The sequence below is a fragment of the Nicotiana sylvestris genome, chromosome 1, assembly GCF_000393655.2.
Source record: "Nicotiana sylvestris chromosome 1, ASM39365v2, whole genome shotgun sequence".
Taxonomy (NCBI): Eukaryota; Viridiplantae; Streptophyta; class Magnoliopsida; order Solanales; family Solanaceae; genus Nicotiana; species Nicotiana sylvestris.
Genome location: NC_091057.1, coordinates 144,384,224 through 144,456,312, shown reverse-complemented (window position 1 = coordinate 144,456,312; position 72,089 = coordinate 144,384,224). Strand labels below are relative to the sequence as shown.

Sequence of the window (72,089 nt, the reverse complement as noted above, 5' to 3'; positions counted from 1 at the left end):
TTTTGGTATTTGGATTTGGGTCGCATGAAATGCACCCCCAAGTTTAAGAAAGTAGATTATTAAACACGCGCCTAAAGAGACCATCGTGTTATTATGTTGGGAAGGCCACGAAATTCGCTAAGCGGCCCTCCTGAATTCTAAGTAAATTTAAAACAAGTATTTACTGAGGGCCCCGCAATTTGTATCTTTATTCGGCGAAACTCATCTCATTCTTATTTTTTAAAGGAATTTGCAACGTCATGGAAATGCATCTCGGCCACGCCACAATCAATGTGCCCGTGATTAGAGGCGTATTTCGATCCCGTTGAGATTTGGATTTGGGTCACATAAATGTGCACCCGAGTTTAGGGAGATAACATTATTAAAGGCGCGCCTAAAGCAACTAGCGCATTATTATTTTGGGTAGGGCCGTGAAATTTGCTAAATGGCCCGTCCCGGAATCTAAGTATTTAACGCATATATTTTTGTGAGGGTTCCGCAATCAGTACATTTTTTTTTATTTTTGCGAAGCTTGTCCTGTTTTTATTTTATTTTACTATTTATTTTTATTTTTATATTTTAAAGGGATGCCATTTTTACGCCTTTAACAATACTAAACCTTACGGCTTCTTTACAACTACAATCTCATAACTTGTCAAAATTTAATAAAAGAAGTTAAGCGAATGAGTGTTTCGGGCGTAGTAACAACAGGTACTAATACTAATTTTGTCCAAATAAACTAAGACAATGAAGGGACGAGCGAATCAACGTCAAACTGTGTCTTAGGACTACTAATACAACTAAATCAAATGACATCAAGTAAACAATAATAACATAACACAAAAATGAACTAAAATGCATACGGTGAAACATAAGCAGAAAATTATCATATCAATTGATATATTGCATCTTCGAACATTGAACGTAAAATTTCTTTATCCAATACATCGAGGTTTACTAACCTAAATAAACAGAAACGCATAGAGCCATGGACCAAACCTCAACATCGACTTCAACGAACAAACTCGACGCGCCGGACCTCGACGAACAAAGACGACCTCAACGGACTGCACGACGACAGTGAAAGAACAACGGTAACATGGCTGATTGGTTGTCGTGTTTTGGACAGAACAGCTGAAGCAGTGGTGGTGGGTCGTTTGGCTTGAGGAAGGAGCAACTACGGTGGTTTGTTGATGGTGGTGATGGAGCTCGGAGGTGGTAACGACGATGGTGAATGTTCGGAGGAGCTGGGCATCGTTTGTGGTGGCGTTCGGACGTGAGGCATGTGGGACAGTGACGACGATGGAGTTGGGTCAGCTGGGGTGTCGCTGGGTGGGTAACAATGGTGTTTTAAAGGTGGAACGATGGTGGGTTTCCTGTTTGCTAGGGTTTTTCGTTGGTTTTGGTGGTGGTTTGGGCAGTTTCGGACGTGAGGAGGAGGGGGGTTGACGGGAGGTTAGGTTGTTGCTGTTGGTCGTGGTGCTGAGGGAAGGTGACGGGGTGGTGTTTGGACAGTAGGGAATAGAGTTGGGTTGGTGGTTTTTGGAGTGGAGGTGACGGGGTGGTTTGATGGTGGTGTTTTGGACTGGTGGTTTTCGGCGTTGGTCTGGGGCGAGGGGTCTGGTTTTTCCGGCGTCGGGGAAGGTGAGGGAGCTGAAGGTTTGTTGATGGGGGTCCTCTTTGGGCGTGACGGGGTAAGGGTCCTTCAGTAGGGTTCTTCTTCTTCTTTTGAAGAAGATGATCAACAGTAGTATATCCTTTTTTTCAAAAAATCTCCTCCTCATCCTTTGGCCTTGTCCGTGTATTTGATACACAATGCCCATAAAAATGAGCCCCACGCGTGGTGGGGTTCAAGGTTTGTGTCCCCCACGCGTGGTGGGGTTCCCCATGTGTCCTGGACACGGTTTATTATGGGCTAGGTCCGAAATTAGGCCTAAAACCGGGTAGTTTGAACCCGAATATTATTCTTTTGCCCGGACCCGAGAAATAGGAACACGTTGCTTAACTAGTCCTATGTAAGCAAAATAACTACCAAAAATAAGACTAGTATTTAAACAAAACTATATCTTTTTAAATATTTTTCAAGATTTAAAATAGCTACAAAATATTAATAAAACTATTTTTTGTAATTTTCGTTTTTTTAAATATTAAGATAAAATATGAGGTAATATTTTTGTATTTTTCAAAGTTAAAAATGACTATAAAACCTTAATATAACTATATTTTTTTGTAATTTTCGAAATTATATAAAGTACAAAAATAAAGTGCAATTTTTGTATTTTTCAAGTTTATGAGAGATACATAAACTAAAATTTATATATATTTTTTTGTGATTTTTTTCCTTTTGCGAGAAAAATAAAGTAAAAATAGTCAAAATAGCTATATTAGTCCTAAATTAAATATTTAAGCTAAGAATGTAAAAATTCCCGGGGAGGGTCAAAAATCACGTGCTTACAATTTCTGCTTCGCTTTTATTTGTGAAAAGCTTTGATGTTACAATTTCAACGATCAAGTGTGCTTTTGGCCCGGACTCAAAATAAACCCTTAGGTTTTTAGTGATCCGTGGGCGATTTTTGAACTTATAATAATAGAATACCTCTTAAGGTTTTTTGGTTAACCCACGAGTGATGCTCAAGTCGATTTGTTGTGAGTTCGGGATGACGGGACTCTTGAGTCCGAATTGAGTGTTAGTAAAGTCTCGAACTCCGCATGCTTCGACCCTTAGGCTCTTTTATATTGGCTCTTAGGATCTTTTAGGTCAGCACTTGGGCTCTTTAACTTGGTCCAGTTCGGCCTCTAAAAACGGCTATAATTTTTCCTCTTTTCGGCTAAAAGACTTAGTGAAAGCTTATTTATGCCTTAGCATGTGATTTTGTACCTGTTGGGTTTTTTGAAGGTTCAATCGATCGAAACCTTATTCGTGATCTATTTGTGTTACGATAATTAAATACCTTTTGAGGCTTTTTTAAAGGCTGATGATATCGACGCCTTTCAATTATTCGAGGATTGATTTTATCAAGGCCATTTTTTATTTGCTTTTGCCGAGGGTAGCCTGATTTAACCGGGTTTTTCAAAGTGTTTGAAGGCCTTTAATTTATGGCGAAAGTCGGACGTCTCCGAGCCGTATTATTTTGTCCGTAGCCTTTTTATATGACCGTCGTCTTTAATATGGCCGTAGCCGTCGGGTATGTCTCTTGGACTTATTTCCCGATAACCTTTCGAACTTGTTCGCAAGGTTAGTCCCCGAGTATTATGGCCTTGGCCTTTATATCGAGGGGATGCCTCTTTGAGGTCTTATAAATTCGAGTTTTCGATGACTCGAATGTGTCGACTGTCGGTGATATTCCCCGAGGTTTCGGGGTGTATTTGCATTCTGGACCTTGGGCTGTTTCTCGTAGAATTATAAGTGTAAAGCTCGTATAATAGTAGACTTCTTTGAGGCACAAAGTATCTTGATATGTAAAGAATGCTTATTTGAATAATTGATACATGCGTACATGTTTTGCCATCGGGGCTCGACTATTCTATATGGACACGGTTCATCTGACCGTTTTGCCCATTACAAAGTTTCCTACCGAGACCCTATTTGGCGTGAAGTATTTTCCTCGAAAATATATCCTCCGAGGGTGATGCCCCCAGTATTCGAGGTTGATTGAAAAGAAGCCTTGGATACTGTTGAGTTCTCCTTAAGTAACACATAATAGTTGCCTCGTCAAAAACCTCGTCGGTAAAACCCATTTGGGACAAAATCTGATCTAAGGGAAAAAGAGTGCAACACGTACTTTAAAACCTAAGGTCTTCGTGTAAAAAGGTGCCCTCGATATCTTCGATCGAACACCTGCAATGGGTTAGTTTTAAATTCAAATGGACAAAGGAGAAAGTCGTACCTTAGTAGTAGTATCGTTTGAGTAGTGATACATTCCAATTATTCGACAATTGTTTTCCCTCCATCGTGTCGAGTCTGTAATATCCTTTACTGACAACTTCTATGACTTGGTACGGTCCTTCCCAATTCGGGCCTAGCTTCCCTTCATTTGGGTCTCGAGTATTTGGGGTGACTTTCTGTAGAATTAAGTCCCCGATTCCAAAGTGTCGAAGGTTAGTCTTTCTATTATAATATCTCTCGATTATTTGTTTCTGCGCTGCTATCTGAACAAGCGCGACTTCTCATTTTTCAACTAACAGCTCGAGGCTAGTGTTCATAGCCTCGTGATTAGACTCCTCTGATGCATGTCAAAACCTGGCGTTGGGTTCTCCGACCTCGACCGGTATTAAGGCCTTAGAGCCATATACTAAAGAGAATGGAGTAGCCCCCGTGCTGGACTTCGATGTTGCTCGATATGCCCAAAAGACCTTGGGTAGAACTTCTCTCCATTTTCCTTTTGCATCGTCCAACCTCTTCTTTAAGTTTTGAATGATTGTTTTGTTTGTTGACTCTGCTTGCTCGTTCCTGGTCGGATGATATGGTTTTGATAGAATCCTCTTTATTTTGAGTGCTTCGAGGAACTCCGTTACCTTGTTGCCGATGAATTGGTTGTTGTTGTCGCATACTATTTTGGCAGGTATCCCGAATCGACACACGATATGGTCCCAAATAAAGTCAATAACTTTTTTTTCTTTGACCTTTCGAAGGGCTGTGCTTCCACCCATTTATAAAAATAATTAGTCATAAACAAAATGAATTTAGCTTTACCTGGGTCTGTTGGTAGAGGGTCGATTATGTCCATTCCCCATTTCATGAAAGGCCTCGGGGAAAGGACTGAGTGTAGTTGCTCTCCAGGCTGATGAATCATTGGTGCAAACCTTTGGCATTTATCATATCTTTTAACGAACTCCTTGGTGTCTTTTTCTATGTTGTCCCAGTAATCCCCCGCTATGATAATTTTACGAATCAAATACTCGGCGCCAGAGTGATTCCCACAAGTGCCTTCATGTATTTCTCGTAGAACATAATCGGTATCCCCCGACCCTAAATATACCGCTAATGGTCCATCGAACGTTCTTCTATATAATGTTCCATCTTCACCTAATGTGAACCTAGCAGCCTTGGTTCGCAGAGCCCTCGAATTTTTGTGATCCGGTGGGAGATTTCCATTTTCAAATAATCGATATACTTATTTCTCCAATCCCAAGTCAAGTTCGTAGAATTTATTTTGGCATGACCCTCTTCAATCACGGATCTCGATAATTGGACAACAGTCCCCGGGACAATGTTGTCTTCTTTGATCGATGATCCCAGATTTGCAAGTGCGTCGGCATCACTGTTGTGCTCTCGAGGCACGTGATCCAAGGTCCATTCCTTGAAGCGGTGCAACATCACTTGTAATTTGTCCAAGTACCTCTGCATTCTATCCTCTCAAACCTCGAAGCTCTTATTTAATTGGTTCACCACCAACAGGATTCACATTTGGCTTCGATGACTTCTGCCCCTAAGCTCTTAGCTAGCTCGAGACCTGCAATCATGGCCTCATACTTAGCTTCATTGTTAGTTAATCTAGAAGATTTGATAGATTGCCTGATAGTGCTTCCTGCGGGTGGATTCAAAACAATGCCGAGCCCGGACCCTTTCACATTCGAGGCACCGTCCGTGAAAAGGGTCCATACCCTCGATTATGTACCCGATCCTAGCAGAAGTTCTTTTTATACTTCGGGTACGAGGGTCGGCGTAAAATCTACCACGAAGTCAGCCAAGATTTGGGACTTGATAGCCGTTCGGGGTTGATATTTGATATCATATCCGCCAAGTTCGACTGCCCACTTTGCCAATCGACCCGACAATTCGGGCTTATGCAAAATATTTCGGAGAGGATAAGTGGTTAATACACATATGGGATGATATTGAAAATATGGCTTTAACTTTGTAAATGCGCTTATTAATGCAAATGCTAATTTTTCTAATTGAGGGTATCTAGTTTCAGCATCTCCCAGAGTTTGACTTACATAATAAACAGGGAATTGTGTACCTTGCTCTTCTCGAACTAGTACTCCACTTACCGCTATCTCGGATGCTACCAAATATATGTAAAGTTTTTCACCTACCTTCGGGGTGTGAAGCAAAGGTGGGATCGATAAGTATCGCTTCAATTCTTCTAAGGCTTGCTGGTATTCCGAGGTCCATGCGAAGTCCTTTTTTTAGCAAGGAAAAGAACATATGACTTCGATATGATGACCTCGAAATAAATCCGTCATGTTACTCTTTGCACAACTTTCACACTATCCACGATGGTGATATCTTCGATGGCCTTGATCTTATCGGGGTTGATCTCGATTCCTCAATTAGATACCATAAAGCCGAGAAACTTGCTCGAGCCAACTCCGAAGGCCCATTTTTCCGGGTTAAGCTTCATGTTGTACTTCCTCAAGATTTTGAATGTTTCCTGTAAATGGGTTAAATGGTCCTCAGCGCGCAGGGACTTAACTAACATATCGTCAATGTAAACTTCCATCGTTTAACCTATCTGTTCCTCGAACATCTTGTTAACTAGGCATTGATATGTGGCTCCAACATTTTTTAGCCCGAAGGGCAATACATTGTAATAACACGTGTCACACCTCCTTTTTCCGCCCCCGCGAGGGGTGAAGGAGTTTTTCCAATTAAAGGACAATCGAAACGGGATTTGTTTATTTTTTTCAGAGTCGCCACTTGGGAGATTTAGGGTGTCCCAAGTCACCAATTTAATCCCGAATCGAGGAAAAGAATGACTCTGTATTACAGTCCGCGAACCAGAAATCCGGATAAGGAATTCTGTTAACCCGGGAGAAGGTGTTAGGCATTCCCGAGTTCCGTGGTTCTAGCACGGTCGCTCAACTGTCATATTCGGCTTGTTTATCTGATTTTATACAATTATGAGCTCATGTGCAAATTTTAACTCTTTACCGCTTTTATTATATTTTTAAAGGAATGTGAACATCGTTTAAAAAAAACATGTCTTTGGATTACGTCACATGAAATGCACCCGCAATCCGGAACATATTTTTTATTCAATGGTTTGGGATTTGGATTTGGGTCGCATGAAATGTACACCCGAGTTTAAGAAGGTAAGATTATTAAAATGCGTGCCTAAAGTGATTAGCGTATTATTATTTCTGGGTAAGGCCGTGGAATTTTACTAAAACGGTTCATCCCGAAGTCTAAGCAATTTAAAAGCAAATATTTACCGAAAGCCCCGCAATTTTGTATTTTTATTCGGCGAGGCTCATCTCAGTCTTATTTTTTAAAGGAATTTGCAACGTCATGGACATGCATCTCGGACCACATCACAATCAATGTACCCGTGATTAGAGACACATTTCAACTCCGTTGAGATTTGGATTTGGGTTACATAAATGTGCACCCGAGTTTTAAGAAGGTAAGATTAATTAAATCGCGCCTAAAGAATCTAACGCGTTATTATTTTTGGGGAAGGCAGTGAAATTCACTAAACAGTCCATCCCAAATTCTAAGTATTTATTATGACCAATTATTGAGGGGCCCGCAATTTGCATTTTTATTTGGCGAGGCTCGTCTCATTATTTTTTTTTAAAAAAAGGATAATCTTAGAATGACTACATTTTTTATTTTTTCGTTTTCTCTAAACTAAATGAAGAAAAGTCCTACTTTATTTACATACTTTCGAGTTATTAGTTAAGTTTCGAAAGTGAGTCGTTTAAAGAGTTTATATGGGCAGCGCATAGAATGTTCTATATACAGACAGTAAAAGAAAGAAAAGACTACATTAAACTACAACTTCAAATCTTTCTCATTCTTTGCATTCATGTTTCGAGTAGCTTACAAGATGAACCAGTGTATCAGTTTGTGTACCTGGTATTTGGAAAGCAAGGAAAGAAGATAAAAATCAGTAGAAGCAACAGTAGTGTAAATACGCAGCAACAACAGGTTCAGCAACACAGCAAAACCAGTAACGACTAGTAGAATAACCGAGTAACAGATTGAAAAATCAGCAATACCAAAATGCAATCGCAGTCAAAGCAGAAGAGAGACAGATACAAGATGCAGTAGTTTACAGATTTGAATAACACTCAAGGAAAGGCAAACGGAAATTATTCAAGTAAAAGTTCAACTTGTTTTTCTCTTTTGCTCTCAAATTATGATTTCTCAAAATTCAGTCAACTCTCTCAACTTTCTTTTCCTCTTCCAAGTCTCTCCCTTTTTTTCTAAGTCCAAGTCCTTCGAGTCCCCTTTCAAAGTTAAAGAATGACTCTATTTATAACAAGACTCTTGTCTTGAACCATTCCCCGAAATATTCTCATCATTGCATGCTTTGTTCCTCACTACCTTAAACAAATGAATTATTCCTCACTCTTTTGTGTCTTGTCCCCCACTATATTAAACTAAAGAATTATTCCCCCTCCATTATATCTTGTCCCCCATGTTTAACTTAAATAATCATATTATTCCCCCACTACATTATGTCTTGTCCCCCATTATATTAAACAATTATATCACTTCCCCACTAATTTATGTCTTGTCCCCCACAATGTATTATTTTAATATTGTTAATGCCTAGTGGACAAAGCACTCAGATTAAATAACTGTTCAAATGTTCAATTCCAAAAATACCCCTCCGACCTTACTGAAATTACCATTTTACCCCTGAACGTACTGCAATTTACCAATCTACCCCCATCAGCTATAACCAATTCACCTAATCAATTCCAACCAAAATATAGCAAATATAACTAATTTTTAAATAAATTCAAACAACAAATCCCATGAACACAGATTGAACAACATCAAATTTAATGGGAATAAGTTAACCATATTGGGAACCAATCCTGGTTAACTTAGACACAAATGAACGAGCAAGGAGACAACAATATCAACAACAAAAGTAAACTGAAACAACATGAATCACAATTAACTGAATCGAAATGCAAACTGAAATCATATGATGAACAACAAAGAGCAGGAAACTAAACAATACACAAAACGAAACCATTTGAACCAATAGAATAATAAACACTCATGGGAATAGCCACAGTTTAAACCAAACATTTGAACTTCCTAACTTGAAATACGCAACAATACAAAGAAGGAGAAAAATCAGAATAAAACAAACATTTAATTTTTACCCGGAACGAGAATTAAGCAGAAGATGAACGAAAGCTAACAACAACACAAAAAATAGGTCGGAATCCTACCATATTAAAAGGGATTGGGTTCGAATGACAACCTCGACGCACTACAACTCGACGTCTTCGACTGTGTATGGACTGCTTCGACAAACCCGACCAAAGCTCGAACAAACGAGATGGTTGAGTCTCGTTTTTTGACTGGAGGCGACGGAAAAAGGGTGAAGCAGTAGCGATGGGGTTTGTTTGGAATCAAATGCTCGATGAAGCAGCAGCAACGCAGCAGAAACGATGTTGGACGACTGGAAACTCCTTTGAACACTCCACAAGCAGTCAATGATGAAGACGAGGGGTTCTTGTGTTGTTGGTGGTCGAAGACGAAACAGTGGCGATGGGGTTTGGTTTCGAACCAACTGCTCGACGAGGCTGGATGCAGCAGGAGCAGCAGAAGCAGCTTGGTATTGGAGCAGCAGTGACGAGACAGTAGGGTCATTTGGTTGAAGACGATGCAAAAGAAACAGTAGGTGACGGGGTGGAGAAGAAGACGCAGCAGCAGCCATGAGTGTCGAGCTCAAGCTCGAGCTTGACGAAGAAGATGAAGCAGTGGCAGCGGGGACCGTTTGGATGTAGCAAAAGCAACAGTGATGAAGCATTAGCTGGTTCATATCTGCCATGGATGTCGAGACGGAGCTCGAAGGTGGTCGTTTGGTCGTTCATAGCTTGAGGACGACGATAGAGATGGTGTTGGTTATTTGTTCGAGCTGGGGTCGTGAGGGCGATGAAGAACGACGTGTGTGTGTGTGTGTGTGTGTGTTGAGGGTGAGGCGTGAGGGGGAAAGGCAGCAACCATGGCTGCTTGCTTGGGGAAGGTGATGAAGAAGAAGAGGGAAAGAGAGAGGGGGGATGGGTTTTCTTTAGGTTTAGGGTTTTTTGTTTTGTTTTGTGAAATGTAAGATAGGGAGATAGGGGTGTTGGGTATTTGGGTTATGGACTGGGTCGACCCGGTTTGAAATGGACCGGTTCATGGGGAAGGTTGGGTATTTTTTGGGCCTGTGGTTTGAAATTGAAGAAGAGGCCCAATTCCGATTTTCTTTATATTTTTTGCTCTATTTTCTTTTACTTTCTAATTAATAAAACTAAAATTCTAAATTAAGTTATAAACTAAATTAACTTATCAAAAATACTAATTAATTCCTAGCGGCAAATATCATACATAATTAAACCAATTAAGCATAAAATTGTACAATTGTACATTAAATGCTAAAAAGTGCAAAAATACATATTTTTATGATTTTTTCATTTTGTAAAACACACTTAACTACTCCTAACTATAGAATTAAATATTAAATGCAAATGTGACATATTTTTATATTTTTATCAATTTAACAAATAAACATGCACAGACAAATACAAATAATTATCCAAAAATGTCACAAAAATTCTCAAAATTGCACACCAAGGAAAATTGTTTTATTTTGAATTTTTGGGAGTAATTCTTTCATAGGGCAAAAATCACGTGCTTACAGCTGCCCCTCTTTGCCCGAAGACACGAAAGGTTTTTGTGCAAAGATAAAGTGAGCGATTTTTGCCCATCCGAGTACTCCGTGTGAAGCATTTTTTGAAAAAGATTTAACCGAACTTTTGCTTCAAAAATTTCCTACATATCCCTGACTAGAAGGGAATCAGGTTAATGTAGTTCGTGAAGTTTTGGTAGCTGGGACTACCATGGGATTACAATGTTACTGTTGTTGCATGTTATTACCACTGCTTACCGATCTCCTTGTTACACCGTGCTAAAAAGAAAACAAGAAGCTAGGCCAGACTACGGATCATAAGATCTCATCTATCTTCAACTTGTTCTTGTTGCCTTGCTTTCTTGTCGGCTTGTGTTTCTTCCGGTGCTTTTCTTCCGAGAACTTGGGGATGACACTGGCCTTTTGCTTTTCTGAATACCAGTTTTCATCATTTTGTTCGGTCCGTTGGGGATATGGCTTCCTTCAATAAACTTTTTGGCGATTCCAATGGGGATACGGCTTTCTTCATCAAAATTTGTTATGCCGGGGATTTTTTGTTGTAACCTTCTACCTTCCGGCGGGTTACTGATTTCAAGACCTAAAGTATAAGACTGAAAAGTAATTCTCTCGTTATACAGGTGGGCTCCTGAATGCAAAAACTGAAATGTATTCCCTCGTTATACTGGTGTGCGCCTAGGACATGAAATGAAAAAACAGAAATGTATTCCCTCGTTATACTGGTGGGCGCCTAGGACATGAAATGAAAAAACAGAAATGTATTCCCTCGTTATACTGGTGGGCGCCTAGGACATGAAATGAAAAAACAGAAATGTATTCCCTCGTTATACTGGTGGGCGCCTAGGACATGAAATGAAAAAACAGAAATGTATTCCCTCGTTATACTGGTGGGCGCCTAGGACATGAAATGAAAAAACAGAAATGTATTCCCTCGTTATACTGGTGGGCGCCTAGGACATGAAATGAAAAAACAGAAATGTATTCCCTCGTTATACTGGTGGGCGCCTAGGACATGAAATGAAAAAAACAGAAATGTATTCCCTCGTTATACTGGTGGGCGCCTAGGACATGAAATGAAAAAATAGAAATGTATTCCCTCGTTATACTGGTGGGCGCCTAGGACATGAAATGAAAAAACAGCAATGTATTCCCTCGTTATACTGGTGGGCGCCTAGGACATGAAATGAAAAAACAGAAATGTATTCCCTCGTTATACTGGTGGGCGCCTAGGACATGAAATGAAAAAACAGAAATGTATTCCCTCGTTATACTGGTGGGCGCCTAGGATATGAAATTAAAAAACAGAAATGTATTCCCTCGTTATACTGGTGGGCGCCTAGGACATGAAATGAAAAAACAGAAATGTATTCCCTCGTTATACTGGTGGGCGACCTAGGACATGAAATGTAAAGACTGAAAAGTATTCCTCTCGTTATACGGGTGGGCGCCTGACTTCAACAACAACTTTGAAAAATAAAATGTCATTCCTTTCTTTAGGTTGGCGAGATTTAAACAACTTTAAAAATAAAACGTCTTTCCTCTCTTCAGGCGGGCTCCTGACCTCAACAACAACTTTGAAAAATAAAACGTCATTCCTTTCTTTAGGTTGGCGAGATTTCAACAACTTTAAAAATAAAACGTCTTTCCTCTCTTCAGGCGGGCTCCTGACCTCAACAACAACTTTGAAAAATAAAATCCTATTTGAGGGCGGATGAACCCAAAATATCCTATTTGAGGGCGAATGAACCCAACATATCCTATTTGAGGGCGGATGAACCCAACATATCCTATTTGAGGGCGGATGAACCCAACATATCCTATTCGAGGGCGGATGAACCCAAAATATCCTATTCGAGGGCGGATGAACCCAAAATATCTTATTCGAGGGCGGATGAACCCAAAATATCCTATTTGAGGGCGGATGAACCCGACATATCCTATTCGAGGGTGGATGAACCCAACATATCCTATTCGAGGGCAGATGAACCCAAAATATCCTATTCGAGGGCGGATGAACCCAAAATATCCTATTTAAGGGCGGATGAATATCCTATTCAAGGGCGGATGAACCCAAAATATCCTATTCGAGGGCGGATGAACCCAAAATATCCTATTCGAGGGCGGATGAACCCAACATATCCTATTCGAGGGCGGATGAACCCAAAATATCCTATTTGAGGGCGGATGAACCCAACATATCCTATTTGAGGGCGGATGAACCCAACATATCCTATTCGAGGGCGGATGAACCCAACATATCCTATTTGAGGGCGGATGAACCCAAAATATCCTATTCGAGGGCGGATGAACCCAAAATATCCTATTCAAGGGCGGATGAACCCAAAATATCCTATTCGAGGGCGGATGAACCCAAAATATCCTATTCGAGGGCGGATGAACCCAAAATATCCTATTCGAGGGCGGATGAACCCAAAATATCCTATTCGAGGGCGGATGAACCCAAAATATCCTCAAAACTTGCTGGGGATTATTTTGTTGGGGATGAATTTTCCCTTTCTTCTCACCCCACTCTGGGTTGTCCGACCCTCTTGAAACTTGGTCGAAACTCTGTCGAGGATGCTTCTACATCTCGATGATCTGCTGGGGATAACACTGCTGAGGATAACTCTGCTGAGTAAAATATGTTATCTTACTCCTTCCAAAACTACTTCCTTTTAAGTAGGATGTTTCATTCCTCTGCAAACTGTTTCCTTTTGCAAAATCGTTTTTTTATTTATTTATTTATTTATTTATTTATTTTTTTTTTCTTTGTTTTGCTAGCTTCTTCCTTCGAAGACTACCTCCCTTAAAACTCGTTTTGCCTTTCCCCGAAAAATTGCTGAGGATACCGATTTTCACCAAACTTGTGTTGGACTCCTCGAAAATTTTCGAAATTAACGAAAATTTTTTGCCCCAGTTTGACAATCTTTCTTGCGGCGCATCTTTCTGTCATCAGTAGCATTCCCTGTCCCTGCTTCAAATCAAAGAAAATTTGGTCAGTTTAAAACGTGGTGGTTGGTTGTGATACTCCTGCTGGGGATGTCATCAACCATTCTTCATCTATGCATTGTCTGTCCATCTTGAAGCTTGGGCTGATACCTTCCGCCCTTCTTGACGACTCATTATTCCCAAACCTCTTAACCATTTTCCCGGTCTCTTTATCTGACCTCACGCATTTCATGACAGCCGATGTAACTTGAAGATCGCGCATGTTCATTGAGATGATCTGCTGGGGATAACACTCCAAATCTCTGTTTATTCGTGTCACTGAAAGCAACCTTTTCTGTTGGGGATATCCCTCTTCTTTTTGCGACCATTTGGATGTTCTAATCGGATCTGGTCTTGCATAATTGGAAAGCTGATGGCAGATTTGAAGTCATTTCTCACTTGTTCTGACCAAACAGACTCTACTGGGGAACTTTTCTACGGAAGGAGAAAGATAAACAAAAAGGGAACCGAATAAAAGACAAAGGAAAAGATGACTCTTTAACAAGAGAAACTATAAATAAAAGCCTATCAAACGCAGATACCGACTCTAATAATCATGACATGCACATGTGGCCTATCTTCTGCCGTCAGTCGTCTTTCAAGATTTTCCCTTGGCGATTCCCCATCTGATTCTCAATCTTATTCGCCTTGTAGTGACCGAAGGGTTTTCACTATCAAGCCTCTCTCATTTTGGTTTTCTCTCAGCTTTCATCGCCTTATGGTGTCCGTAAAGATTTTCACCGATATGACTCTCTCATTTGTATCACTTTCCAGCTGGGGATTTGGGGTGTTGCCGATATGACTCTTTCTGCTGGGGATTCTTTTCAGCTATCAATTCATGTCCAATCCATGATCCTTTTCTCTGTTGGGGATCGGGGTGTTATCCCCGACTTCCGTTTGTATGACTTGGCATCTTTCGAAGACTGGTCAAAAGGTCTTTCTTTGGACCATAATGTGGGGTTTTGGATAGGGCTAGAAAGAAAGGGTATTAAAGGCTCAAAAACAAAATAAATTTGGGGTTCAAAATTACAACCTTCGGAACCATATTTGTTTTCAACAAGCGCAACCCTTGCCCCGGTTTCTTGCTTGGGGATTATTATTATTATTTCTTTTTTTAATTTTTTGTTACACTATGACCGAGCCGTGAGGCGCCTACGTATCCTCTTTGAGGAATCAGGTCAAACGTAGTTCCCAATTCCTCTGTTTTCTTCATTTACCTATTTTTTTTCTTTTTCTCATTTCTCCTTTCGCTTTTGTCGTTTTGTTGTTTTCTTTTCTTTCTCTTTTTTTTTCTTTCTCTTTATCTTCCATGTTTGTGTTTCTATCCTTTGTTACTGATTCCGAATGAGGGGTATGAAAAGAAAAATAAATAAGGCTCAAAAGGGTAACGAAGGATAAAGTGTTTAGGTAGCAGAACAAAATGCCTTCGTTATTCCAATCTTCAAAACACGCCAAGTGCAAACAACATAATTAAACAAATATTTGTAGTCTCTTTTGATTGTGCTGGACTTGACAATTATATTCACACATTTGCCTTTTCATTTGTCATTTCTAAAGCACCGTTGGGCTACATTCTCACTCTCATTATCATGAACGACCCTCATACCAATTTGGCGAATCTTGCTTTTAACGGTTTTCTTTGTGTTTTCCTTTCCCTAGTTCCACATGACTTGAGCTCCGAATAATCTCAAACCGTCTCTATTTCCTTTAAATGTTCTGATCACCTCTCAATGGTTTTATGATCACCTTTTAAGGTTAGGCCCAAACTGTGTGCGCATGTCATGTCACTAGAATCAGCGCTGACAAAATGATAAAAGAGCTAAACAAAAAGATGACTGCAAATAATAAAAGACCGGATTTTGCATTAGACTAATGGTGAAATGGTTTCAATAACAAAACAAACCAAACAACTGGGGTACAACTTTGGACAAAACCTAAAACAAATCCTAGAAAACACTAAACAAACCACTATGATGAAAATGGAAGGATAAGAGGGCTTGACACAAGACAATGTCGGGATTACAACCCTGCAAATAACCCGGACAACAGAAATGACAACAAAATGAACCACCAAAACTTTACTCCGGCGGACCAAGGAATGGAGCGTCTTTCCAATTGCCAAGCTCGGCATCTTAGCCCCTGAATTCGGCATCAACCTTTGGGTTCCCTTTGCGGGCTCGTTCTTAAGAGCAGCCCCCTGATAGCAGTGAAAACTTTGTCGTGCGCGTACCTCCAAGGATCTCAGAAGAATTCTCATCCTCCTCTTCAAAACAAATCATATTAGACCTATGCATCTCACTTTGAATAGGCGATGGACTTTGGCTGGTGTCTGTTGCGTCCGGATTTTGCACGACAATGTCACCTGCATCAATAAGCTTCTGAATTGCTTCCTTCAGCCTCCAACACTTCTCTGTGTCATGCCCCGGTGCATCTGAGCAATATGCGCACCTTCTAGAAAAATCAAGCTTCTTTGACAGAGGGTTTGGCATGTTTATATGAATCGGCTTCAACATGTCCAGTTGCTTCAATTTTTGGAACAAACCGACATATGATCCTCCAATAGGGGTGAAAGCCTTTCTTTTTTTCAGCAATCTCTCATTTTTGCATGCTTGACTGGGTCGGAAACCTGATCCAGATGGCTTTCGGTAGGCTTGTGAGGGTGGATAGGCATTTTGTGGAGTCGGGCACCTGGAAAGTGAAGTATGGTTTTTAGGGTCACGGGGAGAAAAGTGGTGTTGGGGAGGGGAGAAGCATTGAGAAAACATAGTCGGAGGGCGAGTGATGGAGCTACTCGGGTGGCTGGGAAAGCTGTGATAGGCGGTTATATATGGAGAGTGTGGGGGAGCGTCTGGCCTTGTGCTCGGTTTTTGGGTAAGGACAGATTCCAGGAAGCTAGGTGGTGGCGGGGGTGGTGCTATCCGAGCCATCCACGCCCGATACATGTCTGCCACATGCTGTCTCAGCATTTTCACTTCTTCTACCAACCCGTTGTTCCGTTCGACCAGTTGTTGTCGGTCATCGGTACCGACCCACTCGGTTCTGAGGTTCTGTGTCATTGTCCCTTTTACTTTGCAGGGAGGAGTTACCACAACCAACCACTTCTCTATATATGAACATAGCAAAGGGAAGCCATCACGTTAGTGTTAGGGCATTTGACAGATAATCATATATCAGAGATGCAATGCACCTAAGCAGTTAAACCGTTCTATTAGAGATGCAATGCACCCGCGCTTTCCTTTATTATTATTTTTTTTTATTATTATTATCATTCCTTTTTTCAATGGTGGTCGAATCTTATGGAGATTGCCTACGTATCATGACCCCGCATGAATCAGACATTGCGTAGTTCGGCCAAAATGAAAGGTAACAACAATGAAACATTTTTTTTCTTTATCAATTTTCATAATAAAACAAACTGGGTTTCAAAGGTTTAAAGATGACCTACAAACTCGAAAATCACACAACCCACATATTCTAATCAAAAGATTTACAAACTCAAAAAATAAAAGGTCAGCTCCCTTTCTCCGTTTGACAAATGCAACCAAACGGTTATTTTTGCAAATGTGGCCCCTTCCAAATTTCACATGAATTTTGAGGCCGGGGAGGATTATTTTATGACACTTTACAAACTTGTCCGTTCTTTTACGAAAATAGCCTTTCGACAACTGAAAGATACTCTAAGGCTATTTCGGCAAGAACGGTTTAAGACACTGCCAAAGCTGGCTCGGCTTATTTTGACCAAAAGCCCAAACGGTATTCACCTGATCGCTGACTCTTTGTTTTTTTTTCAAATTACAATAAAACCTGGTGTTGCAAACACGGCCCTTTAGCGCCTCGGGGACGAAGATTTTTAAGGTTGTGTGGGTCAACTGAACCAAATCTAAAACAATGACCCAAAGGTGGTTGTTTATGCAAAGTCAGTCCTCTGGCGTCCCTTTCGGGAACATTCGGCTATTTTTGACAAAAACAGCATCACCCGACTTATTTATGACTCTTTTTATCGTTTTTCAAAATAAAAAACTCAATATTGCAAATACGGCCTTTCAACGCCTCGGGGATGAAGATTTTTAAGGCTGTGTGGGTCAACTGAACCAAACCTAAAACAATGACCCAAAAGGTGGCTGTTTATGCAAAGTCAGCCTTCCGGCATCCCTTTCGGGAACATTCGGCTATGTCTTGACAAAACAGCGTCATCCGACATTCTTCATGATGAAATTAAAATTTGATATATATATATATATATATTGCTATTTTTTGCAAAATGGGAGGTTGGACATCACCCGACTTATTTATGACAAAATTAAAATTTTGACATGTTTTTTTTTATTTATTTATTTGTTTTTGGTTATTTTAGCAAAAGGGGAGGTTGGACCCGATGAGGGTTGCCTACGTATCTCACATCCGGTGAGAATCAAACCAGCGTAGTTCGCCGATCATGAATAAAGTAAATAAACTAACTTTTTTTTTTATTATTTTTTTTTATTTTTTGAAGGAAAGACTTATAAAGAAGAAAGGGAGCATTTTTGCAAAGAAGGATTTCTAAAGAAAAAAAAGATTTTAATTTTTTTTTTGAATTTCGAAAGAAAAACTTCTAAAGAAGAAAGAAAATATTTTTCGAATTTTACTTTCAACGAAAGAAATGCTTCTAAAAATATTTTTGAATTTTGAATTTTCTTTTCAATTTTGAAAGAAGAATGAAAATATTTTCGGATTTTTTGGAAGAAATTAAAAGAAAATATCTTTTTTATTTTTATTTTTTTAAAAAAAACAATTAAAAAGACTTTCTAAAGAAATCAATAATGGAAAAAATTTGGATTTTTTTTTTGAAAATTGGGGGTCTAAAAAAAACTTTTCTAGAAAGGAAATAAAGAAAAATACTTTTTGGATTTATATATATATATATATATTTATATTTATATTTATATTGCAACAAATAATAAAACCACGTTCAACGCACGACTCTTTTTATTTTAATTTTTGGCATTTTTATAAACAAATAAATAAATAAAAAAATATTTTAAAAATAAGACTCTTTTTCATTTTCATTTTTTCATGGCAAGACAAACTATTTTTCTTTTTCTTTTTTTTTAAATTTTGAAAACAAGACAAAGTGAAGATTTTTTTTTTCTTTTTCGTTTCACCAAAATGACCAACCTATTCTTCCAAACTTAAAATAAAAGACTCTTTTTTTTGAGTGAAATAAAATAAAACATTTTTCTTTTCTTCATTTTTTTCCAAGATTTTCGGCAGAATTTCGACAGTATTTGGGTATTGTTTTTTTTCTCTTTCTAAAATAGGCAATTAATTCTCTACACTGTTACTTCGCTCTTTTTTTCCACAATTTTCCAATATTCCTGATTTTTCGAAGCCGGTCAGCATGCAAGTCTGAAGCAAATAAATGCATAAAGCAAACAGGATGCAACAGGATGGTCTTTTCATTTCAGGTTGCTAGTCCTAGACGGACTCAACCCCTGTGTTGAGTCCCTTAAGTCAAATGCAACATGATGCAGATAAGCGTTCCTACTAGGGATCCGGCATGAAGTTGAGTTATTCTAGGTTCAGAACCTGGGTGTTTGTTCTAGACCTGGCTTACCCGAGCGGACAGCTCGAGCCGAGGGGGGGCAGCGTAGGGAATACAGAAGCTTCGCCGGCTTTGCAACTTATCCAAACTGGGGTTGACTCTAAAGAGAAAAGAAGTCACACGAAGTGCACCCTTCTTCATGATTTAGAAGTCTCAGAGAGGATATGGGTTTCGGCACCGTTTATATACAGTTCACAAAATATCCAAGCGATAAAAGCAGTTAGTTAGCACATTAAGCACAAATCATGTAACAAAATCAGATAAAGCTAAACACAACAATTTATTCTAAGCTCGATTTCTAACCCTGAATAAGTGGTTCTGGGTTAATGTCCCCAGCAAAGTCGCCAGAGCTGTCACACCTCCTTTTTCCGCCCCCGCGAGGGGTGAAGGAGTTTTTCCAATTAAAGGACAATCGAAACGGGATTTGTTTATTTATTTCAGAGTCGCCACTTGGGAGATTTAGGGTGTCCCAAGTCACCAATTTAATCCCGAATCGAGGAAAAGAATGACTCTGTATTACAGTCCGCGAACCAGAAATCCGGATAAGGAATTCTGTTAACCCGGGAGAAGGTGTTAGGCATTCCCGAGTTCCGTGGTTCTAGCACGGTCGCTCAACTGTCATATTCGGCTTGTTTATCTGATTTTATACAATTATGAGCTCACGTGCAAATTTTAACTCTTTACCGCTTTTATTATATTTTTAAAGGAATGTGAACATCGTTTAAAAAAAACATGTCTTTGGATTACGTCCATGAAATGCACCCGCAATCCGGAACATATTTTTTATTCAATGTTTTGGGATTTGGATTTGGGTCGCATGAAATGCACACCCGAGTTTAAGAAGGTAAGATTATTAAAATGTGTTCCTAAAGCGATTAGCGTATTATTATTTCTGTGTAAGGCCGTGGAATTTTACTAAAACGGTTCATCCCGAAGTCTAAGCAATTTAAAAGCAAATATTTACCGAAGGCCCCGCAATTTTGTATTTTTATTCGGCGAGGCTCATCTCAGTCTTATTTTTTAAAGGAATTTGCAACGTCATGGACATGCATCTCGGACCACGTCACAATCAATGTACCCATGATTAGAGACACATTTCGACTCCGTTGAGATTTGGATTTGGGTCACATAAATGTGCACCCGATTTTTAAGAAGGTAAGATTAATTAAATCGCGCCTAAAGAGTCTAACGCGTTATTATCTTTGGGGAAGACAATGAAATTCACTAAATAGTCCATCCCAAATTCTAAGTATTTATTATGACCAATTATTAAGGGCCCCGCAATTTGCATTTTTATTTGGCGAGGCTCGTCTCATTATTTTTTTAAAAAAAGGATAATCTTAGAATGACTACATTTTTTATTTTTTCGTTTTCTCTAAAATAAATGAAGAAAGGTCCTACTTTATTTACATACTTTCGAGTTATTAGTTAAGTTTCGAAAGTGAGTCGTTTAAAGAGTTTACATGGGCAGCGCATAGAATGTTCTACATACAGACAGTAAAAGAAAGAAAAGACTACATTAAACTACAACTTCAAATCTTTCTCATTCTTTGCATTCATGTTTCAAGTAGCTTACAAGATGAACCAGTGTATCAGTTTGTGTACCTGGTATTTGGAAAGCAAGGAAATGAGATCAAAATCAGTAGAAGCAGCAGTAGTGTAAATATGCAGCAAAACCAGTAGCGACCAGTAGAATAACCCAGTAACAGATTGAAAAATCAGCAATACCAAAATGCAATCGCAGTCAAAGCAAAAGAGAGACAGATACAAGATGCAGTAGTTTACTGATTTGAATTACACTCAAGGAAAGGCAAACGGAAATTATTCAAGTAAAAATTCAACTTGTTTTTCTCTTTTGCTCTCAAATTATGATTTCTCAAAATTCAGTCAACTCTCTCAACTTTCTTTTCCTCTTCCAAGTCTATCCCTTTTTTTTTCTAAGTCCAAGTCCTTCAAGTCCCCTTTCAAAGTTAAAGAATGATTCTATTTATAACAAGACTCTTGTCTTGAACCATTCCCCGAAATATTCCCATCATTGCATGCTTTGTTCCCCACTACCTTAAACAAATGAATTATTCCCCACTCTTTTGTGTCTTGTCCCCCACTATATTAAACTAAAGAATTATTCCCCCTCCATTATATCTTGTCCCCCATGCTTAACTTAAATAATTATATTATTCCCCCACTACATTATATCTTGTCCCCCATTATATTAAACAATTATATCACCTCCCCACTAATTTATGTCTTGTCCCCCACAATGTATTATTTTAATATTGTTAATGCCTAGTGGACAAAACACTTAGATTAAATAACTGTTCAAATGTTCAATTCCAAAAATACCCCTCCAACCTTACTGAAATTACCATTTTACCCATGAACGTACTGCAATTTACCAATCTACCCCCATCAGCTATAACCAATTCACCTAATCAATTCCAACCAAAATATAGCAAATATAACCAATTTCTAAATAAATTCAAACAACAAATCTCATGAACACAGATTGAACAACATCAAATTTAATGGGAATAAGTTAACCATATTGGGAACCAATCCTGGTTAACTTAGACACAAATGAACGAGCAAGGAGACAACAATATTAACAACAAACGTAAACTGAAACAACATGAATCACAATTAACCGAATCGAAATGCAAACTGAAATCATATGATGAACAACAAAGAGCAGGAAACTAAACAATACACAAAACGAAACCATTTGAACCAATACAATAATAAACACTCATGGGAATAGCCACAGTTTAAACCAAACATTTGAACTTCCTAACTTGAAATATGCAACAATACAAAGAAGGAGAAAAATCAGAATAAAACAAACGTTTAATTTTTACCCCGAACGAGAATTAAGCAGAAGATGAACGAAAGCTAACAACAACACAAAAAATAGGTTGGAATCTTACCATATTAAAAGGGATTGGGTTCGAATGACAACCTCGACACACTACAACTCGACGTCCTCGACTGTGTATGGACTGCTTCGACAAACCCGACCAAAGCTCGAACAAACGAGATGGTTGAGTCTCGTTTTTTGGACTGGAGGCGACGAAAAAAGGGTGAAGCAGTAACAATGGGGTTTGTTTGGAATCAAATGCTCGACGAAGCAGCAACAACGCAGCAGAAGCGATGCTGGACGACTGGAAACTCCTTTGAACACTCCACAAGCAGTCAATGATGAAGACGAAGGGTTCTTGTGCTGTTGGTGGTCGAAGACGAAGCAGTGGCGATGGGGTTTGGTTTCGAACCAGCTGCTCGACGAGGCTGGATGCAGCAGGAGCAGCAGAAGCAGCTTGGTTTTGGAGCAGCAACGACGATACAGTAGGGTCATTTGGTTGAAGACGATGCAAAAGAAACAGTAGGTGACGAGGTGGAGAAGAAGACGCAGCAGCAGCCATGAGTGTCGAGCTCAAGCTCGAGCTTGACGAAGAAGATGAAGTAGTGGCAGCGGGGTCCGTTTGGATGTAGCAGAAGCAACAGTGATGAAGCAGTAGCTGGTTCATATCTGCCATGGATGTCGAGATAGAGCTCGAAGGTGGTCGTTTGGTCGTTCATAGCTTGAGGACGACGATGGAGATGGTGTTGGTTGTTTGTTCGAGCTGGGGTCGTGAGGGCGATGAAGAACGACGTGTGTGTGTATGTGTGTGTATTGAGGGTGAGGCGTGAGGGGGAAAGGCAGCAGCCATGGCTGCTTGCTTGGGGAAGGTGATGGAGAAGAAGAGGGAAAGAGAGAGGGGGGGATGGGTTTTCTTTAGGTTTAGGGTTTTTTTGTTTTGTTTTGTGAAATGTAAGATAGGGAGATAGGGGTGTTGGGTATTTGGGTTATGGACTGGGTCGACCCGGTTTGAAATGGACCGGGTTATGGGGAAGGTTGGGTATATTTTGTGCATGTGGTTTGAAATTGAAGAAGAGACCCAATTCCGATTTTCTTTATATTTTTTGCTCCATTTTCTTTTACTTTCTAATTAATAAAACTAAAATTCTAAATTAAGTTATAAACTAAATTAAATTATCAAAAATACTAATTAATTCCTAGCGGCAAATATCATACATAATTAAACCAATTAAGCATAAAATTGTACAATTGTACATTAAATGCTAAAAAGTGCAAAAATACATATTTTTATGATTTTTTCATTTTGTAAAACACACTTAACTACTCCTAACTGTAGAATTAAATATTAAATGCAAATGCGATATATTTTTATATTTTTATCAATTTAACAAATAAACATGCACAGACAAATACAAATAATTATCCAAAAATGTCACAAAAATTCTCAAAATTGCACACTAAGGAAAATCATTTTATTTTGAATTTTTGGGAGTAATTCTTTCATAGGGCAAAAATCACGTGCTTACAGTATGTTCCAAACTTAGCGATAAACGAGGTCTTCTCCTGGTCCTCCGGGTTCATCTGAATTTGATTATACCCGTAGTAGGCATTGAGAAAGGTTAGGATCTCGTGGCCGGCCGTGACATCGATCATGCGATCAATGTTAGGCAATGGAAAAGAGTCTTTAGGGCATGCCTTGTTTAAATCTTTATAATCTACGCACATTCTAAGTTTGTTTCCTTTTTTAGGAACTACAACCATGTGGGCTAACCACTCGGGGTATTTTACTTCCCGAATAGACCCTATTTTAAGAAGTTTAGTTACCTTGTCCTTTATGAATGCATGTTTCACCTCGGACTAGGGCCTTCTTTTTTGCTTCACCGATTTGAACATGGGTCGATGCTTAGCCGGTGTGTCGTTATTTCTGGTGGGATCCCTTTTATATCTAGATGGGACCAAGCAAAATAATTTATATTATCGATAATAAATTGAATGAATTTTTTCCTGAGTTCGGGGGTTAACCCCGTTCCCAGGTATACATTTTTCTCAGGCATATGCTCGATTAGTATGACCTGTTCCAGTTCCTCGACCGTTGATTTGGTTGCGACTGACTCTTCGGGAACAACAAAGGTTCGAGGAGTAAGGAAATCCCCTTCTTCCTCTTCGATTACTTGTTCCTCCGGCTCGATTAGGACTAGGATCGATGATTTCTATTTAGCCTCTTGCTTATCTTTGGCCCCCGATTTTTTCGAGGTCGAAGGCATCGATACCAGTGTCACTTCATAGACTGCAAACATTTTCTTTGCGGCATGTTGTTCTCTATAGACCATTTTCACGCCATCCACTATTGGGAATTTCATCATTTGGTGAAGGGTTAAAGGTACTGCCCTCATGTTATGGATCCTTGGCCTCCCCAGAAGTGCATTATACCTCATGTCACCTTCGATGACATGGAATTTCACAACTTGAATGGTTCCGACCACATTCACTGGTAGGATGATCTCCCTATTCATTGTTTTGCTTGCCATGTTGAAACTATTTAGGACTCGGGATGCTAGTACAATTTGGTCTTGCAGGCCGAGCTGCTCTACAACCCGCGATCTGATTATGTTTGCCGAGCAACCTGGATCCACTAGAAGACGTTTAACTTGAATTTTATTTGCATGGCGTCATTGTGCGGCTGAGTTATTCCTTCTTCTTTCTCGTCATAGAATGATAGGGCGTCCTCAGGCACATAGCTCCGAGTCCATTTTTCTCTAGTGATCGACATATTGGTGCATTTGAATACAAGTTTTTGTGGGACATCGACACTGCCAATGATCATGTGGATTACATGTTGTGGTTCTTCCTGCTCATTTTTTCTGTTTGCATCTCTCTCCCTGAAGTGATTCTTAGCTCGATCATTGAGAAATTCTCGAAGGCGACCCTTGTTGAATAACCGAGCTACCTCCTCCTTTAGTTTCCTGTAGTCTTCAGTTCTATGGCCATGTGTGACATGATACTTACACATCAAGTTTGGATTCTTTTGAGAAGGGTCGGTTTGTATAGTCCTGGCCCACCTGGTTTCTTTAATTCTTCCAATAGCTGACACATTCCCCGATGTATCAACATTGAAATTATATTCCGACAATCGAGGTGGCTCCGCAGGGTCGGTATGTTTATCGAACCCATTCTTACCCATGAGTCCATGAGAGCTTTGACCTCGAGCATTTCTCTGATCATTCTGAGGAGTGTTATGACCCAAGCCGTTGTTTCTCTGATTGACATATGGTTGTATCGCTCCTTGTTGGATCTTTATTCCTTGTCTGTATCCCTCAGGAGCTTAACTGCCAACCTGTTAGGATGAACTGAACCTGAGGGGGCTCCCAACCGGTCGTCCTTGACCCTAATATTCAACTGGTAATCGTGATATATGTCCGACCATGTCACAGTTGGGTACTCGATCAAATTCTACTTTAATTGTTGAGACGCGATCGAACTCCTCTCATTCAAACCCTGCATAAAAGCTTTTACTACCCAGTCATCCGAGATCGGTGGTAATTCCATTTGCTCTATCTGAAACCTAGACACGAACTCCCTTAACATCTTGTCGTTCCTCTGTTTTATCTTAAAGACGTCTAATTTCCTCGTCGTCACCTTTATGGCCCCGACATGCACTTTTACGAAGGCATCTGCTAACATAGCTAACAAATCGATAGAGTTTGAGGTCAGGTTGTGGTACCAAATCATGGCTCCTTTTGACAAAGTTTCCCCGAATTTTTTCAATAATACTGATTCGATCTCATCATCAATCAGGTCATTTCCTTTAATTCCGCAGGTATATGAGGTAATATGCTCATTAGGGTTGGTTGTCCACTTATATTTGGGTATATGGGGCATGCAAAATTTTTTGGGGATGGGCATCGGATCCACACTCGGAGGAAATGACTTTTGTATGAACTTTTTGGCATCCAAACCTTTCAAGACCGGGGGTGCCCCCGGTATTTGATCAACAGAGTTATAAGTCTTCACCTTTTTGTCATTATCCTCAATCTTATTTTCCCCGGACTCGATCCTCTTGGTGAGTTCCTCGAGCATCCTCATAATGGTGGGGTCAGTCTCGAGCCATTTTTGTTTGATCTTTCTAGCACCGGTTCAGTACGTCGAGTATTTTCTAGTTCGGCTACACTTGGAGTTTTATTCTGACTTTGAAGTTGAGCAATGGCAATCTATTGAGCTTGTAGCATCTCGAATATCACTTGGAGGTTGATTCCTCCATCTCCTACACCCTGTGTTCTTTGGCTACCAGATCTGACTTTCTTGCATACACTTGCTCCGGGGCATGCGCCTAGATCCGCATTTAAAGCAATGTTTGAATTAACGTCTATTGGTTCCGCATTTGGTGCTTCCCCAGGATTTATCGGTGGTACATCTACCCCTGGAGCAATGATGTTGTCATTTTCTCCGTGAGACCGTCATCATCGTGTACGGGTGCATTCTGTGAGTTTGATATGTTTTATCCTAAAATTATAGAATCTTTGACAAGAACAAGTGTGAAAATAACGTGCGTTACCAAAATCAGTATTGAAACAAACACTATTATCTTTAGCCCCACGATAGGTGTCAAATTGTTTACCTCGAAAATACGAGTGACGATTAAATTTGATTTTTGGTTTATAAATACGTAATTTAGTTCAATACCAATTAATAATCAATAAATATGAAGTATAGAGGAGGAAATAAGTATGATCAAACCAGTAGATAAGTCAGTCTCGACGTCGAGCCCAAGTGACCTCGAGGTTGGTCAAGAACAATAAAGCAAGAATAATAAACCTAAAGGACAATTCTGATGAAAAATGAGCGAAAAGTAAAGAGTATATTCTTTTCCAATGATTAGATGATCTTTACAAATGATTGGGGTCCCCTTTATATAGGAGGGGAACCCTAAATAAGGTACATTTCTATTTACAGTAAAGAATCTTATTGGGACAGTTGTATAACCACCTAGTAAGGATTTGTACTAATTCATAAAAATCTATTCTAGAATTTATGCCATGATCTTGGGGACGTGGTGAGAATCTTGTCATCCTGTAACAAACTCATAACGGCACTATCTCGGAGTCAATCGTACTTGGCTTCGATGTTCCTCGAACACTTAGGTCTTCAAGCCTCTTATTCTGCCTTTGAGCTAGAGCTTGGTCTTTATCGAACTTCTACCCTCGATGCGACCTCTCGAGCCTACGAAATCGGGGGCACCTGATTTCACCGTATACACTAATATAATTGGATTAATTATAAGTCCAATATATATAGATTAAATAACTAAGTTTTAATCTATTGGGCTAGTTCATTTAATTGAGCTACAAATGATGAGCCCACTTCATTAGGCCCAAGATATCATCTTCCTAGACGCCTAGTTTGGTGTCATGCATGAAAATGACGTAGCACACCAAGTTAAACGGAAGAGCCAATAGGATCGTGCCACATGTTAAAATGATAAGGCATGCCAAGCCATATTAAAAGGCCAATGAAACCGTGCCATGTGTGCACGTGACATGTTTTGGCCAATCAAATGCGGCCTTGTCACACTTCAATTTGACTGATCGGAAAGAGTTTGTTCTTATCATAATTCTTCCCTCCCACAACGATAAATAGAGGTCTTCATAACCCAGAAAAAGGGATTAGGAGTTATAACAAGAAGCAAGAAAGAGCCAGTGGATCAAACACTGTAAAATCCTCCACAAGTTTCAAACTTCAAGCAATCAAGTTCAAGCTCAAGAACGAAGAACAAATCAAGTTCAAACTCAAGAACGAAGAACAAATCAAGTTCAACTCAAGAACGAAGAACAAACTAAGGTTCAAGAAATACGAGTTCCAATAAAAGTTCGTGCTAGTTGAATTCAAGATCATCGTTCGTGGAAACAACTATAGGTTCAAGATCAAGCTCACGGGCCCTTAAATTTATTTACTATTGGAACGAAAAATTAGATGATTCGTGGAGATTGTACACTCATATTATTCGAAATCAAATACTACGAAATTGCACAGCTTTCGATCTTGACGCAATTTTATTGTATACAGATATATTTTACACGTCTCGTAAATCATAAGACATATAAAGACTTATGTGGAGTAGGATTTTTTTATTTTATGAGCTAACTTAATGAGATTAACATTCATTATTTTTAGAAACTTATATTTATTAAATATTTTTCAATAACTCAAACACATTATTTAATACTATTTATATAATTTTTAAAAATTACATATATTATTGATATAGGTACATGCGCAAAGCGTGTACCCTCACACTAGTCTATATCTATCCATACTTTATTAAAAGTACGAACACCTTTAATAAAATGTCGTTCTCCTTTTCTATCCTTTTATAATAGAGTTCACACATGACAAAATAGTTATTTGATTACCTTCCTACTACTCAGGAATTATCATTTAATTAATTTCTTACTATTTAACAATAAATTTTAATTATTTTCCTAATATATATAATATTAATTTTTTAACTCCTTTTGGCTATAGAATTTCAAGCGCACACGGTAAAATTTTAATTATGAACTTTTTCTTATTTGAACTAATTATATTAGTACTTTAAAATCATACCTTATCTGAATTATTTTTTTATTTGAACTATATTAAAATACATATAATTTATTTTTAAGAATTGTAAAATTTCAAAAAAAGTAATTTTTGTTTCAAGTGAAATGACATTTGAAAATTAGAGTTATGTTTGGATATGAATACCATTTTGGATTGTTTTTAAATTTTCACGAGTGATCTAAAGTGAAAATTTTGAAAAACAGATTTTTGGAGTTTTTAAAATTTTCGAAAAATTCCAAATTCAGCTTCTAGTGAAAAATAAATTTTTTATGGCCAAACGTTTTTTGAAAAAAAAGTATTTTTAAAATAAAAAAAAGTAAAAAAAATTGTATGGCCAAACGGGCTCGAAATGTGAATTCTATGCATACTCTTGTTTGTAATGAAATGTGAAAAGAAACTTCGCTTATTCGAATAGCTATGTGGCCAATGATTTTACTATTTCGAGTTCATGCACAATTCAAAACTATTGCAGAAACAATATCAAAGAAAGGATATAACGTAGTTCTAGGTTAGGATATTTCAAAAACAATTCAAATATTTCGGGGAATCAAACTTTTTTTTAAATAGCTTTACTCTAAAATCTTTAGATATTCAAATGTTTATTATTTTTTTCTGGTTGAATCTTTAAAAAAATAAAAGATAACTTGTGAAACTTAAGCAACTGAAATCAATTTTAAGTTACACACTGATTGAGATGATTGAGTACTTTTACGGAATAGAGTTTCTTCCTTTATTAAATAGCAAATAAGACTAACAATTAGTCATTTCATGAACTTAATTATAGTTTTTAATTATATTTTATAAATAAAACAAATTTTAATATAATATAAAAAATTAATACTGATTGAAATAAAGTACACACGCAATGCATGTACCCTGAAATTAGTGTTCAATATCGCGGAAAGGATAGTTTAGCTAATCTTATTCCATATATGTAAAAGAATATAACTTTTTATCTATTACGTACATGCAACACACATAACAACTTGTAAATGAAAAGAGAAAAATGAATATTAAGAGTTCGAATTATACGATAATAGCACAACCAATTAACCTAAGTGAATACGTTGGAGAAAAATCTGATTTAACAGTTCTGTTTTATTCTACACCAAATTGTTAAAAGGATATATGATTAGAGGACTAGCTCTAGCATACACTGCTTACCGAGTTATGTCTCAATGGGATATAAAGGTGAGAATTAGAGAATTTAGGTGTATTGAATAGACTGTGTCAAACTTAAGAGCAATAAAATATTTCGAGTGTTAATTGTTAATAAATAAAATTACAATAGATTCTTGAGAATGTTATGAATATATTATATTACGGATGTTCATTTAGTTACGATAGATTCTTGAGAATGTTATGAATATATTATATTACGGATGTTCATTTAGTATTCCGTTGTAAATAAGCTTCCTGAAGAAGCTTATCCATATGGGACTCCGCCGTAAATATGTTTATCTATTTAGTACTCTATTAGAAATAAGCCTCCTGAAGAAGCTTATCACTTCGGTACCCGGTTATGGATAAACATTACCTTCGGGAGAAGATTATTCATACCGGGTATAATAAGCTTAACCTTTCGATACTCGGTTATGGATAAACATTACCCCCCGATAGAAGATTATCAATACCAGGTATAATGAGTTTATCCTTTCAGTACTTCATTATGGATAAACATTACTCCTAGTAGAAGATTATCTATACTTGGTACAATGAGCTTATCCTTTCAGTACTCCTTTATGGATAAACATTACTCTCAGTAGAAGATTATCTATATATGGTATAGTAGCAACTTACACAACAGCTTCCTTTCTTCTATAAATAGAGGAGATTTCAGTTCATTATGTAGATTGGTTTGAATTCGAATAATATATCAGTTTCTCTCTATACTTGTCTTTACTTTAAAGTCTTTATTTTATAACACGTTATCAACACGAGACTCTGCCATTTTGAGCAGCTACTTCGAATTTAATTTCTATTTCAGTGTTCATCTCTAATGTAAGGCGACACTCTTATGTCCGTGGTTAGATCTTGTTCACTCCGAGCATCATAAGGATAAATATATCCTTTAGGTGGTGAATTTTTCTTCTTGGCAGTAGTGATGTGGATACCACTTACATATGGAGTGGCAAAATTTTCATAATTTAATTTGAGCCTTTTTGCTTATATTTTAATATCTTTATTATCTTCTGCTTGGTTATGTGTTACGTATACAATACCTATTTTGGTATTTGTTTTCATCCTTATTATCTTAATAAAGGATTACAAAATAGATAACATTGTTAGATCCACTTAAACTCTAGCAGAGTTTACAAGAAATATACAACCACTAGAAGTGGTTATGTTCCATAAATCTCATTGTAACTAAATTTTGGTAACCACCAGAAGTGGTATATGCCTATGACCACCAGAAGTGATAATTTAGGGGTTCTATGGTTACAATTGAAGATAAGCTAGAGAAAATTTCTCTATATTACTTGCATGCCTCGATTTGCTCCTGAAGTAGCATTAACTTAAAAGAGGTTGAAGCATCATACGATTTGGTGTGATTAATGCACGTTCAGATAATTATGTTCTGTTTCCTGAAGGATGAGAACTTTTGATAAATATTAATCCATTCCCTGAAATGAATGTGATAATATTAATAAAGCTCGTAAATATAAATACGCTTTTGATGTAAATATATTACAATTCACCTCCGGAAGAGGTAATATGATTGAGAGAATATATACTCATTTTTTCGTATTTAAATTTGCTCCTAAAGAAGTAACGCAATTGAAATTTTCTCCTGAAGCAGGAAAATATTATGAAATTGTGTCTTTCTATGCTTAAATAAAATAATAAGCTATTCAACGTTATTTTTGAAGCATATTTTCATTCCTTGGAGTGAATGAAGAAATATCACAATTCACCTCCTGAAGAGGTAGAATAACAAAGGATATAAAACTCGTTTTTGTGGCATAAAGATCACTGTCGCACGTACCTGTTGTACGTAAAATATCTTGGATAATTTGATTAAATATCACTCCAAGGCAAAAGTATTCTTGTAGAATGCTTTCTACTACAACCACATTAATATGTTATGGTTTGTTATCGAGTTCCCCGAAGGAAATATCAACTCGTGTATCTTTCCCTGAAGGATGTAATGACTATGTGGTTATTGCTTTGATATAAAATATTCAGATGTTAATGACGTTTCTCCCCGAAGGAGATATTTGTCACAAAGTTGGTGGTAAAAATACTGAAATTCTTAATTTCGTACATTTATAAATTTAGAATTGTCTTTATAATATTCATTTGATTATGATTTTCTCTCATGATACCAAAAGTTTCTGAGCAATATTTGATAGTACAAAATATATCAACAACTCCTGAAGAGCTAACTGCTTGTCTAGAAGATATATGACACTAGTAGTGTCCGATAAATATTAGGTTGTGGATAATGAATGAAGGCTATTGAAGAGCTTATATACAAATATGTCATTCATATTATATGATTATAGTCAAAACATATGTTGTAGTAAACTTGAAGTTTAATAATACAAATGACAATCATACTGAGACTACAAATGATTGAAAAATTGATATTTTTTATGTTTCCACAATCATAGGGGTAAATATATATGTGAAAAGTTACCCGCCTTATTCTTCAATTTGTACTACATCATATAGCACAGTAAACCAGAAGTTTACTAATGCAAAAGCAGCTACGGTAAATCAGAAGTTTACTTATACAAAAGTAGTCAAAGTAAATCAAAAGTTTACTAATGCAAAAGCAGCTATAGTAAATCAGAAATTTACTTATACAAAAGTAGCCACAGTAAATCAGAAGTTTACTAATGCAAAAGTTTGTGTCATAGTAAACCAAAAGTTTACTAAAAGACAACACATGTCATGATAAACTTGAAATTTTCATTTGCCATTTTAAATGAGCTATTTGAAAATTCAGATAAGCATATACTGAAGAACTAGAAGATTCTTCAAGAATTCTTCTGTGTTGCTTGTTCTCATAATAAATTAATTATGCCAACTAAAGTTGGGACTAAGATCCCTGATTCTGAAATATATAAAAGGCGAATATGGGCCCATTCACCTGTTATGTGAACCACTTATAGATGCATATATAAGATGGTTACATGTATGTTTATTGTCAACCTGCAGTTTGACATTTGAGATTGCTTTTCTCAATTAGGAGCATAACCTTCAGATTATGAAATCAAGACAGTTCATCTTGATAATGCTGGTTTATATCCAAGCTAGTTTAGCATTGAATACCTCCTACTAATGGCTAAACTATTTTTTATGAGAATAAAGCTTCATGTGTTGGTCTAAGATATTCTAAATTGCATACATCAACACTTGTATGCATTAAACCAATAATATATGATAAAGTCCTCCTCTCACAATTGGTTTAGGATCAGAAATCAAATATTTTTACTATCTTTTGATGCGTGGTATATGATTAATTTCTCTACCACAATACACAAAGATATATTTCCCAAAGAAGATTGGGGATATATGTTAGTTTTTCTAACATTTGGGGATGGAATAAACAGCTGAAAAATATGCTATATGAATCGAATTATCATTAATATGATCCTCACTTAGAAGATAATTCAAGTCAAATGCCAGAAGCATTTGCTGATCCAAAATTTAATCTCATATTTCAGCTGCAAATGCTCCTATTAAAATTAAAGTCCCTGAAGGATAGAGTTTACTGTACGCATGAAGCGTGGTAGACCAATCGGTTCCAAAGGTAACAATCCTTGAAGAATGGTAGAAGTTATTGATCATAATGAGGAGGAAATAAGCTCTAGAAGAGTCCACAATATAACATTTCATGAAACTCCCGAAGAAGTTCAGGTACCTGAAAATAAAGAAAGTGATGAGATCTCAACAAGTTATGCAGCTTAGGAACCGATACAAAATGATCGTCGACGATATATTTGATACAATATAGTGCACAATATTGTAAAAGATTGTGAGGATCAGACTTGTAGTCCAGGCACTTGGAGATGTTGTTACGACCCAAAATCTCACCTGTCGTGATGACGCCTATCATGGTACAAGGCAATCCTCAACTCAACATCTCAACACAGTAGAACTTTTAAATAAGGCAGAAGCAGTTAATATTAAATAAAACCTTTTAGAAAAGGATATAACTCCAAAAGTACTAAACAGTCCATCCCCAAAACCCGGTGTCACTGAGTGCATGGGCATCTAAATGATAACAACATTCGACTGATAAAACACTGTCTGAAAATACAGAACAATACAACATGAAAGGAAGGGAGAGTCAAGGCCGGCGAACGCCATGCAGCTACCTCAATAGTCTCCTAAGTCTAACTCCTCAATCAGCAACCGCCGTGACCAGAAGGGTCTGGATCTGTACACGAGGTACATGGGGTAACATGAGTACACTAACTCAGTAAGTAACAGAAATAAATAAGGAACTGAGAAGTAGTGACGAGCTATGCAAATACAATTATCTCAATAACTTTCAAATAAGAGTAGTCATACTTTCGATTTAACAGTATAGGTCTCATCAGTGCTTAAACCAGATATCAAATATTCCAGAAATATGTACGACAGGGACAAATAGCAACTAAGTGTAGCAAATAACTGAAAACAAATATGGCCTCTCAAGGAAACAATCACTCAGCTCATCTTAACAGCTTAATCACTCGGCTCTCAGCCCTTAATAATCATACTCAATAGGTACTTGCGCTCACTGGGGATGTGCAGACTCCGGAGGGGCTCCTTTAGCCCAAGCGCTATAAACTGCACGGACAACTCATGTGCTGCACGGACAACTCACATACTATCATATACTTGCGCTCATTGGGGTGTGCAGACTCTTGGAAGGGCTCCTTCAGCCCAAGCATTATAATCTGCACGAACAACTCATGTGCTGCACGGACAACTCACGTGCTATAATATAATATCTGGATTCATACGGACAACTCACGTGCTGCATGGACAACTCACGTGCTATAGTATCAATATCTGGATCCGCACGGACAACTCACGTGCTATAGTATCTATATCTGGATCCGTACGGATAACTCACATGTTGCACGAACAACTCATGTGCTATAGTATCAATATCTGAATCCACACGGACAACTCACGTGCTGCACAGACAACTCACGTGCTATAGTATCAATATCTCGCAACTAGGCCCTCGGCCTTACTCAGTCATCAATCTCTCTAGTCTCTTGGACTCTCAGAAATCATATAAACAACCCAAACAGAAGTAATATCATGTATCAACAATAAAAAGTAAGAGACAAAGGCATAATAAGCAAGAAAAGCTATAACCGAGTACAAACAGTAATTTAGCTGCTAATTCAGCAAGTACACGACCTCTCAAGTCTCAACATTGATCACATAAGGCCTAAACATGATTTCTAACATGAAGTACAGTCAATTTCTATGAAAACAGAGGGAATGTGTATTAAATAGTAGGCCAATTGATTCCACAGTCTCGCGGGACGGACCAAGTAACAATCCCTACGGTGCACGCCCACACGCCCGTCACCTAGCATGTGTGTCACCTCCAAAATAGTCATACAATATAATGTCTGAGGTTTCATACTCTCAGGACCAGATTTATAACCGTTACTTACCTCAATCCGAGCAAAAATCCTACTCCAAAATACCTTTGTCGCTCAAATCGGCCTACAAACGTCCCGAATCTAGTCACAATTAACTCGATTCATTCAATACATATTATAAGAATTAATTCCATATGAAAAATATAAATTTTCCAACAAAATTCGAAATTAACCCAAAAATCGCCCGTGAGGCCCACATCTCGGAATACGACAAAAGTCACGGAATATGAACCCCCATCCAACCACGAGTCCAACCATATAAATTTTACCAAAATCCGACATCGGATTGGCTTTCAAATCTTAAATTTTCGTTTTTGGAAGATTTGGCTAAAAATCTGATTTTTCTTCCATAAATTCATGGATTCATGATGTAAATACGTATGGAACCATGAAATATAATCAATATAGGATAAGGAACACTTACCCCAATGTTTTCACGTGAAAATCGCCCAAGAACCGAGCTCCAAAAATTTCAGAACGAAATGGCAAGGTGACTAATTTTTCTAATTAAATGTTTCTGCCCATCCGTCACTAAAAACCATTTTCGCCACTAAACGTCGTCACTAAAAGTCTACTAGAAACAACTTTACCATCCCTTATTCAATTGATCATAACCTTTTGTACAAATATCCAAATGATGAACAATTTAACTTTCTGGAAACTAGAATACAAGAGCTACAACTTTCATGTTTTGCAAATTTTCAGATTACTTATGTATTTCGAGATATAAGCTTCCAAAGTAGCCTCCTCGCATCAAATATTTCTGGAAAATTTCTAAACAGCTTTACCAACCCTTATTCAATCGATCATAACTTTCTGTACAGATATCAAAATAATCAATGGTCTAGCTTTCTCGAAACTAGGATTCAAGGACTACAACTTTTATGTTTTGAAAATTTACAGATTCCTAATGGATTTTGACACATAAGCTTCCGAAATAGGCTCCACGATTACACAGTTGCTGTCTAAGACAACTTCTGCAGCAGAAAATTCCAACAACCCTTTTTGTCCGATTTTCATTCCGTTAACCTTCCGAAATCCACCCGAGGCCCTCGGGACCTTAACCAATTATACCAACATGCACAAAAATACAATACGAACTTAATCGAGGCTTCAAACCACGTTAAACAACACCGAAATTACGAATCGCGCATCGAATTGAATTATGAGTTTTCGAATCTTCCAACTTCTACATTTTGCGCCGAAACATATCAAATCAATCCGGAATGACTTCAAATTTTGCGCACAAGTCATAAATGACATAGCAAAGTTATAAAAATTATCAGAACTGGATTCCGACCCCGATATCAAAAAGTCAACCCCCCAGTCAAACTTCCAAACTTAAATTTCTTATTTTCGCCATTTCAAGCCTACTTTAGCGTTGGACCTCGAAATAAATATCCGGACACACTCCTAAGCCTGAAATTACCCGGACACACTCCGGTCAATTTCCGGACACACTCCGGTCAATTTATTCAACTTAAGCTTCCAAAACATGGATTGTTCTTTCAATTAAATTTTGAATCATCTAAAAACAAAACTTGACCACTCTCGCAAGTCATAGTATATAAAAAGATGCTACTCAAAACTTCAAATAGCTGAACGAGATGAAAATGCTTAAAACGACAGGTCGGGTCGTTATAGATGTCATGCCATTTAAATGCAAGGCATAACCTATATGAGTCATTTGATTAAGTCTATATGAAGATTCTTGAAGGATTTAAATGCCCGAAGCATATAATTCAAAGTCTCAAAAAATGTACTCGATCAAATTACAAAGATTTTTGTACGATTTAAAGCAATCTGGGCGCATGCGGTATAATCACCTTAGTGAAAATTTGCTGAAAGAAGGTTAGATAAATAATATTATTTTTACATATATTTTTATAAAGAAAATATCATCAAAATTTGTTATACTTATTATTTATGTTAATGACATAAATCTTATTGGAACTCCAGAAGAGCTCCAAAAGGGTCTTAAAAATATTTTTACATGGACAAAGTGAACCCATTAAGTACACAATTAGATATTCAATCACTTGAAGTGAATAAGGATCCGTTCCAACCTCTAGAAGAGGATGAAGAACTCCTTGGTCCTGAAATACTCTATCTCGGTGTAGATGATGCACTTATTTATCTTGCTAATGCTAACAAAAGTGGTGCAAATCATATTGGTTATGCAGATGCAGGTTATTTATCCGATCCCCATAAAGCTCGATCTCAAACCGGCAAGCAGGGAGTATATATGATTGAGATCAGTGATTCATTCGAGAAACATGTGTGTTGGAATGTGATAAAAGACCCACAATATTATACGGAGACAATGTTGCATGCATAGACCAATTAAAGGGAGGATTTATAAAAGGAGATAGAACGAAGAATATTTCACCATAATTATTCTACACACATGATCTTCAGAAAAATTGTGACATTGATGTGCATCAAATTAGTTCAAGTGACAATCCAGCAGATTGTCTTTACCAACTTCAACTTTTGAGAATATGGTATACAAGATTGGAATGCAGAGACTCAAATATTTGAAATAAGGTTTTCTTCAGGGGGAGTAAAATGTGCGTTGTACTCTTTTTTCCTTATCAAGGTTTTTCCCACAAGGTTTTCCTTATAAGGTTTTTAATGAGGCAACCAGCAATACGTATTATTAAATATGTGTACTCTTTTTCCTGCACTGGATTTTTTTCTACGGGATTTTTTTCTAGTAAGGTTTTAATGAGGCACATTATCTTTTAGTGATCATCCAAGGGGGAGTGTTATGAATATATTATATTATGGATGTTCATTTAGTACTCCGTTGAAAATAAGTTTCCTGAAGAAGCTTATCCATATGGGACTCCGCTATAAATATATTTATCTATTTAGTACTCTATTGGAAATAAGCCTCCTGAAGAAGCTTATCACTTCGGTACTCAGTTATGGATAAACATTACCCCCCGTAGAAGATTATTCATACCGGGTATAATAAGCTTATCCTTTTGATACTCGGTTATGGATAAATATTACCTTGATAGAAGATTATCCATACCGGGTATAATGAGCTTATCCTTTCAGTAATCCGTTATGGATAAACACTACCCCCAGTAGAAGATTATCTATACCTGGTACAATGAGCTTATCCTTTCAGTATTCCGTTATGGATAAACATTGCTCTCAGTAGAAGATTATCCATATCTTGTATAGTAGCAGCTTACACAGCAGCTTGCAATAGCAGCTTACCCAACAACTTTCTTTCTTGTATAAATAGAGGAGAATTCAGTTCATTATGTAGATCGGTTTGAATTCGAATAATATATCAGTTTCTCTCTATATTTGTCTTTACTTTAAAGTCTTTATTTTATAACAGAGAACAAAATTTTAAGAGATTATAGAAAGGATTTTGCATTATCAAACTAGGGGATTCTTCACCTTTCACGTGCAAGTCACGTTTTGCCTCATATTAATTTTAATGGTGTCTTTATTGTCAGTTGGACTATATGTGCTCAAGTTTTACAAATCTAAAGGAAGTAAAATGCTCATAATTATATTTGATGGACAAAATTAAGAATACCTACAAAGATAAGTTATAATTTTTGCAAAAACTATATTTTTATCATCGAACTATCAGAAACTATTGGTGCAAAACTATAAATATCCGTCAACCAAAAGAAAAATTAACTTAAATGAGTCATTCATCTAACTACTTAAACTAAAAATTTATATATAATACGTGTATAATCGTATATTATTTATATATATCAACTAAAAACGGCTATTTGTATAAAGATCCCAAAAAGAAATCAAATTAGGGCATTTGAAACCCACAAGAACCGACCCGGACCATCGGGCCCAAGAACCAAGTTAGGGCAATACTATCGTATATATAAAATCTAGGGTTTTAGATATCTCCTCCTTTCTCTCTCACTGCGTACATAGCTACTGCCTCACTCTTTGCCCTAAGAGACAGAGCTAGCTAACCATGGCGGACAAGGCAGTCACTATTCGTACCCGCAAGTTCATGACCAACAGGCTTCTCGCCAGGAAGCAATTCGTATGCCTTTCCAATATTTTTTCCCGCTTATCTATTAATTTCTCGTTGCTTAGTCTGAATACTTTTAGATCTGATGTTAGGTATAAACCCAGTAAAAATATAATCTTGCATGTGTTGTCTGTTGGATCAGTGAGTTAATCATCAAATGTTAGAATAGTATATCCATACAGGCTATACCAACTAGTGGGAAATAAGGCTTAGTCACGTGATATGCTTGCGTTGGGTCGTGATTTATATGCCAGTAAATAAATATAGAGTAACTTGTTGATTTATTACTCCCTCCATCCAAATTCATGTGATGATGTTGACTGAGCTCATAGTTTGAGAAAGAAACACTTTTGAAACTCGTAGTCTAAATTAGCAAAACTATAGATACTTGTATGGTTATAAAATCTCTTCAATGGCAAAATGAAATGTTTAAAGTTAATTATTTCTAAATGAGACGTCATTTTTTGGACGACAGAGTAAAAAGGAAACACCATTACATAAACCCGGAAGAGGGAGTAGAATGGATGCAGAGGCGGATCTAGGATTTAAACTCTATGAGCCTTTAAGATTTATAGTGAAATTATTTTATTTTTAAAGATATGGTTCAAGTCTACTATTTGTTGCAATTTTAGTAGATTTTTCACATATATTTATGCGACGCGTTGAAAGTTATGGGTTCAGTTAAACCCGTCACGTATATGCTACATATGCCCCTGAATGGAAGGGGTCCAGCTGTAGAGGAACGGATAGTGAGGGTTTATAGCCAAACCAGCTAGTTTTGGATTGAGGCAATGTCGTAGTGCTTAGTATTGCTGCTTTCTCTGGATTTAAAGTGATAAAAAATATTTCTACTTTTGTAGATTATTGATGTACTTCATCCTGGAAGAGCCAATGTATCAAAGGTAAGTATTTGATTTTGTTGATGCTTCTTGTGTGTTTTTATAGTTCATGGTTTGAGAGGACTTTTGGGATGAGGCTGATTAATGCCTATTGCTTATGTGAAGGCTGAGCTGAAGGAGAAGTTGGCTAGGATGTATGAGGTGAAGGACCCAAATGCTATTTTTGTTTTCAAGTTCCGCACACATTTCGGAGGTGGAAAATCAACAGGATTTGGTTTGATTTATGATTCTGTTGAAAATGCCAAGAAGTACGAGCCCAAATATAGACTCATCAGGGTAAGTTATTCTTTTACATTTTGAGTGCTTGAGATTTTCTTTGCTCATTATGTTTTTCATATATGTTTTAATGTTGTTGATAAATTCCTAACATGAAAATATATTTTTTGGCTCTTTCTTATGTTTTTTCTTCTAGTGGATAAACTCTTTGACCAGTTTAAGAAACGGAACAGAATTATGACTGCGTACATCACTACATCTAAGGATGCCTACTGAGCTTGCCCATGTACTATGACCGTTTTAACTTCTATTTTCACATGGTGATTGGTTTCATTTACAGTTCACATAAATTCATTTTAGAGCTGTCCATACACTATATTCTTCTTTAGGTACGCTGAAGCTTTCAGGTTCTGCCTACTCAAAGTAGGAAAACAGAACTTTTTAAATTTCTGGTTATCAAATCACACTGTTATTTTGCTGTGTTCAATTACAGTATATAATTGTGATTTACTGTATCTGGTTCGAAGTTCAAGTAATAGAGTTGGATCCATGTGAATTAAATATTGTTGAGATCCTTCATTTAGTGAACCAAATTTTTGATCCATGTGAAATAAATATTGTTGAAATCCTTCATTTAGTGGAACCAAATCAGATATTTTTACTGCAAGTTAATATGGACAATGATTTGAAGAGAACTACATAAAAGTTGTCACCAACTTGTAGAAAATTGGATAGGAAGAAAGCAGACTTGGTTACTACAGTTTTTTTATCCTCGGATGTCTTATTGTGTTTATCCAGTTCTATTGGGGTCCCTTACCCCCTAGTGCTCTGCCCTTTTTTCCCCTAATAAAGGTGGAATTTGATTTTTACAGTCTCAGTTATATTGCATTGCTGTAATGCAGAATTTTTTGCTCTTGCCTGTTAGTGGATGTCCTTGCTCACCTTTTCTCCTGGTTTCTCATCTTTAACTCAGTGCTTTTGTATTGCAGAATGGGCTTGACACTAAGGTTGAGAAGTCTAGGAAACAAATGAAGGAAAGGAAGAACAGGGCCAAGAAGGTCCGCGGTGTAAAGAAGGTGTGTCATCATTACTGTTTTAGAGGTCTTTGTTCTCTTTTCAGTATCATCGTGTTTTTCACCAATTGTTTTGTTGCTATTTCTTTGATGCAGACCAAGGCTGGTGATGCTAAGAAGAAATAAGTCTAAGCAAACAAAAATCTCAATTTGGGATTCTTTTGGTGGCCTATGTATTTTTCTTGTGGTACTGTTGATTTTGACTTTGATTTTGGGGCAATTCAGTTATCTTCCCATGGGGATATCTCATGGAAGGCTTAGAGTACTTGAGAGTTCTTATTAGTTAGTGTTACATGTTACTATTACTTTAGTAGAGATCTTTTCCGCAGTAGAAGTTTTGTTTGGATTAAATTTTGAATGCCAAATCTTCAATATTTGGTTGTTGTCGATTGCAATCTTTTGATTGTTCTGCCTCAATTGTTGTCTTTTGCAATAGCAATCTTAATACGATATTTTCTTTCCCTTTCTAAGGAAGGAGATTACTATCTAGTCTTTTTTATGAAAATACAGAAGTAGGTAGAGTTAGATAATACAAAAAAGAGTAGAAACTTTTGCTTGCTTCCATATTTAGCTAGTCGATCGCTTATTTGAATATCTCACTCCCTCAACTTGATTAAGGATATACTGTAATCTCTCTACTTAATGTATCAATAACCTCTTTTGAGTCAGTTTCATGAAATCTCAATGTAAATCTTAGGTGCATTAGTTTCGATTTTCACCATTGGTGTGTAGTGAAGGGAATGTAATTGGTAGACCAAAAAAATCCTATAAAAGACGCACATGGGTGATGTAACTAAACTTCTATCTAAAACTCTAGTTTCTCTTAATATTTTATGGTTAGTCTTATCGTCTTTTCCCCCTTCATAGGTGTAAGTGTTATCACGTAATGATAGACACGTTTCTTCCTTGCCCATTTACTCTGTTAGAAGTTCTTTGATTCTAGTAATTATTACTAGTAAAAGATAATAGAGCGAGCAACTAAACTTCTATTTTCTTGATATTTTACGGTTAGTCTTATCGTCCTTTCCCCACTTTCATAGGTGTAAGTGTTATCACTTACAGATATTGAAGAATAACACTCTTTTTATCCCTATCCTTCCCAAATTTTCTTGAGTTAGACCTAAAAAATAAAAGAAAAAAATGTTAAAAGTTGTGTGTGCTGAAATGATAAAAATCTTTATCCGTAACAGAGATGTCAATTCACATACCAAATACAATCAAAATCTCTTTATTGCATCATCGTTTGTTCCGATTTTTTATTTTTGTTTTTATAATGAATAGGTGTTATACACCTACCAATATTTGACATTCAATTTTTTTTAGCTGTTATACAAAAACTATTCGAAAATTAACTATTTTTGACATTTAATGTTACATATAAAAAATAAAATCTCAAAAATATGCATATTTCACTAATTAAATATTTAAAATGCTAATATATTATTAATAAAATTCATAACTAAACGTACAAAGACTTAAACTCTAAAACACACATTCTATAGGTACTAAATAAATAAATTCTTGCAAGATTAACGGAACTTTGCTGTTGCATCTTGTTCGTAGATTTCATTTTCTTACTAGCGATATAATTGAATTAGCAAAGATTGTTCAGCAAAAGAATTGCCTATAGCTTTCCTTTGAAGGCAACTAAGAGTTTAATAGTTGATTCTTTTATCGAAATATTTGTTGCCATTTGTCCAATGGAAAAAATATCATGTGCAAATCTTTAAATCTTGTTATGAGATGAAAATTTTGCTCAATGGAAAAGACTGTATAAATTTTTTAGAATTATTATTAGTAATCTTAAAAATTCTATATGGCTGTTATGAAGAAGAAATTTTATAAGGAGTGTTATGCTAAAATATGGATGTTGATGTTTTAGTTAAAAATATGTTATAGAGACGTAAAAGTATAACTTAAAAGATCGGTTCCGAAGAAAACTTGATTGTTACCGTGAATGACTGTTATATAAAAATATTGTTATATATATATATATATAGAGGGGGTTACTCGAGGAAAAAAGGAAATATCCGACGAGAAAGTAGTTAGCCTTCCAGAAAGTTGCTAACTTTATTTTAAACGTGAAAACATTCTATTTTGAACTAAAGCAAGGTTAATTAACAATTTCTTGTCAACTTAATCAGTTAAACCAAATGAACATTTTGAGATTATTTTAAAAGTGAGCATAATAAGAAAATGGGTATCTTCTTTTCTCAAACAAAAAAGCAGCATATGTTGGATTTTGAGCTTAAGGAGGAAAAAAATGAAATCGCATTAATCCAAGCCAAAAGATTTGTGTTTTCTGTTCATAGAGTTTTACTACTTGATTTAATTATTGTCAATCTTTTTAATTTGAACTCTTATTGAAGTTTATCACTTTTTTTTCTTTTTATATATTTTACATTTCCAGAAAAAGGACTAGACTAAAGTTAGATGAGCTTATCCATCCTATATTCTAAAGGTGCAGATTTGATTCTCTCTCCCTTTTCATTTGTCCTCTAACTAACCAAAATAATGCATGGAAAAATTATTTTTTTATAAGGGAAGAATCTCGAGGATTAATGACTCTAAACCGAAATATAATAGTAGATAGAATTCGCCCCTTTATCCTTGTCTATTTATATATTAGATTTTTATCTGCAGATTCGACCTTGTGACGTGGTCTAATGCACACATTATTTGGTACGTTCTTATTATTGAATCAAAACTCAAGAACCTTGGAACGTAAGAAAAAATTAAATTAAATGAAAAGAGAATAAGAAAATAATACTCCCTCCATTCCATATTACTAAAAATATTTGTTCAAAATTATTTGTCAATTTACAAAATTAAGGTAGAATTAATTAAATTTTTTCCATTTTATCCTTAAAATTAATCCTTTTGAAATTGTAAACAGTACATTGACCACCTCCGTAAATATAGTGTATTAAAAGGAGTTAAAATGATATATTAGTAAAAATATCCTTCTTCTTTAATTTTTTTTAAGGAATGTGTAAAAGGAAAAGTAGACAAGTAATATTGGATGGAGGGAGTAATAGCCCGTTTGGCCAAGCTGCAAAAATCCGAGAAGTATTTTTTTTTAAAAGTGTTTTTTTCAAAAGTACTTTTGGCACCAAAGTAGTTTGTCTTCTGAGCAGCAATTAGTGTTTGGCCAAACTTTAAAAAATTACTTCTAAGTGTATTTTTCTCAAAAGTGTTTCACTTTTTTTCCAAAAATTTGGCGAAACATGCTAAGAAACAATAACCAAAAGAGAACAGTAAAGTTGAAGAGAGACGATGAAGAAGAAGAAGAAGAGCATCTTCCCCACGTAATTTTCTATTCTTTTGGAAAAAGTCCAGAAAAATTTTGGTCACATCCACCGCTTTTTAGTTGTACATAGAATCCAGTCATGGTATCCTATTTTGTCTTTCTATATTTTCCACCCCTTTTTACCTTTGCTTTATCCTCAGCCAATCACTAGGTCTCTTTTTTCTTACGTACGCAGTGAGTCATATTATATGTGAAAAAAATACGTGGTTCATTTTTGATTTTGCTACTTTCCACGTTTATTTCCTATCTCTATATCTATATATTTCTCTCCCTCTACCTTTTCCCCCAAACTAACTCAATCTTCTCTTTTTTCATCAGTACCCATTTTGCCCAAATTTCTTTTCTTTGCATCTACGGTTCGATTTCATTATGGAAGAAGCAAATGGTAAGTGATATGTACATCTTTCTGGGAATTTTCTTGACTTGAAAATTCAGTCTGATCATGGGTTTTGGTTTAATCTTGATCATTTGGGGAGTGGGGACTCGTTGTATTTTCCCATTGTGTATTTTCTTCTGTTTTTTGGGCTAGATTTTGGATCGTTATTGAGTTTTTGTTAGTGGGGTTTGGTTATTTCTTTCATTTGTTGGTGTCTGGGCATGATCTGGTTATTGGGTTTGTGGGTTGACTGAATAAAACTTCACGTTTTTGTAGTGTGGCCAGTTGAATTGCAATCCATGCCTTTTGTTTTGGTTGTGACTTGACAATTTACAGAATTCATACTGTTTTGACTTCCTAAATAAAAATAATTATGATCATGGTATATGTAATTTGAACTTGTTTTGCTACTATTTTGTGCTGTTTCCTACTTTTATCCAGCAATGGTGTATGTATATTGCTTTACTGAGGTGTGTTGCATTATGAGCTCTATGGCAGCATGATCAGTTTTTGATCACGAAATGGAGTACTAAATGAGATCCTGGCAACCACCCTTTTTATTTGTTCAATTACTTTTCTGTGCTTGTTATATATGTCTTTCTGTATCTAAATGTGGAAAAGTTTTAGACCCCTATCTTGCTGCAGTCTTATTTCGGTGCTGAATGTTTTTGAATTTTCAGCTTTACAAATTTGTTCATCAAGTTGTATAGCTTTTCTTACTTCCTTTCGTCATTGTTCAGTTGTTGAAGCGAAGGATGGAACTATCTCAGTAGCCTCTGCATTTGCTGGTCATCAAGAAGGTAATCTGAAATTCTTCTATTCATGTTAGTCTTTGCTCTCAGTTTCTTACACACTTAACTAACATAAAACTTATAAAAATTGTTTGTTTAGTGTTGCTTCATTACGTACATGCAGTGAAATGACCTTGACTCAAATTATATGCTTGTTCAGATGTCTCTTTCATCCTCTCTGCCTTTCTGTATCTTAAATAGTATCTCCACACTGTAAAATGTTTTACTTGTTTTTTATCTTTGTATATCGACTTATAATCAAATGGACATACATGTAACTAGATGGCCCTTTGAATTTACTTTATTTGGTTTGTCGCTTATATATATACTGCCCTTGATGATTACTTTTCGAAGCCTTGTTGTAGCTATTGATCCAGTTATAGTAGGAAGAATGCGAATGATCTAATATTTGCCTATCTTTTGGGAAAAAAGTGTATCGGCAATGTCTATTTGAGTAATGTTAAAATTATTTTAAAAAAAGGAAAAGAATGACATGTTAAATTTCTCTTTGTCCTCCGGAATTTTCACCAGCTGTACAGGATAGAGACCACAAATTCTTGACACAAGCAGTCGAAGAAGCTTACAAAGGTGTAGAATGTGGACACGGAGGCCCATTTGGTGCAGTTGTTGTTCGCAATGATGAAGTAGTTGTTAGCTGCCACAACATGGTTTTGAAGTATACTGACCCTACAGCTCATGCAGAAGTTACGGCAGTAAGAGAGGTTAGTGTTCCAACTCCATCATATGTTATGTGCTATAGGATTTTTGCCAATCCATGTGAATTAGAAGGATGATCCTTTTTCTAATAATATGCTGGAGGCGGCATGTTGTTGGTCTAGACTACTGTCGTTTTTCTTTTTGAGTTGTTTTCCCAGTCCATTCTTCATGTCCAATTGTCTGGTGACTCCGTTTGCTGAAGCTTTCTCTAGTTCCGAGTTCTAGCTGAACTAGTTTATGAGGTAGTCTGGCTTTATTACCATATTTGCCCCTTTTCTGGAACAGTTGGACTTGTAATCCTCGGGCATGTAGAATAAGTTGGCTGCTCGTGCCAATGCTTATCGAGCTATTGTGTGATACTGGTACCAAAAGTATCTATGCTCTTTCATTATGCCCATATTCATCATCTTATATTGCTGTGTTTTGATAATCGTCTTCAAGGTTTATTTCCCTAAAATGAAGAATCCATTTAGAAGGTCTGCGTTCGAGCTATCAATTCTTCTTCCATTAAGGTATTTTGTTTTGGATGGTTATGCTGCTGGTATATCTAGCCTTCCTATCACTGCAATAAAGTATTATCTCTTCGTACCAAATCTAGATAACCTGGTTCATCTGTATTTTGGTAGAAGTGGAGTCCAACAGTGAAGATAGTTAATGTTTTTTTTAAAGAATTTGGATCTTATGGGTACTCTTTTTATTGTAAATACTGGAAGAAGTGTTGAAGAGGGTATGAGAGAAAGCTTCGAAGATCCTTTTAGTAGGGCAGACACAATGTTGGGATAGTCAAGTTTCTTTAATGCATGTAAACATTTTGCTTTTCTTCAAGTTTTTGTGGCTCTGTTCACCTTCTCCTTGATGAGGTAGCAGAGTACTTCTTTTTCATTTTTTTGATAAAGTGGAATCCTCTTTTCTCAAGGTCTTGTAATTCTTTAATTGAACTTTTCCTTGATGCAGTGCTCTTGTACTAAAAAACGACGGCATGTACACCCCTTTTTTCAATTCAATCTTTTTTGTTTTCACTGGTACAATCCTTGAATGCTCTCTGAGGTGCATTTAGCTACTAGCACTGCAACAAAATATAGCTTGGGATTTAAAGGAATTTAAACCCTAAGCTGAATCTCTTCCATTAAGGAATTTTGCTTTGGATGGATATGCGGCTGGTATAACTTGTGTTCCTAGCACAATTAGAAAATATTATCTCTCGGTCCCAAATTTAGGTAACGTAATTGGTTTGGACACAATTTATTCTATTCAAGTAGAAGCAGAGTACTTTTTGAAGAATTTAGGTCTTATGGTACTCTTTTTATTGTACAATACTGGAGGAGGTGTTGAAGAGGATATGGAGGAAGATTCGAAGACTCTTTTAAAGAAAGCAGAAATACTTTTTGGGTTAAACCAATACACAAATATAAAATGCAGAACCATTAAGACAGAGGGATCATATGGTATGTCCATCATTTCGATGATGCATGTCTGCATTTGTTTTTCTTCAAATTTTTGTGGGTATGTTCCCTCTCCTTCATTTCTTGTGTTCTTATGATTCTTTATATTGAACTTTCCTTGATGTGCAGTGCTCTTGAACTCAAACAATGACATCTTCAATACCCCCTTTGTCAAATCATTCTTCTTCGTTTTCCTTACAATCCTTTTCTGTTTTGAGAAAGGTAACCTTGTTAAGTCATCGACACAAAAGACTGTTGCTAGCCATATTTACAAACTCAAAAAGAGCAAACATCATCCTTATTCTTTTCACGAGGATTCCTTTTACAAGGATTCTATGAGGTCTAGTATAGAGCCTGCTTCATTTACATAGTTCTCTTTACACCAGAAATGAAATAACAATATACAATTCATCTTTTTCCATTTGATTGAGTTGCATCTATCTTCAAAAAATCTTGCATTTCTTTCCATCCAGACAATCCACCATTTGCAAGCTGGGATTATGCTCCAACATTCCTTTTGTCTAATGCTGCCCTTGGTACAATCTATAAGGTGCATTTAGGCGTTAGCCATTGCTGAGATAGTATACGGGCCTAAGTCTCTAGTACTCAAAGGGGTAAAGTGGTATAACGAATAGTTGAGGAATAAATGCTAGCTGGAGGAGTGTTTTAGTAGGTCTACTGCTTTTTTATCCCTTTTAACTTAAACTGAGACTTTATGCCTAGACTTTGGTTTAGACAGATAGATTCTTTATAACTTAGAGCTGATTTATCTTGAAGTTTATGCTGCATATGTTGGACTATTATTAGAAAATACGAGAATTCCACAAAAGAAGAAGCAATACACCAAGCTCTACTGAAAATAGTTGGAGAAATGGTTAAAGCACAAAAGAGAACTAGTTCAGTGGGGATATATTTGAACTGGATGTTGGTTCGAGAAACCAGACCTTAACCGGTGATGGAAGGAGATAAAAGGCCCATGGACCTTGTAATGCTTACTTTGGTGCAGTACATTACTGAAGGACAAAAATACAATTGAAAGAGCAATTGCTTCACCAATAACTGCTGTTAGTCTTTAGTGGTGCAGGTTACGGTTGCATAGCCATCCCAAATATCCCTTTGAGATTGCTGGGTCCCTTGCCTCCTGAAAATCTAGCACTTAACATACTAGGATGTTGCAAGGGGTAGCAGCAATATTGTAGCATGATGTGGCCAGCTATCACAAAGATATTAAATTACTACTAAAAAAAAGCGCGAATATCTGACGAACGTCCCATCGGAAATCGGCTCATCCTAAAGGAATTTTTGACATAAAGTCTGTCAGCAACGTTTTCTGACTAGCCAATTTCTGACTGATTCCATCGGAAATTCAACGTCTTTTTAGTAGTAAAAGAAATTTAATCAATCAACTATCCGTCAATACCACACGAAGTTGGAGTTGACTAGATTCAAAAATCATTCTGCTCTATCGAGCATAACAATGAATTCTTTGCCATGAGGATTCATCAACTCACCAAACCTCTCTCCTTTATCCGAACTTTTTTTTTTCCTGGGATTGGAGGGTGGTGGAGGGATTCCCATTCCCAATCTTACTATTCACCATCCTGTTTTGAAGCATAGTAACATGTGGGAGGAGTTGAACACATGTTAGTTAAGAGACATTGAGCAGTTTTTGCTCAAATTCCCCCCCCCCCCTCTCCTTCCTTCCTTTTATGGGCTGACCGATGTCAATACTTTGTGGCTGTGCTGGCAAAAGTTCTTGGCCACTAAATATTCTGCACCGCTGTTTCTTAGGTTGGATATGCAGCGAAGAAAGGTAGTTGGTGAAGGAAATGAATACAATTCCAGTGATAGGATTACTATAGCACCCAAATTTCTCTGGTGGTGGTTGCGAGTGTTAGAATTATTTTCCTTAGCTTCTGCTATATTTGCTTGCTCTCCTGCCAAAAATGTTTACGATGGATTTTCACAATCCAATGTTACGGAGTTGACATGTGTTTTTAGTTCCCTAACGAATTGATGGTGTTCAGTTAGAACTGATCATACACAGCTTTGTGATGTAATTGTCAACTGACATCTCCTTTTAGCGAGTAATGGGGCTAATGAAATGACATCTCCATTTAGTGAGCAGTGGGATGATGTGAAGAAGTTTCATCTTATACTATTGGAGATTCATAGTTTGAAAAAACGATGTATTTGATGCATCAGATCTCTCTGATGAATTAACAAGAAATTAATGAGGTTAAAATAAAGATTGTTGACTAGTTATGAGATACCTGTCTGAACAATGAAGCAGCTTTGTGATGTCAAGGTATATATGAAAGTGGATTACTTGACAAAGAAGGGATGGTCAAGCGTCACTTGTCATGTGATACATACATAATTCTCCTTTGTTTTGCTGTTTTATGGAACTACAAATTTCTGTCAAGTATTTTTCTCGCATCTGATCTCATCACTTTTGACAAATCTTCAGGCATGTAGAAAGCTCAATCGATTTGAGCTCTCAGATTGTGAGATATATGCTTCTTGTGAACCCTGTCCGATGTGCTTTGGCGCTATCCATCTATCACGTATCAAGGTGTGTATACTTGTGCCTTTTGACTCTTTTCCATTTTGTTATTCTTTTGAACTGAACAGGCTCCTCCTTTTCATTTTGACAATGCTGATGCTTCTACCTGTGTCCTTTGCACAGAGGTTGGTATATGGGGCCAAAGCTGAAGCTGCAATTGCTATTGGGTTCGACGATTTCATTGCGGATGCTCTTAGAGGTACTGGATTTTATCAGAAGGCTCAATTAGAGATCAAGAAGGCTGATGGTAAGGGAGCCCTTATAGCTGAGCAAGTGTTCGAGAAGACCAAAGAAAAGTTTACCATCTATTGAGAGAAGACCTACACATTGTAAGGGAAGAAAACTACAGTCATCTGATTTCATTACTGATCCTGCTGTTGATAAACTAATTATGCTTTCTCTGAATAATATTTCAAGGCACTCATTTTCTCAAATTGTATGTATCTGTTGAACTTAACATGTGGATACCAGTCAGGTCGACAAGCCTCTTTCTTTTTCCCTTTTCTTTTGTTTAATAATAATTCTTGAAGGAGTTAGAGATATTACTTTCGGATAGTAGGAAGGGGAACGGTATCAGGGGAAGGACTCGAGGGCTTGGTCTTCGACGGATGTGGGGGTTTTGGTGTCGACTGGTGCAACTAGAATTCCGCTCTGCTGCTATCTCGTTTTAAACTTATGCGTGAGAAATTTTTGCATCAGAATATGATGGAGTTCATACGGGCAAAGTCTCTTCTGGTTAGAGTTAAAACTATAACGATGCAAGTCGGTACTAATTTTGAAGTGGGAACAGAGATGACAGCCAATAATACTATGACTCTCACTCCATAATGGTTTTGGATGTAACGCTAGAAAGCACTTGATTACATCCCAGGATAGAACACTGGGTACTGGAAGTTATAGCTTGTTCAAGCATAGGGAATAAATATTCAAATATGTTCCTGCAAATCATAAAAATAATATTTACACCAGAGCAATAACGCATGACTTGTATTCGTCCATATAAAAACTTCACTTAACTATGTTACTATTTCTATGATTTCTGTTGATAATACTGATATATTGTCTTTTCTTGTTTTCGTTCCGTCTTTCTAAGCCGAGGGTCTGTCGGAAACAAACTCTCTGCCCCAATGGGGTAGGGTTTAGGTCTGCGGACACACTACCCTTCCCACATCCCACTTTGTGGGATTTTACTGGGTCGTTATTGTTGTAATTCACTAGATCGCTTAACATGGTAAATCTATATGGTTGTGTAAACGCTGAGTGTACATAAATTATTGCCCATCTCATTTATCTCATATTAGAGGCTTTGGAAAGCATCTATCTAATTGGAAATTTGCCATAACTAGTGCTTACTCAAGAGAACATTCACTAGCTACACAGGTCCCTTGTCACCACTGAACTTAAAAGTTCTCAAACAAAGACATTAAGTTCGCTCTACTTTTCTTGAAATCAAAAACAGAATAGGCACCTTTGGTTCTTGTAAAGGCAGAGCATATACACAAAATAGGAAAATGTAGAGAAGCAGCAGCCCAGCATTTCAATCAGAGAGATCAAGAACTGACATTAACTGAACAATCCGCTTCTATCAATTCATTTCTATATACAAAATAGACAGCATCTATTGTTGCAACAGTCTTCAAACAAGCAGAGCAAATAACAGGGGCTGCAAACAATTAGAACTCATTATTCAACAACCCCAAAAAAGTTAAATACCTAATGAGCGGCTTCACAGTGTATCCAATGCTACAACTATCAGCCATTATATCATCAACAATCTGATAAAACTATCAACTAGAATTATTTGAGAAATGTATACATAAAAAAGCAACCTCTTTTTTATTATTGTCATCAGCAACTAACTTCCCATTGATCTCAGCTCCTCCAATTGTGCTTTGATCTGATCTTGAACCAGCTCTAATCGCTTGGAATACACTTCCAACTCTAACATTTGTTGCTTCCTCCATTTCTCGTCCCCCGTCATTTCCATGCTCATTGCACCTCCCCCGAACCCTAATGGGATCGGACTGATCCCCATTCCTCCGAATCCAAACCCTCTGCTAGGCCCATTCAAATTCGCCACACTGTTCAACAACTCCTTGAAAATTGGTGATACACAATTCCTCACTGTTTCCTCAATCAAGCTAGGGATCGAAGCAGCCACTGTGGCTGTGGCTGTGGCTGCAACCTCAGCCACGGGCGCAGCTGCCAATGGCACAGTGGTGCTGCCACCGGATGGCTGATAAGGCTGTTGCTCAACTTTAACTGCTTCTGTAGATGCAGCTGGAGATCGCTTTCGTGGTCTCGGAGTTTTAATGTCAATTCCGTTAGGGTTAGAGTTAAGGTTAAACTTAGGGCTATGATCAATGAGATCATTTGCATAAGGGTTAGGGTTAACGTGAGCATCGTCATCATCCAATCCACCGTCTTCCGGCGGGGCATAGAGAACGACAGCGCCAGCAACGCCGTTAGAGCCTCCGCGGACGGCGGAGCCTAAATTAGTCCAGATCTTGCGAGAGATCTCGAAAGTGGCGTGATCGTGAGCGCTCTTGAAGACGAACTCCTTACCCGATCCCATCTTGCTCATCACAGTCCTGTACTTCTTCTTCAACCGCCGGAGCTTCTCGACCAGCTGGTTTTTGTTGAAATCCAGCTGGAATTTGCTCTTGATCTGGTCGTAAAACGCAGTCGTATCGTAATGGTGCTGCGGCGTTGACGAATTGTTCAAGCCGCGCTGAATCGTGTAGTCGAGGAACCCCTGTAACAGCTCAATCTCGTCCTCGTCAGTCCACAGACGTTGAAACAGCTTCCGTTGAGAGTCGTCGAAGGTCGCCGACGGCTTCTTCTCTGGCAGAATAACGGGAATAGTGAAATCATCGAGCCGACGTCTTTTAAGATCGGGGTAAAGGGCAAGAGAATCAATGGGGGAGACGCCAACGCCGGAGACGGCTATGGTGACCTCGCCGGCGAGAGAAGGGGAGGAAGTGGAGTCGTCATCACCGTCAACGTCGACGTCATCGTCGAGGTTATCGTCGTTGTAGACTGGTTGATGCTGGTGGTGATCTAGAGAAGCCATGGGGGAGTGGGGGTTGAGGGGGTGGGGTTGGGGGGTTAAGGTTCAGTGAGCTAAGGTTAAAAAAAAAGTGGTAAAGAAGGGTGCGGTGCGGCAGTGGTTAGGCCGAAAGTAAAGGGGGTCACGAGCAGGGGTAGGGGGAATGATGGGGAGGTTGGTAATTTTGAGGTTGTTTCGTGTACGACTCGGGTTGGGGTTGAAATGGTTGACTAGATCGGGATGATGTGGTGCACACGTATACGCCTGCAGTATAACTGGTTCCCTGGTAAGCATAACCTCACCAGCTCTACAATCATTTAGATTAGCTAATTATAAAAATAAGGAAATTTTACGTCGTATAGCAAAGATATACACCTATTTATTATAAATCAAAATTATTTTAAAATATTATTTTCTATAGCTACCTTTTATATTTTATAGCAAAATAAGTATTTATGGTATATACTATCATCGAGGCATGAAATAAGGCGTGAAATACACTATTTATATTTCTCCGCTCTCTTAGACAGTTGGACATACCTATTTTTAAGGTGATTGTCGTTACTATATTCGTGAATACATGGCGCAAATACATGTGAATATATGCGGATACAGCTGGACTGCCCTGATTTTAGGCGTTTTTTACTACTCAAATACATGTGAATACATGTGCGTACAACTGGACTGCTTTGATTTTAGGAGTCTTTTGCCGTGGTATTCATGAATACATGGTGCAAATACACGTGAATACATGCGCGTACAATTGGACTGCCATGACTCTAGGTGTTTTTTACTGCTGCATTCATGAATACAACAGCGAACATGTGAATACATGCGCATACAGATGTACTGCTTTGATTTTAGGCGCTTTTTGCTAAGGTATTCATGAATACATGGCGTGAATACATGTGTATACATGCGCACATGTGTATACATGTGTATACATGCGCGTACAGCTGTACTACCCTAATTTCTAGGCGCTAGCACGAATATAACAAATACACTATCGTAACAACTGAATAGTAGTTATAGGAAGTAATTATGTATATGGTATCTATAGGAAGTTAATAGCCACTAAACAATAGTTTCTGAAAATTTCTCAATTACTGTTAAAATTCAAATGTTGAAAATCATTTTTGACTTGCATAAATTAATTTTATATAAATAAGTAGGTACTATATATTTGCAAGAAAATATTGAAACAAATAATAACCAGTTGGAGTAATATGCTTAGTAAAAAAAAGTGTTGATAATTTTTTTAAATGACCAAAAGTATTTTTACAAATTTTGTAAAGAAATTAAGAAACGATGACTCTGGAATGAAAGACAGTTAAGAGTTTTATTTTGAAAAAGATATTTAATGAATTTTAGCTTAAGTAAAGATATTACTACTAGAAAGAAGTAATAAATTATTATTTTAAGTTTAATATAGTAGAAAAAATAGGCATTGATTGTGAAAAATTATTTATACAATTAAATACAGTAAATAAAATAATACTTAGATCATTTCCTCGTAAAATCTTGCAGTAATCCGCAAGCTGAAACAAATGGTAACTAACACGTGGTATTCTTAAATTATTGGTCCAATCTTCGATAATCCTTTCATTCTCTTTTACTTCTCCTTAATAGACTTTGTACGCCCTTAACAACAATAGATGAAGTCTATGATTTACCATAATATCCGGGGCGAAGTTACAGTATTGGTTGCGGATTTGGTGGAATTAAGTAGCTTTTGCTCCAATTCATTATTTGTATTAAGAAATCCAATAAATATTTACAAATTATTAATGGAAAATTTTCATATTAAAACAACTAGGCTTCCTATTTTTCAATTTTATAGTTCATATTTCAATTTACAACCAATTAGCTCAAAAATAATTGGCTAAAATTCAACGTTCAACTCCAATAAGTTCTCAAAATTACTATTTAACTTTTAAAAAAGATTCCTTAAACTTTTAAGTTAATTTTTGAATCAGTAACTATGACTCAAATATTAGTTCAACAAACCAAATTTTTTTGGGCGGTGAAAATTAAATTTTTAACAAGCATAAATATGTGGGTTTAAATTCCGAATTTGATTTTGTGAGAAATTTGGAGTGGATGTTATTTAGACTTGTTAGAAATAGTATAAGGGGGTTGTATATAAAATTTGAAGTCATTTAATGGAGATTTGGGTTGGTTTTGAACAAGAATTACAACTAAAAATCGTGGAAGAAATTCGTCTACAGACGCTTGTATAAATGTGTATAAAAGTGTATAATAGTGTATAAGGTGTGTTTTTACACTCATATACACTATTATACAAGATTATACATAATTATACAAAAAACTGACTTCGTCTTCTTCCTTGCGTCTTTTCTAAAATTTAATTCAATTCTTGCTCAAATCTACTCCAAATCACTTCAAATTTAAATTTTAAACTCCTTTTGATATTTTCAATCAATTGGAACAATACCCAATCCAAAAACTAACAAGTTCAAAAAACCCCATTTTCGAAAGCAAAGCTTTGAATGGTCTTCAATGGTGGACTTCTACTCTTCAATTTTCTTACATTGCAACCAGGTGACACAAGGTAAGAAGCAGCAATGGCGGACGACCTCTTGAAGCATATGTAGAAGATGTGAGAAGAAGAGGGAGTGAAAACAATAGTTGTGAGAACAAAAATTTAACTACATAGCTTTTAGAGCAATGGTTGTAACTTGTAAGAACAGATTTTGAATTTGCTAGTGGTTTCAAAATATGTACAATATAGGCTAAGTTGGGTAAAACTTAAAAACATGAGCCATTTTTGTTACGGTGTGAAGTCATGTGTATTTCTTGTAATTCTTTCATTATTAATTTAGAATTCAATAACTTAAAAAATTATAATCTCAAATCCATAAGATTCAAATTCTAGCTCCATCTTTGATAGTATCCATTATAATGATAGTATTTTGATAAGTCTTGGAAAATGAGTAATTAATGATAAAAATAAAATAAAATAAAAAAATTCTTTTCATGATATGCTAAAATTAATAAGTAAAAATAGAAATATATTTTTAATATAATGCACAAGTAAAAGTAGAAGGAGGAAGTACATATTTTCTGATTAAAAGGGAAGAAATTAAAAATAAGTTGAGAAAATAAAGAAAGTATATTAGAATCAGTTTATATTTATACCTTATCCAATTCCCAAAATTTGATAGGGCATATGCTCTTTCATGGATCCCTGTTGGTTCCTCTATATCCACATGTTCCTTCCCGCACAGGCACAGCAAACAACAAGACCATTGATTCACTGAAACCTTTACCAAAACATAGCCATTGATTCATCCCAAGGAGCACTGTAATAAAAAAGAAAAAAAGAAGAACCATTTTCAATGGCTTCAGCAACTGCAAGAGCTTCCTTCACATTCACACCTAATTCACTCACACAACCATCGTCTCCAAAACCCAAACCCCACCTCACATTCCCACCTTTTCACCTCAAATCCCACTCAGTTTCCTCCTTTTACAGAAACCCAATTAAAATCCAATCACTCAGCTCACTTTCAAAGTCCATTGATGTCTCCAAAGAAGACAAACCCATCTCAGAACAACCCACTTCCGAGACACCCAATTCAGAACCCGAGCAGCAGCAGGAGGAGGAGAAATTTGACAAGCGAAGACTTGAGGAGAAGTTTGCTGTTTTGAATACTGGGATTTATGAGTGTAGGTCATGTGGGTTCAAGTATAATGAAGCTGCTGGAGACCCTTCTTATCCCATTCCTCCTGGTTTGCCGTTTGATCAGCTGCCGGCGGACTGGAGATGTCCGACTTGCGGTGCTGCGAAGAGTTTCTTTGATAACAAGAGTGTGGAGATTGCTGGGTTTGCTCAGAATCAGCAGTATGGGTTAGGTGGTAATACTCTTACCTCTGGCCAAAAGGCATTGCTTATATATGGTGGACTGCTTTTGGGCTTTGTGTTCTTCTTGTCTGGTTATTTTCTTCAATAAGTTAATATGAGAAAATTTTGAAGTTAGTATGTGTGTGTGTGTATTTATACATGTATAAGAATTGTACATCGTTTAGAATGGAATTTTTCATTTTAACATCGGGGAGGAATCTTTGATAACAGTCAAGTAGAGCTGTAGAGGTGTAAGTCAGTCCGGTCGAGTTCATAACATAATTTCCAAACAAGCTAAGGGTTAGTTCAATGGTGTTTTTTCATAATATGAATCAAGCTCAAGCAAGGTTTAATCCAGTGGATCATGAGTACTGACTATAACATGCCCATTTATACACTAGTGACTCGTGTATCGCTTTTTCAAGTATGATTTCTCTTGCTCGTGTTGATCAAGGATGCTGAAGCAAAACTTAGGCATTTGAACAATGGAGCATTAATAGGTAAAATATGGCTCGAATGTGCTAATCCAATGCACCGTCTCTGTTTAAACAACATTCTTAATTTACTGTGAGCAATGAAAACTATTCTTTCTCCTTTTGTTTGCTATTTATCATTGATTTATGTCATTGTATCGTCACTTTTGGATTTCACAATATTTTCTTTGGCAATTAGCAATCTTGTTATGTTGACTGTTAGATGGTGCATTATCCCTTGATAATTTATCATGACACATAATTTGTGATCAAAGGTATACTATTGCGTCTTACTTAGACTGTTAGACACCAAAATTGACAGAGTATTAAGGTATGCTCTGAAGAAAATGTATTTTATTCTATCTTTACTGTTACATCTAAAATCTTTGTGCTATTTTTTGTCTCCGCCATTTTCAGTTTCCTTCTTGTTTTTGGTTGAGATGTGTGTTTGGAGCTCCACCGCTGTTTGTATTAATGTCCAAGGGTGATCCAGAGAGAAACTATCTTTTACCATCTCTTCCTTCTCATAAGATTTAGTGCTCTCAGAAGTATTGAGAAATGAGAGTTCTTCGTTTATGAGATCGTGTCTATAATGCGGCTCTTCCTTGACACTGTCCGTAAGCTACATTTGTTTCCCATTTCATTTTTGCGTTGGTTTTCTTTGATGATGTACTGCAGTACTAGCCAACTTGGATCAATTAGGTGCTAGGCCTTGATGTATTCCTCCAACATCTTCACTTCAGTTTCAGTCATTTTAACCCTTGCGCATAGATTCTTTTGATCTGTAAAGAGTATTGTATATTAAACGAAAAGCACCAAGGAGGTGCATGAGTTACATGTACAAAAATGAAGAAGCACCAACAATAAGAGTACCAAGGATATAGAAAAGATGTACGCAAAATGAGAAACTAACTGAGTTTGAGATAGTACCCGTGGATAGATTAGTTGTTTACCAAGTGAACCTATTTGATAGATCCAAAACGTTGATAGCTTTTCACATGAGAGTATTCTAAATCTTTCAGCGTCTAGTCGTGCTCTATTGACATAACAATTATATACTTATCTTGCACGAATATGCTCGTTATTCTGTATCCTTCTCTGAGTATTATGTGGAGCGCAGATCTGCTCTTTCTCACTCTGGCCTCTTTGATCAAGTTAATAAACCGAGTATTTGATTCAGTCCATGGATTTTTCTAACAGACCCCCCTATGCTGGTGTCATTATTCTTCTGTTTCTTATGTTAAATGAGATTAGCATTCTTCTCCAATATTGTCTCTTGTTTGGTGAAAGGTATTTCTAGGTTTGACTTCCTTAAGGATAAGGTCTATTTGTCAAGAAAAATGAAGTGAACAAAAAGGAAAGCCATTTTCTGGCGTGTGTTTGTTTGAATTGGAAAGGAAAATTTAGATATGAAGAAAGTAGTAGTTGGTCTTAAGTTTGTTTCAAGGGAAAGTTGCAGTTTATAGACTATGTTTTCGGGGGTTTAATTGCATTTTTGGCATGGACACTTAAACTTTTACATTTCAAATATTGGCATTTTAAATTCTTGACTTAAAAGGATCTGTTAATTTTAACAAAATTTGGTTGAATGTAAATAAATGACCCTACAAACTAATGAGCGATGGGTCATTTTGTCATCTAAAACTACAGAATGAAATAATTTGTACTTTTAGTACAAGGAAAGGGTTCAATTTTTCCTTCGTCTTTCACCTAAATTTGCCATCCGTTAATGGTTGGCAACAAAAACACCTCGCAGTTTCGTTTTCACATCATATTTGCCATTTTTTTCCATCTCAACAAAATGATTTTTCGTCGTTTTTCACCATTGTACATATAAGCTAACCTTTTATTAGGCACATAATGGAGAGGAAATCTTAGTAGCTCAGTCGGTTTTACCTTATTGGTGGGTGGGTTGGCTATCTGAAGTTTCACCTTGTTGGTGAATATTCGATCCCCCACCCACATAATTGTAAATTGTAATGAACAGGAAACGCAAATCCTTCAATTACTGTAAGAGAAATCAAAATGGAAATGTAAATACTGCATATCCAAGTAAATAAAATATTCATTCACATAATAATATAGTTTAGTTAAACATGTTAGATTTCCAGTCAGCTGTTTTATGCAAATCCTCAGGAGATGGATTTGGATTATCAGCAGCTAAATAGAAACCACTGTCTTTTACAACCCACAAACACAGACCATTTTTATAATTATGTGCACATGGAGAAGTATTATTAAATACATCAAAAATTTGATACTTTGAACCCCAATAAAAGTGACAATAGAACTCAGTAGTACCAAAATAATTCCATTTAAATCTGAAACTAAATTCCTCATTCACATTAAGAGTACGAAGGCCAAAGTCATTTTCTCCAGACTGAATTCGATAACTCAATTTCTCAGAATTATTTGGGAGATTATTGCGAATGACAACAGTAAATTTGGGGCTAAGGGTAAAGCCATTTATCAAGTGCATGTAGTTAAATAACAAAAACAGTATGAAAAAGAAGGATTTTGACCCAAGAGGAGAACTCATTCTAAGAGTATAGCTTGGAAATATTATTTTATTTAATGGTTCTGGAATATGAGTGTACACGACTTATATATACACATAACTAATATACCAACTAAACTTCTGAGATACCAACCTATATGTGCCCTCAACTAATTTTTTTAGTTAGAATAGTGATTTGTAAATAAATTACTTACATAAACTGACTGTGTGAATTATATTTATAGTATCAAGTGTTTTGATTGGCTATAAAAGGTTATTTGATTTGTTTCGTAGGTAGTCAAATTAGCTACCATAGACAATTACCTGTTGTTGCATGTCATATTGACTTGATGGTGTAGAAAAAACTTAGATGGATTTACCTTTTAAGGTTCCTACAACTAAATTCCTTGCATTAATGAAATTACGGGATCCATATTTGGTATTTGCTGAAATTTTTGTGATTTTAGCACATCATATGCACATAAACATGTATCCTATGTTAAAAATATTGGGTTCAGTTGAATTTATTTTACTCCCACTTTATCCCCTCCCCATTTGTATAGTGATTCTAACGATGCGTCGATAAAATCAGCCAATAAAAAGGGCAAAGACTGTCACAATTGGCAATGGTAAATTTAGGGGTTTTTTAGTCCACAAGGATTGGCGGAGTTGGTTGGTTGAGTGGTTTCCACGTGGGAGACGTGAGATCGATTCCCCTCCCCAGTAGTCTTTTTAATCAGAGCTCGTCGCACCGGACTTGTATAGTGTTGTTTACATAATGAGCGGGTTACTCATTGTGCACTAGAAGGATAGCAACTGCGAGTTTCCCTAAAATTTTCGGAATTTTTTTTTTTAAAAATTAAGATTTTGAAACTCATCCAGCCATTTATTAATCTTGTTCAATATCATCAAGAAACAGTATGGAAAAGAGGAATGATGTCACAGGTATCTCATGCTATAATCAATATGTTATTGGAAAGAATTAGTGTAGACAACCTAATAATAAATTAATAAACCCTTGAACTCAATTTTGGACAATCAACTTGTTGTAACATTGCCGTTACAATCTACAACAGGAAAGAAAGTCAGACACTCGGACTCTTTCAGCAGAAAGTTTGTACGATTATATATCCATGTTATTATAAAGGTACGAATACTTTACATTAGATATTAAGCGGCCAAAATATTTCTAAAATATTAATTGATTTTTACGCCCTCAAATAGCTAAACTATTTGTTTAATGATGCAAGTTAGATATGGATGTAATTGTGAATTTAAAAATATTACCAATTCTTTATGGATTTAAATTACATGTCTAATTCTAATTGTAATATGATTCAATGAACTTTTACTGTTTCTAAGTCATGATTTAGATTCTATATTTGAAACCGATCAGATATGAAATTGTGGTGTTTTACAATAACTCAACATACATATTTACTTGATTTCGAGAACCGCTTTTGTTCTGAAGTATTTTACATATTGTGTCCCACTTACTTCCCAATAACAATCTTCACTGCACTCCAACTATCACCTAATGCCCTAATTCACCATTGGCTTAGCTTTTCTCTTTATTAATATTTATAAAATTCTAATATTTTGAAACAGTTTTTAGTCTTGAATGATACAAAGTACTATGGCTATTCATTCTTATTCTTGTCATGTGACGATCTTTTCTTTAGGTCTTATTTTACAGATATGTAGTTACCTAACTTCACGTCACAGAGGAAAAAAAATTGGTGATCATAAGACAACAAGAAATCAAATTCTCCTACATAATCGTTAAACGAAATAGTTCGGATAATTAAGATATGGAGTTTTAGAGATTAGCAAATCGAGAAATGTTCTGATGAAATTTTTTAGTACTAAGGATTAAAATAATGTCTAATTAACTACTCCCTCCAGTCCACGATAAGTGACCAATTTGCATTGGGTACACCCATTAAGGAAATACTAAATTTTACGCAAAAATAGTGTCACGACCCGGATTTTCCACCCTCGGGAGTCGTGATGGCGCCTACTCGTGAAAACTAGGCAAACCGAGTATTATAAATTCATTACCCTTTTTATTAAGTATGTTCAATAATTCAAAGTAATGAGTGATTTAAGCAGTGGAATAAACTAAATAACCAGAAATGCGGAAGACGAAAACTTAATCATTAACCGAACATTTGCTATATAATCTGAAATACAATACCACCCAGAATTTGGTGTCACAAGTCACGGACTATATAAGAATACTACAATAAGGTCTGAATGAAAACACATAAATCTGTCTCTGAATAAGTAAAAACAGAAAGAGAAGTGATAGGAGGAGATGCCAAGGCCCGCGGGCGTCTGCAGGACTACCTCGGGTCGCCTGAATGGACTGAAAACAGCACCCTCACTGCGGTCCAAGCGCCCCGGTATCAGTATCTGCACACAATGCAGAGTGTAGTATCAGCACAACCGACACCATGTGCTGGTAAGTGCCTACACTAACCTCGGCGAAGTAGTGACGAGGCTACAACTGTCACACCTCCTTTTTACCTACACCCCCGTAAAGGGGTATATAAGAGAGTTTTTCCAATTTAAGTGACAATCGAAACAAGATTATTTTATTTAAAATTCAGAGTCGCCACTTGGGATAATTTATGGTGTCACAAGTCACCAGTTCAAATCCCGAATCGAGGAAAAAGATTGACTCTGTATTATAGTCCGCGAACCAGAAATTCGGGTAAGGAATTCTATTAACCCGGGAGAAGGTGTTAGGCATTCCCGAGTTCCGTGGTTCTAGCCGGTCGCTCAACTGTTATAGTTGGCCTATTATTTGATTTTAAAACACTTTTGAACCTATGTGCATTTTAACTTTAAACTGCTTTTAATTATTTTAAGGAAGATTTCAATGCCATCTAAAACATGTCTTTGGACCGCGCCACATGAAATGCACTCGCAATCCGAAACACATTTTATTCAACGTTGTTAAGATTTGGATTTGGGTCACATGAAATGCACACCCGAGTTTAGGAAGGTAATATTATTAAAATAACGCGCCTAAAGCAACTACACATTTTTAACTTTGCGAGGGCCATGCGAAATTTGCTAAATGGCGCGCCTCGAGTTCTAAGGATTTAAAAGAAATAAATAAATGAGGGCCATGCATTTGAGATTTTATTTGGCGCGGCACACCTCGACTTATTTTAAAGGAAAACTAAAAAAAATTTGAAGGTGCCATAAGCTATTTGACGAATCGTGACTAATTGGACTTAATGCTTCTGGAAAATCCTTATTAGCACACATGCCTTGTATTTTTCAAAACGACTATACCATTCAAAATTATAGCTCAACAAAATAAAGTCAGTGATTGAACAATGAGCTTCTATCATTTTAAACATTTGTAATTTACACGAATAGCCACCCAAATAGCTATATTGTTGATTATAGAATACATCATCACAAAGGAATAAAATAACCCAACAATTAAACTCAAACTCATGTTATCCAAGTTCAGAAAATGCATTAGAAGGAAATGAACTAATTTTGACAGAAAAAGTTGTTTTAATTATATTTTGTATGCTGAATCAAACTAGGTGAGGTATTTAAACTAGCAGAGGACTTTTAACTTCAAATCTGCATATAACCTACAAGCATCAATCCCCAGATCTCCAAATTTTGATAGCAAACTAATGAACAATTGTTTCCAATTAATAGGACAATGAAATCGCAGAATCCTCCATCCTGAAATCGCTAAACTGAACTTCTTCCAAACCAAACATGGCCACATGAGGATCAGGCTTCAAATATACCACGCTAAAGGTTATCCCAAACATGAATCATCATTTTAACAGTAATGTATTACCAAAAATATTGAAACCAATATATGAGGAATCAACAAGTTGAATATTTAAATTAAAATACACCGGCAATATCCAGGATTAACGGAATAAGTACTCTAATTAACTTGGAAGTCTTAAACATGCTGGACCCATAAAATTAAACACAAAACATGACAAGATAACCCATATTTTCATTTAGAAATGCAACAGAGAATTACAGTTGACCTGTACGTACCTAAAATGCAGAGTAAAGGCCACTATTTGACTTGAATCAACTTCCATAAATTCTTCAGGACAGCTAAAATGCAGAGTAAAGGCCACTATTAGACTTGAATCAACTTCCATAAATACTTCAGGACAACTACAAGCAGAACAACATCAAAGAAATGAACCAAAATGATGGTCTGAGTTCAGCCACCAAACAGCCGATTCAACAGCAGAAATCAATACACAGCTTCAGTCTCGAGCTCTAAATTGCCCGGGATCCCAGAAATCAACTCAAACCTCCATTGAAATCTCCGTTTTTCTTTAGTTTTTCGAAGCCTTTTTTTTTAGATTTGATTTTTTTTTGAAATTTAAAAGGGTCCCTTCTTTTCCAGATATGTGTAGGTGTATATGAATGGGTGTGGGTGAAGGTGAGAAATGAGAGTGAAGAAGACGGAGAAGAATAAGGGACGACAGTCAGCTCTTCTATGGAGAGAGATTTGTGAGCTGCTGCTGATTTTTCCGTTTTTCCGCCCTCTCTTGCGCCGCTGCTGCATTTTTGGAAAGGTGAGAGTGCGATCTTTGTTTTCAGTGGAGAAATGAAGAAGAAGAAGACAGAAACTGAGAGCCTTGGGGTTGCGTCGTTCTTGTGTCTGTATCGGTGTCTAGGGATTTAGGCGTGTTTTTTCATCTGATGCCTTGGGTCCTTTTAATGGGGAAGGGATTAGGTTTAATGAAGGGGGAAGGGATTGGGCTTTGAGTGGTTTGGGCCAGATTTTGGGTATAAGAACAACCCAAATTTGAATTAAAACCCACTTTCAAATTCTCTTCTTACTTTCCTTTTTCTTTAATTAAAAATCCTAGAAATTAAAATCCTAGATTATCTAAAAAAATATGAAATTAAACTAATTACAAAAATTATAAAAGCTACTAATCCTAAATTAAAAGAGAAAAATCAATAAAAGAAAAAAGTGTAAAAATGAAGCATTTTTTGTGATTTTTAATTTTTATAAAACAAGTAACTACCGATTAATCCTAAAAATGTAAAAATAAAGCCTAAATGCCATGCATGATATGTTTTGGTATTTTTCATGATTTAAATAAAATAAATGTGCACAGACAAATGCAAGCAATTAACAAAAAATGCTACAAAAATCCACGAAATTGCAAACAATGGGAAAAATTTATTTTGTTTGAATTTATGAGAATAATTCATATAGGGCAAAAATCACATGCTCACAGCTGCCCCTCTTTGCTCAGAAACACGAAGAGTTTTCGTGCAAAGATAAAGTGAGCGAATACGAGCAATTTTTGCCCGTTTGAATACTCCGTGGGAAGCATTTTTGAAAGATTTGACTGCACCCTGCTTCTGAGGTTGCCTATATATCCTTGGCTATAAAAGAATCAGGTCAGTGTAGTTCGGGAAGTTTTGGTAGCTGGGACTACCATGACGTTGTGATTTCACTGGTGCTGTCATCGCTGCTACTGCTTGTTGAACCCCTTATTACACCATGATAAAATAAAAAGAAGCTAGACTAAACTATGATCTTTGAATTACAAAAATCCTATCTATATCTTCAATCTTGATCTTGTGATTCTTGTTGCCTTGTTTGCTTGTAATTTCTAGGTGAAGTTCCTTTGTTGCCAACTTGAATTGTGATCTGAAACACTTTTACTTTTCTTCAGGTGGACGCCTGATTGTTGAACTCGAATTATAATCTGAGATGCTTTCCTTTTCTCCGGGTGGACGCCTAATTACCGACACTTAAATTGTTTCCCTTTTTTAAAACTGATGTTGTTCTCTCTTGCTCTCCAGGTGGTTGCCTGATTACCAAAACTTGAACTGTATTCCCGTGCTCTCCAGGTGGGCGCCTGATTGCCAAAACTTTAACTGTATTCCCGTGCTCTCCAGGTGGGCGCCTGATTCCCGAACTTGAACTGTATTCCCGTGCTCTCCAGGTGGGCGTTTGATTTCCGAACTTGAACTGTAGTCCTGTACTCTCCAGGTGGGCGCCTGATTGCCAAAAACTTTAATATATTCCCGTTCTCTCCAGGTGGGCGCCTGATTGCCGAATTTGAACTGTATTCCCGTGCTCTCCAGGTGGGCGCCTGATTACCAAACTTGAACTGTATTCCCATGATCTCTAAGTGGGCACCTGATTGCCAAAACTTTAACTGTATTCCCTTGCTCTCCAGGTGGGCGCTTGATTGCCCAAACTTTAACTGTATTCCCTTGATCTCCAGGTGGGCGCCTGATTGCTGAACTTTAACTGTATTCCTGTGCTCTCCAGGTGGGCGCCTGATTGCCAAAACTTGAACTGTATTCCCTTACTCTCCAGGTGGGTGCCTGATTGTCGAAACTTGAACTGTATTCCCTTGCTCTCCAGGTGGGCGCCCGATTGCCAAAACTTTAATTGTATTCCCTTGCTTTCCAGGTGGGCGCCTGACTGCCGAAACTTGAACTGTACTTCCTTGCTCTCCAGGTGGGCGCCTGATTGCCAAAACTTGAATTGTATTCCCTTACTCTCCATGTAGTCACCTGATTGCCAAAACTTGAACTGTATTCCCGTGCTCTCCAGGTGGGCGCCTGATTGACAAAACTTTAACTGTATTCCCGTGCTCTCCAGGTGGGCGCCTGATTGCCAAACTTGAACTGTATTCCCATGCTCTCCAGGTGGGCGCCTGATTGACAAAACTTTAACTATATTCCCGTGCTCTCCAGGTGGGCGCGTGGTTGCCAACTTGAACTGTATTCCCGTGCTCTCCAGGTGGGCGCTTGATTGCCAAACTTGAACTATATTCCCGTGCTCTCCAGGTGGGCGCCTGATTGCCAAAAACTTTAACTATATTCCCGTGCTCTCTAGGTGGGCGTCTGATTGCCAAACTTGAACTGTATCTTCGTGCTCTCCAGGTGGGTGCCTGATTACCAAACTTGAACTGTATTCCCGTGCTCTCTAGGTGGGTGCCTGATTGCCAAAACATTAAATGTATTCCATTGCTCTCCAGGTGGGCGACTAATTGCTAAACTTTAACTGTATTCCCGTGCTCTCCAGGTGGTCGCCTGATTACCAAAACTTGAACTGTATTCCTGTGCTCTCCAGGTGGGCGCCTGATTGCCAAAACTTCAACTATATTCCCTTACTCTCCAGGTGGGCACCTGATTGTCAAAATCTTAACTGTATTTCCTTATTCTCCAGGTGGGCGCATGATTTCAACAAAATAGACAAAATGAAGAAAATTTTCTGCCCCAGTTTGGTAGCTGGGCACATATGTGAGTGTTAACTGAATCATGTTATCGAATATTTTAAGAATTTGAAAGCTAGATCCCATTATCCAGGAGGGTCCTGACAACTCCTAGTTAAATGACAGTTTTAAATCTGAATTATATCTTCTAGTGTGATTTCCGCTAAATCTTGTTATCTAAGAGAGTCTTAAAACTACACCACATTATCCGGGAGGGTCCTGAAAACCAAAATTAAGTCTTATCTTAAGAGTGATAATTTTACGGCTGAATTATACTACCCTACAACAAAACTTATGCTAAATCTTGTTATCTAATAGAAATCTTAAAGCTGGATCCCATTATTCAGGAGGGTCTTGAAAACTCCTAATTGAATCCTATCTTAAACATGCAAACTTTGAAACCAACTTATATCCCTTTGGGGTACACTTACTCTAGATCTCGTTACTCACGATTGTTTTGAATTTTAAACTAGGTCCCATTTTCCAGGAGGGTCCTGAGAATTTACGGTCAAACCTGTCTGGTGTTTGACTTTCTTTACGGAGGGTTTCTCCAAAACAAACAAAATTTTCTGCCCCTGTTTCAATCAAAAAAAAATCTTGTCAGTTTAAAAATATGGTGGTTGGTTTGTGGCCTTGATTTCGAGAGCGATTTCTCCTTCACTTCCCATGATAACTTGATTTCTATTTTGAAGACCTTGCTTATTTATTGACTAACCACTTCCTCTGTCATCCTTATCACAGAAAGTACCTCTTCTCCATTCAAACCCAATACCATTCATTTGTTGCATTGTGCTTTTGCATTGATATGTACTGAACCTTTGTGTTTCTCATGAATCCCAAAGCACGTCAATTGCCATCCACCCAGTGCGCATGCTGTCCTTTCCTGACTTAAATCATTGGCCTTGTACTTGAGGTCTATTGCTCCATCACTTGCCATGATAACTTTGATTTCTGCTTGGAAGATCTTACTTGTCACTGGTTAACCACTTTCTTTGCCAATCATATCACAGAAAATACCTTTGATCCGTTTACCCTAACCCTCCATTTGTTGCATTGTTCATGACTTGATATATACCAAACCTTTGTATTTCACATGAACCCCAAAGTATGTTGATCATTACTAACTCAGTGCACACGTTGTTCTTTCCTGACTTATGCCACTTTGATGTGCTAGCCAGATCCTGTTTTGTGCAATTTGGAAAGCTGGTGGTAAATTTGAAGTCATTTCTCACTTGTTCTGACCAAACAAACTCAGGAATAGGAAGTAAACAAGACAAAAGGGACAAAGTAAAGAAAAATGGAAAGAGATGATTCCTAACAGGAAAACTACAAAGTAGGAACCTATCAAATGTGAATACCAACTCTAATGACAATGACATGCACATGTGGCCTATTTTGTCAATGCAAGTCTGATGTTCAACTCTTGTTATACCCCTAAATCATGAGACTAGGCTTCAATGCTCCGATTATCCAATCTAATTCATGATCCTTATTCGACTTGTAGTGCCCGAAGGGTTTTCACCATCAAGTCTCTCTCATTTTGTTCTTTCTCTCAACTCACTGTCGCCTCATGGTGCCTGTGAAGGTTTTTACCAATAGGACCCTCTCATTTTGTTCTTCTCTTTGTTCAGAACGGAGTGTTTCCCCTGATATGAATCACCTACTTGCTCGACTTGGCATCTCTCGAAGACTGGTCGGAAGGTCTTTCTTTGGATCGTAATGTGGGATTTTGGATAGGGTTAGAAATAAAGGGTATCAAAAAGGCTCAAAACAATTCAGATGGGTTAAAAATTATAACTTTCGGAATCAGATTTCTTACAACAACCATAACTTCTGCCCCAGTTCCTTTGCCTGGGGACTTTTGGATTTTTATTTTGATGGGACCGAGCCGTGATGCTGCCTACGTATCCTTAAAAGGAATCAGGTCGAACGTAGTTCATAACATAGGAATTGCTTCATTTTTGTACTTTTCTCTCTCTCTCTCGTTTTCTTTTTCTCTTTTCCTTTTCTTTTCTTTTCTTTACTCTTTTTCCATTTTTCTTTCTCTTTTTCTCTTTTTTTTCTTTTCTCTCCTTTTTTCTGTATCATATTTCTAAACTCTGCTCCTGATTCCAAAAGAGGGATATGAAAGAAAATAAATAAGGCTCAAAGGGGTGACAAAGGATAAAGTGTTTAGATAGCAAAATAAAATGCATTCGTCTTTCCAATCTTCAAAGCATGCCAAATGCAAACAACACAATTAACAAACCAAAGAAACCATACGTAATATCTTTTGACTACATCAGAATCGATAGCCACATCCACACATTTGCCTTCTACATTTGTTAAATACAAAGCACCATTGGACAACACTCTCGCTACCATGAACGACTCCTGCCAATTTGGGGTAAACTTGCCTTTAACTTCAACCCGATGTGGCATGATGCATTTCAATAAGGTTTTTTGATGTTCTATCTACCCTAGTTTCACACAATTCGGGCTTTGTGATCTCAAAATCTCCTTCACTTATTTCCCTCAAATGTCCATATCATCTCCCCTTAAAACCAGGCTGAGAGTTACGCGTGCATGTCATGTTACTAGAGTCATCAAGAAAAGGACTATAAAAGAAAAAGAGAACTAAACAAAACGACTAGAAAATAGAAAATTGCATTAGACGGATGGTAAAAGGGTTTGAACAACAAAACAAACAAACTAAACTGGGGTTACAACCCTGGAACAAACCTAGACAACACCAAACGAGCTACTACGACTAAACGAACTAGGCACAATAAAATGATAGAAGGGTTTGAGTCATAAGACAATATCCGGATTACAACCTTGAAAATAACCCGGACAACAGAAATGACAACAAAATAAACCGCCAAGACTCCTCCCCAGCTAGCCAAGAGAGGAGCGTCTTTCCAATTACCAAGCTCTGCATCTTAGCCACTAAGTTCAACACCAACATTGCTATAACCTTCACAAGTCTTCATCTCATTGTCCTTAGCAAATTGCTTTTGGGTCTCTTTGGCTAGCTCGTTCTTATGATCAACTTTCGGAACCAAGAGTGATAGTGCTAAAAGCTTTGCGGCAACTGACCCTCCGAGGATCTCAGAATAGTTCTCATATTCCTTTTCCACACAAATCAAGTCCTCCATATGCATCTCAAGCAATGGACTTTGGCTAGTATCTACTGCATTTGGATTTTGCGCGGTAATGTCACCTACGTCAATAAGCTTCTGGACTGCTCCTTTCAGATGCCAACACTTTTCTATGTCATGCCCTAGGGCATCTGAGCAATATGTGCACCTTTGAGAAAAATCAAATCTCTTTGGAAGAGGGTTTGGCCTTTTTATCTGAGTCGGCTTTAACATGTCCAATTGCCTCAACCTTTGGAACAGACTGGCATACGATTCTCCAATAGGGGTAAAAGCATTTTCTTTTTTCAGGAGTCTTTTCATTTTATATTCTGGCCTCGGTTAGAACCTTTTGCGAGCAGGTGATTGATATGCCTGAGGGGGCGGGTGAGACATTTGTGGAAGTGGTGCGGGCCATCGCGGGCCTCGGGGATGTGGAGCATATGGTGGTGCATTGTGGACGGGGTATCGGGGAAGTGATGTGCGATTTTGGGGTTTCTCTAGAGAGAAGTAGCAGTGGCGAGGATTACAAGGATATCCATAGGGTCGACATTATGGCTGAAAGCGTTTAGCAAGAACGACCACTGGACCTTGTCGTCGGAGGGGCTCATCAACATCTAATCTATCAATGGGAGGACTATCCCGAGCAACTTGTTCGTTCCATCTGAGCCAAAAATCCCTAAAACTTTCCTTGGGTTTCTTTTCCATCGGAGATAGGGATGAGCGGTCTGGGCTAATGTCTATATTGTACTGAAAGCGTCGCACAAAATCTTGAGCCATGCCGCCCAATGTATTCCACTTACCGACATCTTGACGATTATGCCATTCCAAAGCTGTCGGTGTCAAGCTCTCACTGAAATACGCCATCAACAAATCATCTTTCTCGCCAACACCTCTCATTTCACTACAATAATCCCTCGAATGGGCTACCGGATCTCCACACCCATCGTACAAGTTAAACTTTGGTACTTTAAACTCCGCGGGCAGGCGAACATCAGGGAACATACACAACTCTTTGTAAGACATGTTAACTAGGTCTCCCATCCCTTGCATGTTCTTTAAGGATTGTTCTATGCATTTCAGCTTCCTGGATATCTCGTCTCGCCCCTTATTTTCCTGTGACTTTTTCATTTTCAGCATGAAGCTCATCCCGAGGGCTCTTCTTGTATGAGTCAGGAACCTCG

General features: G+C 37.2%; 4 protein-coding genes across 4 annotated transcripts; 3 read left to right on the top strand and 1 right to left on the bottom strand.

Moving 5' to 3' along the window:
- The first annotated feature begins 39,026 nt into the window (after nt 1–39,026).
- On the top strand, nt 39,027–41,836 carry LOC104237075 (small ribosomal subunit protein eS24z). Its single transcript, XM_009791152.2, has 5 exons — nt 39,027–39,265; nt 40,114–40,155; nt 40,258–40,428; nt 41,358–41,444; nt 41,538–41,836. Exons 1-5 carry the CDS (start codon nt 39,194–39,196, stop codon nt 41,565–41,567), a joined length of 402 nt encoding a protein of 133 aa, XP_009789454.1. The 5' UTR covers nt 39,027–39,193; the 3' UTR covers nt 41,568–41,836.
- Nucleotides 41,837–44,967: 3,131 nt separating this feature from the next.
- On the top strand, nt 44,968–51,077 carry LOC104237076 (guanosine deaminase). Its single transcript, XM_009791153.2, has 5 exons — nt 44,968–45,136; nt 45,868–45,927; nt 46,450–46,640; nt 50,548–50,652; nt 50,767–51,077. Exons 1-5 carry the CDS (start codon nt 45,121–45,123, stop codon nt 50,953–50,955), a joined length of 561 nt encoding a protein of 186 aa, XP_009789455.1. The 5' UTR covers nt 44,968–45,120; the 3' UTR covers nt 50,956–51,077.
- Nucleotides 51,078–52,206: 1,129 nt separating this feature from the next.
- LOC104237077 (probable transcription factor At5g28040) lies at nt 52,207–53,879 on the bottom strand. Its single transcript, XM_009791154.2, has one exon. The coding sequence runs from the start codon at nt 53,714–53,716 to the stop codon at nt 52,499–52,501; it is 1,218 nt and encodes a 405-aa protein (XP_009789456.1). The 5' UTR covers nt 53,717–53,879; the 3' UTR covers nt 52,207–52,498.
- A 2,988-nt stretch (nt 53,880–56,867) lies between these two features.
- On the top strand, nt 56,868–57,764 carry LOC104237079 (uncharacterized). The gene has a single exon (XM_009791155.2). It carries the CDS (start codon nt 57,052–57,054, stop codon nt 57,664–57,666), a length of 615 nt encoding a protein of 204 aa, XP_009789457.1. The 5' UTR covers nt 56,868–57,051; the 3' UTR covers nt 57,667–57,764.
- Nucleotides 57,765–72,089: the final 14,325 nt, after the last annotated feature.

What these genes read in the sequence shown, in the direction of transcription:
- LOC104237075 (XM_009791152.2), top strand. Translation starts at nt 39,194, where the DNA reads ATGGCGGACAAGGCAGTCACTATTCGTACCCGCAAGTTCATGACCAAC. An exon ending in CCAAATATAGACTCATCAGG is followed by an intron (nt 40,429 to 41,357) that starts GTAAGTTATTCT and finishes TTTGTATTGCAG; the next exon opens with AATGGGCTTGACACTAAGGT. An exon ending in AGGTCCGCGGTGTAAAGAAG is followed by an intron (nt 41,445 to 41,537) that starts GTGTGTCATCAT and finishes TCTTTGATGCAG; the next exon opens with ACCAAGGCTGGTGATGCTAA.
- LOC104237076 (XM_009791153.2), top strand. An exon ending in AAGTTACGGCAGTAAGAGAG is followed by an intron (nt 46,641 to 50,547) that starts GTTAGTGTTCCA and finishes ACAAATCTTCAG; the next exon opens with GCATGTAGAAAGCTCAATCG. An exon ending in TCCATCTATCACGTATCAAG is followed by an intron (nt 50,653 to 50,766) that starts GTGTGTATACTT and finishes TCCTTTGCACAG; the next exon opens with AGGTTGGTATATGGGGCCAA.
- LOC104237077 (XM_009791154.2), bottom strand. Translation starts at nt 53,716, where the DNA reads ATGGCTTCTCTAGATCACCACCAGCATCAACCAGTCTACAACGACGAT.
- LOC104237079 (XM_009791155.2), top strand. Translation starts at nt 57,052, where the DNA reads ATGGCTTCAGCAACTGCAAGAGCTTCCTTCACATTCACACCTAATTCA.